The 72,089-nt window shown below is 40.4% G+C and overlaps 2 protein-coding genes and 1 long non-coding RNA gene across 3 annotated transcripts in view; 2 read left to right on the forward strand and 1 right to left on the reverse strand.

Moving 5' to 3' along the window:
* The first annotated feature begins 17,430 nt into the window (after positions 1-17,430).
* On the forward strand, positions 17,431-40,963 carry LOC146495446 (rho-related GTP-binding protein RhoA-D). Its single transcript, XM_085146973.1, has 5 exons — positions 17,431-17,581; positions 35,263-35,418; positions 37,913-38,033; positions 39,039-39,169; positions 39,273-40,963. Exons 2-5 carry the CDS (start codon positions 35,263-35,265, stop codon positions 39,444-39,446), a joined length of 582 nt encoding a protein of 193 aa, XP_085003099.1. The 5' UTR covers positions 17,431-17,581; the 3' UTR covers positions 39,447-40,963.
* LOC146495447 (putative helicase mov-10-B.2) lies at positions 39,739-54,485 on the reverse strand. Its single transcript, XM_085146959.1, has 23 exons — positions 54,097-54,485; positions 53,106-53,208; positions 50,322-50,503; positions 49,795-49,891; positions 49,561-49,702; positions 49,217-49,469; positions 49,003-49,113; positions 48,321-48,498; positions 47,864-48,006; positions 47,571-47,747; positions 47,227-47,339; positions 46,913-47,109; positions 46,504-46,601; positions 46,278-46,375; positions 46,091-46,189; positions 45,029-45,134; positions 44,826-44,943; positions 42,829-43,020; positions 42,628-42,705; positions 42,417-42,542; positions 42,243-42,331; positions 42,012-42,124; positions 39,739-41,879 (listed from the first exon to the last, which is right to left on the reverse strand). Exons 1-23 carry the CDS (start codon positions 54,228-54,230, stop codon positions 41,818-41,820), a joined length of 3,009 nt encoding a protein of 1,002 aa, XP_085003085.1. The 5' UTR covers positions 54,231-54,485; the 3' UTR covers positions 39,739-41,817.
* Positions 54,486-60,993: 6,508 nt separating this feature from the next.
* LOC146495448 (uncharacterized) overlaps positions 60,994-72,089 on the forward strand; it is a 22,981-nt gene continuing 11,885 nt past the window's right edge. The window contains exons 1-2 of the long non-coding RNA XR_014871546.1: positions 60,994-65,025; positions 67,010-70,712. This is a non-coding gene — a long non-coding RNA (uncharacterized LOC146495448). The remainder of the gene's footprint in view (positions 65,026-67,009; positions 70,713-72,089) is intronic.

Raw genomic sequence — 72,089 nt, forward strand, 5'->3', positions numbered from 1 at the left:
TTTATTTGCTAAGGAACCAAATCATGAGTTAACCTTTTTTTTAATCGACGTTTCTGCGTGTGCTCTGATCTTTGCTCTTCTTTAGATCTTTTTTCAGCCTCTGTGTGTTTCTTGCCCTGACGTTAGCTCCTCCACCCATGTCTAGCTTTTAGTGTTTTTAGTCTATGTTTCCCCCTCTCTGCCATGTCGACTTGTATCATGAGTCATTACACTCGTCTATTACTGTAAGTCTTCCTGTGCGCCGCCTGTTTTGCTGCTTTTATTTGTGTTTTATTTGTTTGTAGTTTCAAGTCTGTTTATTTTAAACTCTCTTCCTTTGTCCTCTGTTTTCCACCTACAGATCATTACAGATGTTTCCTCTGGATTTGGTGAAGACCAGTATAAAAGTACGACATTTTCCACAATGATACAAACACAACTCCAGATGTGAATGATACTATCGCTCCTTAGTGGGCAAACAAGCAATTAATGGTTGGCTCTGTCAAGTTAAAAGCATCTGATATGATGCTAGTTAATATAAAATGTGGCTAAAAGAAAGTTCAAAGGGATGATGGAACAGGTTATTCCATGCATGGCTGTAGCTTATTTAAGTTTATCAGTTTTAGGGCATCAGTGAAAGTTTCTGAAAGAAAAACACTACAGTGCATCGATCTATGTCAAGCAAGACTGTTTAACAGAATCAGATCAGACCGCTGACACCATCTGTTACATATATTCTGTCATCACAAAGTGGATTACATCTTATGCATCTATAAAGTTTACTTTTTTACAGTAAAAGTGAAGGTTAAAGCTTTATGTTCGTACTTCTGTGCAAGATTCAAAGCCCTGCCAGATGACTCTGAGTGCTGAGTGCATCGCTTCATATGGAATAAACACTCGTGCACATACACAAAATTGTCTTCTGTGTTGCACTGGCAGGCAGTCATGGCAGCATTAGCATATGAAAGGCAGCAGCTGGAAGGTGTCTCTGTCGCAGTTGTTCTTACTTGCTGTGGCATCTATTTTGATGGCTGTTTTTCTGTGTTGCTGTCCCTCATTAGGTCCATCACTCACACTCTTCCTTTCCTCCAAAGATGACTTCCCACAGTCCCACATGAGCGTAATCTCCATAGAGCATATTTGCATTATTTCTGGACACTCCAAATATGCCTTAAAGTCACTTTTTTGCAGTTTTGTCTGCACAAAAAAAATCGAGTTATGCTGACTTTCAGGAATCTTCCTGTAATCCAGAAATCTGTGCATTCATCTGTTAAACTGAAAATGCTGAAGAATCTTTTCTTCCACCCGTTTTTTTCTTACCCCGAGCAGCGCTTTCACATCTCAGAAAATGAAGAATTGTCGCGTAAAAAAGTTACAGCAAATCAGTTATCACAGACAGAGCTGCCCTCAGCAGAGAAGCCTTTATCTCAGAGAGCAGCAGGGTGCATCTTACTAACTCAACCCTTTCTCCTCTTGTCTGCTCGTTCACTCAAAGGTGTAAATGTTCAAACAGACTAATTCCTTCAAAGCTATGAAGAGCATGAAAGACCAGTCTCCGCCCTCATTCCTAATTGATGGCCTCACATCGCAGCGTGAACGCTTGCTCATTAGCCGTAACTACACTACAGTTAGCTCCATTAAAATTACATTACAGACATTCTAGACACACCTTATTCTGATCCCCTTTCACTGCTTCATTCACTTAAATTGTCATTTACAGTAGACGTGCGATGTGAGTGAGCAGAATGAGCTTATTTCACTAAGAGCAGAAGAATAACCTCATTGTTATTCATAGGCTGCAGCATCTTTCTGTAATAATTACAGTTAAAAACACCATAAATACAAACAAGAATGTTTTTATTTACATTCATTTGTCTTTATGAATATGCAATCCACTTATTAGAGTAATTGTCCTTAGACGGTGTGGGGTTAGTGGGGTTAATTTAAAAACAGCCACTAATGTGAAATCACCGTGTGATACTCGCACTTTATTATCACCTCCAGCTCTCCTCCACATGCGCTCTTTTTCCATCAGGCATTTGTTTCAACTCACGTCTGCTGACCATTCAGGCCATACAGTGCTGTTGCTCATATTGTGCTTTTCTCCTGGGAAAGCCAGTAAATGCTAGCATGTGACCTCAGGCAGTTTGTGAACCCCAGCCTTTAGATCAACATGACATGATGAATGACAACATTTCACTGATGTTATGGCAGCACCTGGAGATCCTCCCTGTAGAGCTGCAGGATGCTGCTTCAGAAAAGGACACCTGTGATGCTGGCCTGTGCTCTTTCCACTGCGTTTCTTGCTGCAGTGGGCAAAAATGTGCAGGAGACAAAAAGGAAATGGACAGCTATCAGTGAACGAGATCCTAATAGAGGCTGAATATGAATCACGGCTGAATTTTGAATTTACATGGAATTTAAACCTTGACTGAAGGTTGGAGAGATTTTAATAAGTTTATTCACATCCAGAAGCAAAGGATTGAAAAAAATGGAAAAAATTGAATTATTAAAATGACAAAGAAGCTGCTTTGCAACATTTTAAAGGCAGGAACCATAGAGTTTGATGTTTTTCAATCAAATCTTTTTTCAGCTCTATTAAATTTACAAAATATTGCCTGTTCTCTGCACATATTTCCACGAGAAAATCACAACATTAAAAGTAACTAGCAACTAATACTCTGAGAGGAAAGGTTAAATCTTTTACTCTGAGTGTCGTGCGTCAGAAAATAGAAATATTAAACTAAAGTACACGTTCGGCTAAATTGAACAGATGGTTTTGTTTGAGGCGCTCAGATCTCTGAGAAGCTTCGTCACAATGAAAGTCACAAGTGAAAAATGGTTGTGCACTTGGGAAGATTGAGAAGATTGTGTACTTTTTGATGTATAAATTTGCAAATCAAGAGCAGGCAGTAGTTTATTGCTGGAGACCCAAGTGCAACCCAAGTGCAGGGCTAAATTGCAACACACAGAGTGGCTAATCTGCACAGCCAAGCTTTGAATAGACACACACTATGAAGGGCTGAAAAGGCTGTAATGAAGTTTGGACCCAAAGGCAGATACAATGGACAACTGTTTCTTCTCGGGCGTCTCAGGAAAGGAATCGTAATGAACAAAGCTGTACTGATCCAAGAGCACAGATAGCTGGAGATATATGTAAGAACAAAGAACATAAGCAACAACATGGAAGCTTTGAGGCAGAAGATAATCTGGCAAAGAGTAGAAGCTTGAGCTGGTCGGTGTTTGCTCTCTGATGATCTGCAGGTGAGGTGAGACTAGACTGAGAAACCTAGACTCAAGGGACAGGATGGAAAAATGCACCACAACCTGACACTCAACCTGAACCATGACACAAATATACACACATTAATTAAAGTGTGTCCTTATAACTGCGTCACTTCAAAACATTCAATTTACATGTGCCTGTATATGCCAATGTGCTCCTATAAAAACATTAGTAACACAACAGGCACTCCACAATTCATTGTTAATTTTGAGCCTCATTTCCATCGCCTGTCGAATGTATATCGAATAAACTTTCTCCTTTTAGCTCAGGTTTTGGTCTCCACCGAGTGTTGGAAAGCATCTATCTGTGAAACAGGAAGTTCAGAAACTCATTAATCGTCTTGCTAAAATAGCTCTTTTATTTTTTCTGAAGGCCAGTAGAAAAGTTATGAGAAAATAATGCACTTAAGATACAACAATGCGAATAAATCATTTGGACAATCTTTCTGGTATCATCACTACAAATGGCATCTGGTTCATTACCTGTAGATTCATCCACTGTTATATTTATTACAATTACTGATGCAGCTTTTCATACATGGATTTCATGGATAGACTCTTTCTGTTGTAGCCTGGAATCAGTGAAAGTGCTGATGAGATGATGATGAGATGAGATGGCCTTTATTTGTCAGTTGCAGGTCTTTTGCCCACAACCGAGATGACAGACCTTGCCGACCGTACATACGATACAAACATCACATTGGGGAGACAGGTCAGGCCAGGTAGCGAGGAAAAAAACATCGAAATGTGTAACACAGAAGGATAATACAAGAGTGCACAGGTATCAACACACCATAACACAATAAACACAGACAGCAACATGGGAAAGAGTTCCAGTGTGTACATCTGATCTGGGACCGCTGCAATCTTCGACTGCGCCTCCAGCTGACCCGATGTCCACATCATGGGGGAGGTAAGCGTTGGAGGTGGCGTTGGATAGGGAGGGTGATGCGTCAGTGAGTGCTTATCAGTATCAGTATATGTATGTGTGTGTGTGTCCATAGTTCAGCTGAGACAGTGTCCTTCGACCCGCCAGGCTAAGTAAACAGTCTTCCAGCCAACCCAGGTGGCCTTGCATGGAATGGGAAGAACAGACTCAACACAGTCGTTATCAGGGTGTTGTTGTTCGGCTCCAGCCTTGCGCCCACAGCTGGCGCCGAAGGGATAGCCGGATTATGATGGTCATTTTTCTTTTGCAACAACTCAGGAGAATTTCAAAGCTGTTCTTTAGCACTCAGACACGGGTCTCTCGATCTCCCGTTGGAGAGCCGCGAGCTTCCCCATGATGGTATCAAACTTGCGCTCCGCGGTGTTGTCATTCTTTTGCTCAGAGAGCCGATTCTGAGACCTCACGACTGCAGTCAGCTGTTCCACGATTTAATCCAACATTCACTCAAAGGTGTTATTCTGAGCAGGCCTCTCCTTGATGTAGCCCAATATACGCTCAGAGTATTCACGGCAGCTGTAAGCGTCTCCAAGCTCTTAACCATGCTGCTCTCAATGAGCCCGTTCTGAGAAGCCACACCTCGTCCCATCGTTTCAATCCCAGCGGGCAGCCTTGGGGGGGTTGAACAGCCGGTTCCGCTCTCTCAATTCTCAGATTAACCCAGGGCCATGCCAGCTCCGATCAGCAAGAACCCTGTCATCATGGTTCCGAATAGGTAGATATCTTCAGCGTCCTCGATCGACAGTCCCGCCAGGCACACGACCCTCCATTTCTGCCACCCGTCCATCGTGTATCCGGCAGGGAAAGTCCCTCCAGGGCACTCGGGCTCTCCTGAGCCCAGACTTCTCGTTGAGAAAAGGGTGTCAATAGCATTCAGAGACCAGTTGATCTAATCCATAATTCTCTTTGAGGTTTAGAGAACATACTGTGAGAGACTGTTCCAGGGAAAGTAATACAAAAACACGAGACTCGGTTTGGTTTGCCTTCTGTTAGCTATCTGCTCCTATTATCTCCAGCTAGATGATGTCAAAGGACCAAGAAACCACAATCCATAATAAAATCCAGTTTTATACATATGCTGTAACCTTTCCATATTCCAGACTTTGATAAGCACAACAAACAGATTATTGTATTTGTAGGGAGGGAATAAAGAGCTGTGGCATCACTTGATGTTGGTGCTGGTAGCATGCAGGGACAGTTTGTCCTCCACAGAAATAAAACAGCATTCACTTCTGTGTCCTTAAACAGAAGGCTCTTTGACGGATGAGCCAGATCTGGAGTAGTTTGATGTTTTCTAAGAATGAGCATAAAAAAGACGTTAGTCCACATTCTGTTTCCAACATGCAGTTTGCAATCATTTATTTTTAACCAATCTCCTTTTGCCTTAATCGGTATTTTATTTTTTTGGCCACATGCAATCAGGTAAATAATGAATACATCATGATATAACTGCACTTTTACAGTTACAGTGTGTAAAATCTCACGGCTAGATTGCAGATTACAATCGACTGAATCCAGTTTTTTTACCCCTCACAATTCAAGTCCATAATCCTTCGGTGGTCGAAGCCAAACAAACATGTCTTAAACATGAAATCTGTACCTTGACTGGCCAGCATGTTCATTCTACTGTTTGTGTAAAAAACCCCAAAAATAAACATAATAATTTATGCACACTATAAGAAAAAATGAATGTGTCAATTAAATATTTTGCATTATTTCATGTTTTTTATCCCTTAAACAACAAAAGAACTCACACTTCATCTGAGTGCATCCAGATACCAGACAGTTGCCTTTTGCTGTCTGGACAGTCTGTCAGTCCACTGTTTACGCCGTGCCCAGTGAGAAACGTGAACATCCATCGCCACATTTCAGTTACCTCACAGGTTGGATGTCAGAAACACAAACAAGTTAGTGCATTCAAACAGTCAAGTCGAGAAGAAAATGCCTGGTCATTGCCCTGCATTAAGGCTTAAATCTCAAATACACAGCAGAGGCAGGACAAATCAAAAGTTTTACAGTTTCAGAAACTGTTTGCTGTCATCTTGGATTGTTTAGTCAGGGTTGGTGGGGTTGTCAATCCTAATTAAAGGAAATTGAAAATTCTGAAATTCCAAAAATGCAAACTGGGAATTCAGAAAATCTGACTGCTGACTGAATCTGGAACAACCTAAATTTACTTGGTAAAGCTGTAAAACTTTATGAAAGTAGTGCGATATGAATCAGTGAGTCAATGAAGTTCACTTTAGCTTGATGACAGCATGTTGAGGTGAGTTGTTGAACTTTTCTGCTGTCAGCCTCTGTTAGTGAAACTTTCTTAGAAGATATTGTTGGACTTGGATACTCAGCAAATAAACTTTTCTATGATGTGAGACTGTCATCAAACTGTTTATCAGATGGAAAGCATGATTTTTTTTTTTGGGATAATTGAGCTTAACATAGCGTCATCTTATAAATAACTAGTGTTGTTATTGTTCAGCTGGCATTTTGTCAGCTATTCCGACACAGGAGGGTCGTACGTCTGTGAGACTTGACATGAGGAAGAACCGGATACGTTTCATTCAGACGTTGTCTCTTTCCTGACGTTTTTGCTTCATTGTTGAAGGAGACTCCTTCTCAAAAATAAAACATAGGTATGTTTCCTCATACTTTATCTTGATTACATTTTTGCCTCCACAACATGTGAACATATACAAGTTCTCTCCTCCACCTTTGGTGTAGTGTGCATGTGGCAGGGTGGTGGGACACCGTTACAGTCTCCACAAACCGGCGCCTGCTCCTATGTATTTTTAATGGATTAATTCAAAGTTTATGAGAATCCATCAGTTTAATGGAAGATGTAATTACATACAAATTAATGTATATTTATGACTACAGTATTGTTTTTCCCATTAATCCAACTCACAAAATGATTTACTTTAAGTTAATTTGGTCAACCAGTAATCAACAAGTTTTTTCATTACAGTAAAAACACTACTGAGAAACATTCAGTAACACTGCAGTTGTGTTTCTGACTACCTGGTAAATCTGATGTATTCACCCTTTGGCATTCTGTTTGACCTCAATTAATTCCCAACGATAATACTAAGCCCTTCTGTTGCTACAGCAAATGCTTTGATATCTTTATCACCTGGTTGTTATCTGTGTGTCTTCCATTTATATCTGGGCAAGTAGGTAGCAGCGGCTTTTAAGCCCCTTTTTTGTTGAGAATAACTAACTAATGTGTCTGAAAGCAACATTATTAGAGCCATCAGAGTAAACAACTGGTTCAAACTCACTCTAAATCCCTGTAGGAGAGCTGTGCAATTATTTAATCATTTTCTGTAGGTGCCTAATTGTCTCTGGATTGATGTTTTGATACATCGCTAACATAAAACTGTGGCTAATTGCTGCCTTACTTCTATCTACCATGATAAGGATGACACAAAACAATGACATGTTTTAGTTTAGAAATTAGGCGACACCATTTTTTGGAAGCACCCCGTCTCCTCTAGAAAAAGGGTGTGACTCAGTGTGATGAGCCTTTAATTTATCGGATACCCATGTGTGGATGGGAGTCAGTTATCCCATACATGTGTGATGATATGCACACCAGCTGGAAAGCTCTCGCTGTGCAACAAGAGATGGTGCAACGAGACTTGTTTCCATGACTTTTTAAAATATTCAGTGATCAAGGTGGAGATTATGTCACAACTTTATGAGCCATTCTGGCCCTCACAGTGCCTGTGAACTCCCAAACACACATACATTTGAAGAAAGGTTGCTTTTAAAGCTACAGAGGATCAGTAATGTGGAAAACAGAAATTATGTCTAAGAGATGTCTTAGCTTCATTCTTGATAAATAAACAAAAAAACCTTAGGAAAACTCCTCTCCTGTCATTTGCCTAGTTTACACTTGTATTCGGTCTCTCAGCTTCCCTCGTCTGAGCAGCAGGGCCGTGGGGTCATGTTTACACAATGACATACAGGCGACATAAAGCAACAGCCACTCATAATCCAAAAGCTTTCCAGCAAAAATAGTGTCCATAAAAATCTGGGATTATGTTGTTTTGCACCACCAGTTCAGGGACAGGAATATCTCATGCTCCTTCTCTCAATCTTTTTTAATCCTCTCTAGTTCTCAGTTGTTTTTTTGTCTTTTTCTCTCACAGCCTTATTCTCCCTCTTTCCTCCTCTAAATCTCATAAACAGCTTTACTTCTTATCAGGATGGGATCAGACAGAAAGGGCTCAATTTGGAGGTTGAAGAGAAAAGTTTTCTGCAGATGCATATATATATATACGTGTATTATTGTTCCAGAATGTTCTTCCACTTGCATTGAAAAGTATTAAAAGATATTGTGCCCATAACCCATCGTTGGATTTAACACCCTGGTACACTGTGGCCCTGTGAATATAAGCTGGATTAGAGGGTCTGACACAAACACAGGGACGCGCCCCTTTGGCTTTACATATTTGAGCAGCACAGCTGGATATCTGGCCCAAGTGAAATAGGATAAAACTTCTATTGTCTCCTCAATTTCTCGTTTTTATGTTGCGCTGCTCTCATCCCCGTAAATCCGTACAAGAGGGTGGCAATCGTTTTTAAACCCCCCCAACAAGGAGTTTGTCCGTCCTGGATGCACGTTCGCACAGGTTTAAATTGCCTGATAGTCACACAACATCCCATTCATACATATGTGCTTCTGCAGGGACATCACTGTGCAAAGCACGACCACCGAAACACTCTAGTCTGTTTGTGTACGCCGCCAGTGGGGCTACACTGAATTCATTCATCCATCTCACCCCCCCACTCACTCTTGCTCTTCCACCTGCTCACCCCTCTTCTCTCTGACCTCCTCATTTTCCCCTGATGACACGATCTGCTAATGATTAATGATAAGCTGTGCAGACCATTGGTTGCAATTTGGGAGCATTTTATATGAAAGGCAGCAGGGGGAATTTTTACCCACTCTTTCTGGGTTCCCAGTAGTGTCTTTTACTCAACTGACTCCAGCTTACTGAGGAAAAGACACCAGAGGGAGCCAAGATAAAAGACACTTTAGAGAGGAAAGAACCAGCGAGCCCACATTCACTGCTACTAATAGCAGTATTTTGAAGAAAAGTCAGCTCTAAGCAGGAGTAGGAGGAGGCCGACGAGATCGGTGGTTAAAAATGTCATCTTACAGAGAAATACAATCCCTTTCTGTCGAATCCGGCCCAGTTTAAGAATCCTAAAGTTATCTTCTGAAGGCTTAACTGAACAGGAAAAGTAGGCAGTGGTGGTTCACAGGTTGTCAGTGCAGTTAAATGTAATTCTAATATATATATATATATATATATATGTATATATATATATATATATATATGTATATATATATATATATATATATATATATATATATATATATATATATATGTATATATGTGTGTGTGTGTGTGTGTGTGTGTATATATATATATATATATATATATGTGTATATGTGTGTGTGTGTGTGTGTGTGTAATGTTAAGCAATCATGAAGAGAAAAATCCATACAGAAGGGCTCAGTTTAATATCTATATCTTTAATAACTGCATTTCGTTGCCCTGTACCTGTGCATGTGCAATGACAATAAAGTTGAATTCTATTCTAATTCTATTCTATTCTATTCTATCTAAATGTTGGAGTTGAAGGCCCTCTGGTGGTCAGACCTGTATACACGTTGATTTTTTTTACAGAGGTTGTTCACTGTTGATGCCATATAGATTAAAAAAAGGATCAAATCATAGATGCATGATAAAGTTATTTCCAGTGTTGGGAAGGTTACTTTTAAAGTGTATTCCATTACAGATTACAGATTACATGCCCCAAAATGTATTCTGTAACGTATTCCGTTACGTTACTCAACGAGAGTAACGTATTCTGAATACTTTGGATTACTTAATATATTATCATGCTGTTTACAACTACATGAATGTACTATTGCTGTGATTTATTACTGTTACTGAAGGTCCGCGGCTCCGAACCGTAGTAAAGGGACCTCTGGCTAATACGGTGGGTTCTGTGTCGGCTCGTAGCTGAAAACTAGCTTTACTTTGTTGTCTGGGTCAACTTTGCTAGCAGAGACAGAGAGAGGCGTTGAAAGGCTGCTCCAACGGAACTTATTGTTTCAGAGGAAAACACGAACACGGTGTACAGTCGAGTCTTAATAGCTTACTTACAGCTGGGCTCGTCAGGCTCTCTTCTTGGCTGCAGTGGTTATTATTATATTTACATGCTTCCAGCTCCCGTTTCTGCTCGATGACAGCTCGTACTTTTCCTTTTTCTCCCTCCCTCGCTCACAGACACATAACGTGTATGGCAGTCCATTCTCCCTGCAGCACGGACTACACTGCCCATGATGCTACATTCTTTAGAGCTATACCGGTAGCATTCTGCCTGTTAGCTTAGCACAACAACAACAACAGGCGCTCTCTCACCCAGGAAACAGCAGAGAGAGAGCGTCACCCTGTAACCATGGCAACCGTAACGCTGCCTGGAACAACAGAACGTAGCTGTCAAACAAAACCCAAACAGTCCTGACCCGCCACAATATGAAACAGGGAAGTACCGCCGTGTAATCCATTTATTTCAACAAAGTAACTGTATTCTAAATACCACCTTTTTAAACGGTAACTGTAACGGAATACAGTTACTCATATTTTGTATTTTAAATACGTAACGGCGGTACATGTATTCCGTTACTCCCCAACACTGGTTATTTCATGATAAAGTGTTTTGTTCCACTGAGAGTCTGATAAAGCACATAAAGGATAAAATGTCTTCATAAATATGCACCCAATATTTCCTTTTATTATTGATGTGTCACGTGTATATTTTCTGATTACTCTGATCAGGTTTTTGGTCTCAAACACTGTGAACAATGTTTGTTTCAATTCCACAGTGAGTCATTCTCACAAATCTGGTTTTGTCTGATCAGAATTGCGAAAAAACGAAAATATTTGGTTTACTATCACAAGCCACAGTCTGTTTCAAGTTGTAATGTGCGCCCCCCACCCCATCCCACCCCATCCCACCCCACCCCACAGCATTTCTGATAAGCATAGACCAAGATATCGGCTCACTTTTTCTTCTATCACCATGTCAGGTGGTTGTCTTATGAGATCAGTGGCAGCCAAGCAAAACCATAAAAAGCCGCATCAAACTAGAGCTGATGAAATTCCCGTCTGCCTTTTGTCATCGCTGTGCCTCACTGCTCGTCAACATCTTCTAACACACTGATATGCATGCCTGCTGCGCCGTGTCTCTAACACCACTGGGTGTCAGTGTGTCCTCACATTTCAGCAGCCATAGAGCCGAAAGGGTGAAGCGAGGACGTCTAGCTGAGCTCCACTCTCATGGGTAAACTTCCCCAGGGACGTGTTGGGTGACTCAGTAGTTCACAGCAGCCTCAAGCTTGTTCCCTTGTTTTCTGTGTTCACTGATCCGTGCTGCCCCGCGTGGGAAAAAGATGAGAAATGCCAAGTTTTTGGCTTCACAGAGATTTTCATTGACTTTCAATGTCGTGTCCTGGGGTGAAGGTACTGTATAACCACGATACTAAATTATCTAAGCTTTGATAAATTGATAAAAGAGGTAGTGTATATTGAACTTCTAATAAAATCCCCTGAAACCGATTTTAAACAATATCACACAAGCTAAGCTCTTAAAATTGCTTTAATAAAAGAGAGAGATGGGAGTCAGATGCTTGCAAGTAGAAACAAAAAGATATAATCAGAAGCTCTAAAGGTTAAAAAAAAACCTCTTACACGCCTACATTTTTATCTGTTTTGTTGGTGCATCTACAACTTTGTTGATGGCGCTTTATTCTTTCTATAATTTTGTATGTCACACACACAGGATGCTGCACTGCTCCATGATTTAGTTTGTAGTTTCAAAATTTGAGGAAAGTTATACTGCCCAGCATTTTATTTTACAGAGCCAATGACTCTGGAAACATTAGATCATCTTTAATTGCTTTCTTTTTAATAGCAACAAAGTATGAAAAATTATAGCGTGAGAATAATGTGAGCATTTGAAAAGTAGTAAAAGAATCTGCATTACATTTCAGCTCAGTGTTTGGCTTCTCTTCTCTTCCACTTTAATGTTTGGTTTCATAATTTTCTGTTGTGTAGGCAGCTTAAAACCCAATGAACACCATCTGCTTAGCACACAGATAGCTACAGATTTTCATAGCTTTTAATTAGATGGAGACTATAGTGGAATCACAGCAACTAAAGAACCATAAAGTAAAATTGTTCCCTAATAGCCCCATACATTACCTACTTTGGAGGTTTGGGGAAATGCATAGAAAACAAACACTAATCCAATGTTTATGCTGCAGGAGAAAACTATAAGAACTATAAATAAACCAACCAAAAGGCTGTTTATTAAACTACGTGCGTAAAGTTTTTATGATTTAGTTTATGCCAATACTGCACTGGTGATGTACAAAGCACAAACATAATGTACCTCCAGACTGTATTCAGTGGATTTTAGAAAGTGTAAAAGGTATGTTATAAATACAGGCGTCGGAACAAATGATTAAAAATATGTATATTTGCAAAAGTAACTTGTTGAATACTTTAACAGTAAGGCCATGATCACATATAAAACTGATAATATAATTATAATTATTTCTATAAACCAAATAGAGCTCAAAGGGTTTTGAATGAATTCTGATAAAACCGTGTGTGTCGAGTGGGCTCATGTTAAGATTTAATTTAATTCACCGTGGTCTTCACAGCTCAGTGATTTATTGGTCAAAAATTGACAATAAGTTAGAAGCTATGATTCTTACAAGTGTGGTGTGTGATGTCCACATGTAAATAGTATCATTTGAAGATTTAAAAATTACATCACATTTGACCTCTGACGTCTCCTATAAGGTCAAGAGACTGATCTGAAGGTCAAAGTGATAATAATCCCATATTTATTAAAACTATGCTTCTTACTGTTTGTATCGACATCATATGAACATACAGGAAATGGAACATGAGGATTTTAAATATAAGGTTACTTTTGAACTATTACAAGTAAGGTTGAACTTGCATAAACACATTATAGTTTGGATCCAAATATCACAGCACATTTGACCTTTGATCTACATTTCTTTCAAGTTGACCCCAGAATGCGTTATTTTTACTGTGCTATAAACTTTTGCACATATGCAAAAGACCATACTGTTCACGTAAAAGTAAATACTGGTCAGAGAGTGAGCTGCCTTGGCGAACGTAAAGAGTGCTTCTTCTTGTTTTGTCTTTTTTTTCTCGTTTTTCTTCAGTGTTTTCTGTTTTTCTGCAAAATCGTCGGCTACACTGCCAATCACGTGTGTCCTTTTCATTTAATTCAAATCTTTGCTGTCACATTTTGATTTTTATGGGCATATCGCTGTGAATTACGACTGAACAAAATCTCACAACATCATAAAATTATTATCACAACCAGATGTTTCCCTCACGAGCTGCTAGAGAGAAGCAACAGCCACTGCATTTACATTCACCAGGTGGACACTAACATAGCTCCAAATGAATCCAGACGAATGACAGCATGTCTGCTCATATCGCACCAGCAGATTTACCTTCATCTGATGATATTTCACTGTTATGTTTGCAGCATGGTCCAGCTGTTGGTTAACACAGACTATAAAACTGTATAACTATCTTCTGTTCTGTATGAGTTTACATTTTACAGTTTGCTTCTTCATGCAACATTACAAAGTTTAATTTCATTTAACATTCAAACAGTTCATGACTTGTGTAACTTTGTTCTTGTTGGAACAAGAAAGACTGAAATCTGCATGTAACCTATGAAAGCTGGCTCACGACCCAGAGGGTCAAGTAGACGGTGATGCAACTGTAATAACATAAGACGTGTAATTATCAGTGTCATGACAGCAGTTTTGGCCAAATTAATGACCTTTAGTGACAATGTATGAGCTAACTATTAGTACTGTGGTTAGATTTTCCCCTCTGTGTCATTCAGACTGAGCTGGGATGAGCAACAATCTATGCTGGTGATACTGGACACTGCAGATGAAGCTCAGCTCAGGCTTGTTGTTTTATTGTCTGACACAAGATGTGTGTCTTGACTGTTCATCACAAACACACACAAAAGCAGAAGTTTTCCTTTGGCTTTTCTTTCACTCCCTTTCCAATCCAAATGTATTTAAAGCACATTTAAAGACGACACATTGGAATCACACACACACACACACACACACACACACACACACATAGACACACACACACACCAGCCTAACATGTGGAGGTAACTCACATGTGGAGATTTATACCAGTGTAAAGGGCATTAAGATTACTATTAAGTGTCTGACACACTCTGGGATCATTGCTCAGAATGTCCTTTAATGTAATTGTTTTTACTTTTTTCAGACTCAACAGTGGCATTAAATCCTGGAAACACCAATTATAATCCAAACCACTGTTCAGTGATTATTTCGGGTCCATAACAACAACGAATACTCAATATTTATTTTATTGCAGCCAGCAGATCCTGCCGGTGTTTAGAGAACAGAGTTTTTATAGCCTTGTTGTTAATGTTGACGTTTTATTTGAGTTGCTGCTAGTTTCTTTTCCTTTTTTTTTTTTTTTTTTTTATCTATCACATTTAAAAAATGAAGAAGTGCTTCTAGATGCAGAGGTCAAAATTCTGTCACGCCTCTGAAGCTTGTCGATGTTGTGACTTTGGCTCTCAGTTGTTAAATGGAGGGCCAGTTATCACGATTAATGCAAACTATAAAGCTTCTTTCTGTTTTATGGAGCAGTTTATAGTCTGGCAGGGGTATAAAGGTATTTTAAATGTCCAAACTTAGCTCTGTCAAAGCGAATTAACAACACAAACTCACACTAAATAAAAGATCTGAGCAAATTTAGTTCACCAGTCAAATGACTTGACTTTAAGCTTTAAACAGGCAAATCTTTGATTCCTTTAGATCCTACCAGACTTTGGGTGTGCCTATTAAAAAAAAAAGGGGGGGGGGGTGCTCTCAGCACTAGACTGCAGCACCAAAGCACCATCATCTCAAAAGACATTACACTACAAGATGAACCATTTAGCATGGGTCATAATAGCAGTTTGTGGAGAAACAGCTGGAGGCAAACATGTAAATCTTTCCTTTTACAAACTGTGGCTCCATCTCAAATACTCATCTTCCTCATGTAATCACACATCAGCCAGCAGCAGCTCCCCTTCCGGACAACCTACAGAAATAGCATCAGTACTCTGTGGCACGGGGAGGTGCCAATGTGTACCGTTATATTTGAAACTACAGTATGTGGGTATTACCATGGAAACTGCAGAGAGCTGTCCAGTTACATACTGCATCTTGTTCAGGCTTGTGGTTCCAACGTTTCAACAACTAAGTCTTTGTTTTTTGCACTAATGCACCAGAAATTTGCTTCCAGCTGTTTCTCTTTGGGTACCATTAAACTCCTTAATGTGACTTTTAAAGAACTGTTATGATATGATTGTGAGTGCTCATAATAGGCTATTGTGGCTTAATAATGCTCATACTGTAGGTGAAATGTTCACCCTATCCCGGAGCTCCTGCTGTGTTTTCACAGCGTACTGCACCCTGGGGTGAATGAACTTGCGACCTCACTGAGGGAATGGCATGTTAAAAAGCTTAAATCCCTCTTGTGTGATTTCCTGTTGCACTGTGGGAGAAAATAACTCGGGTCAAAGTCCATTTTCTTAGACTGCACCAGAGGGGACAGAATAATGATGACAGCAGATTGAAATGAAGACTTAATATATCCATAAAAAACAAACGAGAAAACAAAATCTTTATATAAATGATGTCATTATTCTTTAACCGTAAAGGGGAGGGCCAATTTAACGGTTAAATCCGTTCAGCCAATAGCGTGCAGGCGGTGGCACCCGAAAACAGTGTGCGATGTTTAAGTGCAGTTAGACTTTTTAAAGCTCAGATTGAGTGCATTGGGAGAAGAATGCAGTGTCTCACTCTCTGCCGAAAGTGTCTTATTTTCGCCAAAGGGATGCAAGAGGTTTTGTTTTTGTTTTGTTTTTTGCAGTACAGTAAAGTGATGAGAACCACTAATACAGCTTGCATCATTGCTTGTTCACATTTGAAAATAGGGGCAGCCACATTGAGTTTTATGTTGCATGGAGTATACGTTGACACATTGTATAAGATTTGGCTTTTGCCTGCATTGCCAAATGGTGTAGTTTGTAAATTTATAAGAATTTTATATAGCATCTTCATTCCAGTGCAAACATTTTAGAATCTCTGATGTGAGAATTTCATGCTGTTCTTTACCATCTACTAAATAAAAGAAGAAACAATGGAAATGGCATTTCTACTGTCTTACACACAACATTGTGGAAAGTTGTTTCCACCAGAAGCTTTCCTGTTTGTTTGTTTGACAATCAATCAATCAATCAATCAATCAATCAATCAATCAATCAATCAATCAATCAAGGCTTTATTCGCCACGTTCAGGTTGCCCTGCAGTGAAATAGGACCCCCGACTTTACACACACAACACAGACATCACATGGGGATACAGGTCGGAGATTGGTAGCGTTACAGAAAAAACACTGAAATGTACACTACAATGGGAAAGTTCAAGAGGAAAAAAAGAGACCTCTACTCATGCTGGGCTCCTGGGAGGACAGCATGAGAAGAGGAAACAAAAAAACTCCTCTGCACAAAAAAGCACATAAATGTCCACAACACAACATTATGTAACACGTGACAAGCCACAGGGTCGGGTGGGGGGTGAGGAGTCATCAGAAGCAAACACAGCAGCCATCCTGCCCAGCGCTACCATTCCAGCGCAGGCTCAGACCCGCCATGTTCCCAGGAGGGAACAAGCATCGAAGGCGTTTGGAAAGGGAGGGGGGATGAGTGAGTGCATATCAGTGTATATGTTTGTTTGTTTGTTTGTTTTGCCACCCATAAGTCAAAATTTCAAGTCATTAATTCAAAGTTTCCACCTTATAACTCAAAATTTCAATTTGCTCTTCCCATTCGTCTTATTTTCTCAGAACCTTGAGTTAGACAGTCGATTTTGTGACAAATTTGTGATAATTATACATAATTAAGATAGTTATAGTTTGCTTTTGTTTTTCAAGTGGCGAAAACAAGCTTGTTGACAAACCAGCAGGTAGTCGAAACACTCCTGAACCTGAAACCAAAACTCAGTTAAGAAACGAAGAACTTTGAGTCTCCGAGCGGTCTTTGAATGCACCTGAGAGGGAGGGGCTAGTCAGTAATCTGTAAGCTGCTTCTCGGCCGTTCACTCTGATTACGGCTCCTCGGGAAAAAGGGCGACCACAGGAGGGGAAACACGGAGCTCTTCGCTACTTTGAGAGGATACGTCTGAGAGAGAGGTAAGGAAATAAATGCTTCTATACTTACGCTTATTAAGCTCCGAGAGCTTGTAGAGTGAATAAAGCGCTTGAGACTGAAAGGAAAAGTAGTTAAGAAGCACCGCTGCGAGTGGACAGATAACCTTAGTCATTTAAGATTCCAGCAGCACCTCGGTGAGTTGAAACCTGTTACTTGTTTAGAAGTTTTCCAGCAGTCTTTAAGGTTATTATTGTTCGTTTATTATTGTTTTTATTATTATGTTTAAAATGGGGCAAAGGAGAAGGACACACGGAGGACACACCTGTTTGTTTTTCTCCAACCATATCCTAAAGAAGATGTTGTTGTTGCCTTTCTACGCACTCGATACTTGCGCAATTGAACTAAATGGACTTTAACTGTGGAGCCTTAGAGTCAGTCTTTAATTGCTGTGAAAAACTTCTTCCTGTTTGAGAACCTGTTTGTCCAGTAAGCTGGAACAAAATGTTTTTTTGTTTTTTCTTTATTTCTTTTAGGCAGGAACACTCGGAAAGCTCAATTATTCGAATACATGATACCGACTGTGTGGCTTTAAAAAAATGTAATCATTATTATTATTTGGTGACAGAAGTCTGTCCTTTTCACCTGAACTAAAATAAAAACCCAAACTGTTAAAAACACAAAGAATACATTCGTGTGTCCCGAGGAAATTCCTCTCTGGCAGTCACCACACCCTTGTTGTGCTGCTCGGCTTCTGTAGCGCAGACCCTCACATCTCAACAGCGACTTGTTCCCTTGTCTTGGCATGTTCACCATAACAAAACTGCACTGCCGGTATTTGGGACTGCGCCAGAGTCAAATCGGCAAAACTCTGCTATTCTTCAACTCAGCTGCTCCCATCTTAAGAGGCTGACGCGCACACTCAGGATGTTGCACGTGAAGAGTCCTCGAAAACGGTCTTCTCGGTTTGTCCGCTGCGCGCGTGTGTGATAAATATTTTTGTGGAAGAATGATGTGATGAGATATATATATATATATATATATATATATATATATATATATATATATATATATATATATATATGCATTTTTTTTTAGCAGAACTGCTGACCCAGCAGGTAGTGGACAGAAGTGAAAGTGTTGCCCAGTGTAACAAGCAAAACAAAATCAGTGCAGTGCAGGGAAATGTAAAGGAAATCCCCGATCTGAGGTATTAAAGGATGTGGCTGTGTGACGAGATGTAATCCACAGTGTTAGGGCTGAAAAAGTAGGGATATTGTTGTAGACGATGGAGTGGAGTACACACACACACACACAGAATCCATACAGATATTATGAAGTTAAAACACAGCATTAATTAATGCATTGCAAGGTTTTCCGATAATGCGCTGGATAAACATGATAACCCAGATTACACATAATTCTTACTGTTTATATTGCATCACTAATCACAGCAATTCCACAAAGAGTTTAAGCTGTGTAAATATAATAACCAGCTACAAAGGCAGTAAAGGCATCCTTAGCGGTATTTTCATTACTAATTAAGCTGAGAGTTATTTTCTTGATTAATTGTTTGGTCTGTAAAATGTTGCATGCAAAGCGCCATGTTGATGCTTATTGTTTTTGCTTGAATGAGGAGGATAAATCAAACTTAGCTGCTAATTAATTTTCTGTCGATCGACTGGTTACCCAATCCACTTATTAATCAGAAGCATAGACGGTGTAAAAGAGGGATATAGCTTCTGGGTTTGAGAAGTGCCTCGAACTGTCTTTTTTGGGGGGGTTCATAGTGAGCAGGGGGCGACTCTTCTGGCTGCAGAGAGACTTTCGGTTGTATAGACATCTATGGGAAATAAGTCCTCGGCTCCCTTCACGTGTGACCTCAGTTAACACTTTTATTATCTTTATGGTCTTGGTTGCTAGTTTCATTTTATACAGAATAAAAGAAATAGGTTGGATAATATGGTCGTTATTAGAGTCACAAATCATTAGCCAATGAGAAAATTTCACATTTCCTCCAGTCGCTCATCAGTTTTGTTTACGGCAGAAAAGCTCGACTTGAGGGGAAGTAAAAAAACAAATGGACAACTACACGTTGATTAGGCCTTAACTTTTACTGGAACAGGCTTTGTTCTGTGTAGGATTTAAGTTGTCCTAAAATACTTACAGAGAACTTTGTTTATTTTATATTTCCTATAAAAATAAGACGTTGTCTCCAACTGATGGAACTGCCAAAGACCCATTTATTATTTATTTTAGTATGTGACCTTTTGTCTTCTTTTTCCAGTTCTGAGCCAGACAGACAGCTGAATAGCTTTGTAGGTCATGAAAGCTTTCATGAAAGACTAATGTGGATCAAAAGCTGCATGTATGCCTTTATAGCCAGAGGTCCTTTCACCCTGGTGTTTGCACCTCGTTTTGTTCCTCTTGGCATTTGACTGACCTGCTCTGCTTGATTGCAGCCACCTAACCTTTAGGAAGCACACTACCGTACTAGCACTCGATAAAAACGTAAAACGCAAAGATTTAGGAAGTTGGTGCTAAAAATGGGAAGGTTTGTTTAGATTTGAGTGCTGAGATTTGATCTCTTTTCTTTCTATGGGGAGTTCGAAGGTTGTTAAAACCATAGGTGTTTTTCAGCTGATGTGCTTATAGATCTTCAAGTATTAGAATAGACCACCTTCCATTAGTAGCGATTTCCAAGAAAGCCAGTCTTCCTGGAAACTGAAAAACTAGAGCTTGTTTTACACACTGATGAAAAAAATTCCCTTTAGGCACATGTGTTTTTCAGTTTTCTAGTCATTTGTCTGCAATCGACAAGCATGGCTGCATGGAAGATTGCATGCGTTGGATGTGGGGTGTACCACACATGGGCAGCATGCAGACAAAAAAGAGAAAAAAAAGTCTGGGAGTGTTTCCTGTTTGGATCTTGGGGTTTGAGGTTTCAGGAAGCCTTAAAAGGATAATGTAAACATTTTTTTTCTTCTGACAGGCTTCAGAAGTACTGCTCTCTCAGACTCTTGTAGCCTGTTCCATGTTGAGTCAAGATTCCCTTTGGGAAACTGCTTGGATCGACACTGTTTTTGCTCCAGCAGAAAGTTTGGCTGCTCTTTGGTAAATGTTGTCAGTTGGTGTCACCAGTTATCAGTTTTGATTTCTGCTGGGGGGTTTTCCCCGTCTTTTGTAGTACTGACTGCATTAAAAGAAGTCCTCTTTACACTGCATTGCCAAAACAATATGGACTAATCTTGAAAATCAATAATGAACATAATTGTTCTTTGCAAACCTCCGTTTATATTCTTTCAATCCTAATAGTTGTGCAATTGGCGCTTCAGTTTTTAGCCTAATTGGACTGCAGCTTTTAACTGGATCCATCTTTTCAGACAGTGTAAAAAAATGTTTTTGATTCTTCTTGTCAGCCACTAAAGATCAGGCCTTTGTAGTTGGTTTGTAGTTCTTTTCTTTTCAATTGCTTCCAACTGTTGATGGCTAAACCTAATAAGATTTGATGAGCCATTTCAGAGGATTCAGTGCTAGATTCGATAAAATGCACTCGCTTCTCACACAGCTTCACAGGCTGACAGGACAGATGAGAGACACAGTTGGCTCCATAGAGGCTGTGCACATGTGTGTCAGCTTTCGTTTTCAGATTTCATTTGTGCTGCGTGTGAATCAGAGAGAAGCAGGGATGCGGCGCCCTAAGGATATGCAACATTAGCTCCCTGATGGTGACATCACACTGCAACACAGAGAGAGGGAGAACGCGAGGGATGGGATGAGATGAGGGCTGATTGAGAACAAGAGGAGGAGGATGGGTAGAAAAGAGGAGCTAAAAGAGCAAACAGAGTTAGGAACAGGGTGCAATCGAGTCGGTTCCTGCACCACGCCGAGCTGAGGTGGTGCGTGTCTGTGCATATGCACACTTTATAATCTTGGAAAGCGAAAATGCATTCCTCATTTCTATCCAAGTCCTGATTAGCTATTTTCCCAAGACAGCCCATGACTAATTCAAAGATTTGTTTATTTTATACTCATGGAATATTAATCAAAGGCCTCGTTACTGCACTTTAATGCTTTTAAGTTTCTCCATATCGTTTGCTGCTGCAGCAACTCGTGTTCTAGTTTTGACCACAGTGCTTCGCTTTCCTCCCTGCAGCTTTCTGACTTTTGTTTGTACTGCAACCAAGAGGCGGGTGAAGGGATGATTCTGTGTGAGATTTCTCTCTTTCGTCCTCTGCTCTCAGCCGAGTTGTGTGCACTGTGATAAATTGGGTTGGGTGAGTCTCAATGGCTCTGTCCTATTTTGGGCTCCAGCTAGGTTCTCTGACTTTAGCTCCTTGCCTGGCCTGGATCTTGAGCAGTCACTTCTGCTCTCAAGTTTGATTCAACCTTGAAAATGTTAGCTTGGCTGACCAGTATATTAGGATATACTCTAGAGATAAAAGTCTAAGTAGCTTGGAAGGAAAGTGACTCAACATGAAGACATTTTACCTCTAATACAAGATGCTTCTTCAGTTCAGAACTGAGAGGGAAAATGTCTTTACAAAACTGAAAGAAGTCCAGTCGATTTCTTTCCTAGCTCTTATTACCATGACCTGGATGACGAACTACATGGACTCGAGGGATAAAAGTTCTGGGGCTGCCTTCACATTTTACCAAGAGGAGGTACTCCTCCTGGAAACCCGTGCCATAAAGCTTCTGGCACATGTTTTTGTGCTGACGTTAATGGTTTAGATGGTTTAGATGGTCTGCCACTTCACGGCTGAGTTGCTGTTGTTCCTTAACACTTCCACTTTGCAATAAAATCACTCGCAGTCGATGATGGAATATCAAGGTGGGAAGAATTTTCACAATCTGAGTTGTTGAAACAGTGGCTTCCTGTTATAGGACACCACTCTAATTTAGTGAGCTCATTATAATGATGTGTTCTTGCAGATTGCATGGCTAGGTGCTTGGTGAATGTGAATGTTGGGTATTACAGGTGGGTTTGTTTTAATGAAGCAATTCATCAAAGCAGATTAATGAAAAATCTGAAATTGTCAGTTGTAATACTGAAAGTGCTTTTAAGACACAGTTCAAAATATCAGCTGTATTTAGACTACCAATAATTTACACTTTGTTTGTTAGTGCTTTGGTTTATAATCAGTATGTCACATTTGATTTATATGTGACATACTTTGTATGTGTCCTGGGGCGCCTTTGTCTGTGCGCCCCAGGGCAGCTGTGGCTACAACGTAGCTGCCATTGCCTGTGTGTGACTGTGTGGGTGAATGACTGAATGTAGTGTAAAGCGCTTTGGGGTCCTTAGGGACTGAGAAAAGCGCTATACCAGTGGTTCCCAAACCTTTTTTGCTGGGCCCCCCTTGTTTTACAAGAAAAATGTTCGCGCCCCCCCCCTCGCGCGCGCACGCAAGAACACATCCTCCAACCACACACACCCATATTTTGCTCCATTGCGGTTTATTTCACACCTCAAACATTTAGTAAACAATTAAGCAAATACAAGTAATATGCAGGTAGCAAGAAAATAAACTAATAAAGTCTTTTATGCTACGTCCGCACCTACACGGGTATTTTTAAAAACGCAGCTGTTTCGTCCACACATAAACGGCGTTTCGAATCACCGAGAATGGAGATTTTTTAAAACTCCTTTTTTGCGTTTATGTGTGGACGAGGAATATAGAGTTCGTCATGCAACGTCAAAGGTATGTGCCTTTTTTCACGTCACGCTGTGCGCCACGTTATTGTTTACATGAGATGAATTGCAGAATGGCAGATAGAGACAAAATACTGTTAATCTGACTATCTGCAGGTTTTATACGCTTACACACGCAGTTACTGTCCCTCCATATAGAAAGGCAGAGGCGTCACGGTGTAATTATTTTACATGTAGTTGTTTTTTTTCCTGTGTAATAATATTCAACATTGCTATCAATACATTTTTCAAAAAATGCCTCTCTGTGCAAAATGGGTTCAAAAACATAAACAACTGTTGGATGCTGTTTGTCCGTGATTTGAACCGGGGAATAAATTGTGGCAGGATCAGCCTGATATTATTTGTATCCCGCTGTAACTTTACTGTATAAAGAGCTAGCATCTCCAAAATGTCAGGAGTAGTTAGTCATTACAACAAGTGTTTGTGAACTACAAATCAAGAATGTGGGATACTGTTTGTCCTTGATTTAAACAGCCCAGCGCTGCTCCCGACAAAGGGAAAACCAGTCCTGCAGGGAGACCTACCTCGGCACTTGTGCAGGTAAAATCAAAGGGAAGATTTGCTTCACCATATTTTCTAGTCTTTGGCTTAGAATGAAGTTGGTTTGGAAACATATTCAGCGATGCTTCATCTCCTGCTTTGCGTTTGTGTGGGCGCCCCATGCTAGCAGTGTCCAAGCGTTGTTTTTTTTTTTTTTTTTTTCCCTTTTCATGCCGCGCCCCCCCTGCAATGGCTCTGCGCCCCCCCTAGGGGGCGGGCCCCACACTTTGGGAACGTCTGCGCTATACAAATGCAGGCCATTTACCATTTATAGATTAGTTGATTGGCAAAAAATAATGTAAATGTTTTTTAATGACAATGTTTAAGGAAATTTAAGAAAAATGCTGATCAGCGTTATGCATGGCCCCACTTAGGGATTGGTAATTAATCGACTTTCATTTTTGAGTTGTTGTTTATGAGAACAGGTTAATTGACTTAATTATTATGGTAAATAGTATGTATTTATATAGCGCTTTACTAGTCCCTAAGGACCCCAAAGCGCTTTACACAACCAGTCATTCACCCATTCACAAACACATTCACACACTGGTGATGGCAGCTACATTGTAGCCACAGCCACCCTGGGGCGCACTGACAGAGGCGAGGCTGCCGGACACTGGCGCCACCGGGCCCTCTGACCACCACCAGTAGGCAACGGGTGAAGTGTCTTGCCCAAGGACACAACGACCGAGACTGTCCAAGCCGAGGCTCGAACCGGCAACCTTCCGATTACGAGACGAACTCCCAACTCTTGAGACACGATCGCCTGGTTTTGGAATGTAGCTGTAGTTTTGTGATGTGCTTTGAATCCTGTTTGTACTTTTCCGTAATGTGTGATTTATAGGACCAAAAATGTTGTTTGTTTTGCATATGGGTTTCCACAAAGACAGTGTACAGAAAGAGGTTTGTACCCATTGCAAACGTGCTGCCATGCAGTCCTCCAAAATCCCAACTGCACTGGTCGTGGATGACTATGCAACTTCACCAGGAATGGGAGAAGCACAGAAACCCTATTAAAGATTAAAAATATATTTAAAAATGTAAAAAATAAAATGATAATCATAATAATACAGCTTGAAAAAGTGTACACAGTGGCTGCAGCAGACACTTCTGATTGTTTTTAACACTCTTTGTAATGTTATAACGTCACTCTTCTCTACAGCTAGTTGACAATCCAATGGCAGCATAAACAGGAGTAGCCCACAGACTGGTTGCACCACATACTTTGTACACTGTCTCCATCGATGGCTTACACTCCCTGCAGGTAGACGGATAGTCCCCGATCGCCTTTGCACTGAAACTTAGTTTTGCTGTCTCTGTCATTTTTTACTTCAGCTCACATTAATTTCATGTTTACATTTCAGACATCACACAATTAATTAATCAATCAATTAATCAAGAAAGTAATCCTCAGATTGACTTGAAAACATCGATGATCCTAGAAAATGTGTTTGTTTGTTTTCTGGCAGAAAGAAAGTTAGAGATGCTGTAGAGGGATGTTGTGTGTTCAGAAGAAAAGGGTGAGGGGTGTTGAAAGTAGGTGAGAGATTCCTCTTATGTAGTCCCACATTTTTACAGTCTGACAGGGCTGTGTGTGAGCGCTTAGTGACCCGACATTAATCATCACATGGAATGCACTTTGCAGCTTTGGCCAACCACTGTGTCACAATGTGAACGACCCAGTTAATATTTTTCTTTAACAGCTGTTTGTTCATACATCACCTGGACAGTCAGGTTACAGGTAGCAGGGGTGTGCTGTGCTGCTTTCCATGGAAAAGGAAAATATGGGAGATGAATCTGGTCACATGGAGGATTTACAGACGAGTAAAATGATGATTTTATGATCAACTAATTCTATATTTTTTCCCACCTTTGGTCAGATGCTGGTAGTCTCTTTAAGTGAAGATGAGAGCTTGAGCATCCTCTCCCTGCCTCTGAACAACAGGAAGTTCAGACACTCAGATAATTTTTTCTGTTTGCACTCAGAACAAGTATGTTTCTGCCCTTTTCCTGCTTCTTCAGACTTGATGGAAAGTGGGCTTGTTTGTACAGATCTTCAGTCGTATTCACAGATTTGTCCTGAATCACCCCAGTTTTGCCTGTTTGGGCCTGTGTGCTCTCTCTTCAGTCTGAGTTGTGATCTAGTATTTTGGAAGACATCCGGCAGACGACATGACTAACAGGAATGTACGAGGCACGATAATGCCTGTGGCATGTTTCTGAGGGGGAGGTGAACGTGTGCATTCCTCACGTCCTCTGCTTGAGGTATTTGTGACACATTAAATGTGATTAATGTATAATATCTTCAGCAGTTTAACTGTCAAGCTAACTGCTGTATAGCTTCAAATGTGCAGCCCACATCTCTAAACTTCTGACCTAACGAAGCCTGAAATATAAAACTTATACTGATGTCTCTGGGTGACTTTTTCCTCAGTAGGTTGTTTATACGAACTTGCTGTTGTATCATTAAGTTAACATACATCTTCAAACTTGGAGATATTCTTTTTTTGTTGCGCCCACACCGGGCATCTCCTCTAGAGATGCCCAGCAGATGATGAGGATGGAGAGTGGGGGTGGAGTTGCATAAGTCAAAGAGTTTATTGAAGTAGAGATGCAAACGCTGCTGCAGTTTTATGTAACAGCACCAGTCTATGTCAATATAAATGATATTGTCTTAGACTTTTTCAAAAATCCATTGTAACAATGCTGACATGTCATCCAGCACTAATCGTTGTCTAGTAAAGTTAAAGCCCTTCGTTGTCGTTTGGCTACATTGGCAGAGTGATATACTGCAGAATACACAGGTGATGAGCATTATATGGACATTAAAGTGGTTTATGATGATTTTTGTAATGTGTTTCGTAGAACACAGAAATGTTCGTTGTGGCAAGAATAAAATATTGATGTTCAAATAGTCATTTTTTAAAAGTTGAAGCTCCTCTGGAAACAAAAGCTTTTTTTAAACCCATATCAGCTCTGATGGTGTTGAACTCCGCAGTACCAATTACGCAAAACAGCTGCCTGTTAACAAAAATCTAAATGCAGCTTCACAGTTGCTTCACCCCCTCACAGCGCTGTGCTTTTCAACAGCACAGCAGGGTGTTATACAGCAGCTGGCACGCTCGAGACATCAAGAGAAGGAAATTGAAATCCGCTGGGCCATCTATGCCTCTTTTCACTTGCGCCTACTCGGCTCTGCTCTACTGTACTCTGTCCTTTTCCATTGCAGTCGAGCACCACATCAATGTGGGTGGGATCATTACAGTAACACGGCCCAAAAAATCCTGTGATGTCATTTGTATGCAACACAAAACAAACAGTGGATGACATGGAGGTGATGGCATACCGTCTGCTAAACCCATGGTAACGTCTGCACCTCGTCATTGAAGCACAGTGTTGGTTTGTGTGTTTGCCTAATTCCAAAAATGGCAGGTTTGAATCTTGTGAAGGAGTGGTCAATCGGTGGCATGCGGTCTGTTGATGTCTTATTTTTAGCTCGACTCAGCTTGATTGAAACTGCATCCAAGTAGGTACCAAAAAAAAAAGTACCTGTTCCCAGGTACGACCACTAGAGCTGGGCGATATAAGATTTTTTCATATCACGGTATGTTTTTTTCATTTCAGGCGATAACGATATTTATCACGATATAAGCCAAATAACTCTATTTGTAAGATTTAAATGTGCCGTTGCTCACAAGTAAAATGTGAAACAATCAGCAGCTTGTTTTGATTTAAATATTTATTTCCCATAATAAGTTCAACAGGGTAGATGTACTTAAGGAACATGAGACTTTTTCAGATAAATAAAGGCAAATATTGCAAACTACACAAAAGGCAGCGTGTAAGTTTCAAAACAGAACAAACAAAACTACTAAATTGTCAATTCCACTTAGAAACAAAATATTAATTCTAAAAATAAATCTTAGTTTGTTTTACAGAAGAACAGACAAAATTGACCAACGTTTGTCAATATCAAATAAACTGAGAACTAAAAGGAAATTCTCGATCTCTCCTTGTATAGCTGAGCTTTTCAAACAGTTTAACAGTTACTTTAGTCTGACAAAAGCCGAATGACGAATTAGCGCTTCCAGTCAGAGACTGAGCATGCACCACTTTATTGTATTTCCAGACTTGCTTTCGGCACATTTACAGTGCGCGCTACTCTGTTTTTGTCAGACTTGAAATAGCAGAAATACCTTCACCTACGGGACTTCTGTGGCTCTTCTGTTCGACAATCTCTCCGTCATTGGAACCATCATCTGTTTTCTCTTCGGTAACCTTCGGTCACGCTCGGTTGATTTTTCTCTAGTCGCCACACTCATTTCCTCCATTACCCGGGCGGCACGGCGGCTGGCTGCTTCCCAAACAAATACACATGTGCGGCTTGGCACTTGTGCTGTACGTAACAAGTCACGTGACATGACGCTGCGGCTGTGATTGGTTCGGCTCTGCGCTACTTAATTTGGATTGGCTGTTCCTTTTTTTTCTTTTTTTTTTTAAAGAGGACAAGAGCGGTGAGGTCTATCACAATAGTTTAACTTTTCTATCGAGAAAAAGTTATTTCGCAATACATATCGTTATCATTCTATCGCCCAGCTCTAACTACCTCCAAATGGAAAACCCCCAAAGCAGTGACACTGAGCCAAGCCTGGTTGGTGTTATTGGAAGAAGCTGTTTAAAGGTTTGGGGTGAGCTGATGAAGATGATTACCATCTTTTGGTGAAGAATGATGAGCTACATTAAATTCCTTCTAAAACGTTTTTTGCTTTCACTGAAAGCTGTGATCAGAAATATCTCTGCTGCGTCCGTGTCTTTCTGAATACTTGTTTGCCCTCTTGTTTTGTTGGCTGCCACACTGTCTTCAGTTTAATAACTTACAACTTTGCATTGCATCATATTTAGTGTTGTCCTCACTGTTTCACAACAAATAATCTAGCTTTGTTGATTTGGAGCAGTTTTGAAATTGTTGTAATAGATTTCTTGATGAGATTTATGCAGTTCATTAAATAATTGAGATCGTGAGCCAAATAAAATAATATAAAACATTAAATCACCCTCCTCTGCTGTACATGATAGTAAATCAAATGTGTAGGGTTGTTTGAGTGGCTTGAGTTTGTGATTAGAGGTCAGTCCATACTTCAAAGGAAGATTTTTTTAAATTTATTTATTTATTTTAGTCTTAGTTCTTCTCCTGGTGTTTCATGACAATTTTTGTGTTGTTTTTTTTTTTTTTTTACCCCCACCACCTGAAGTGAACAAGACTCGCTAATGTGTTACCCCTGCAGATATGAGTCACAACCTGCCAGCGAGGAGAAATGAGGGAGAAAACGGCATCTGTGCTGCTTGTGTGGGAAATGAGAACTTTGTCCTTTGCTACTCCACACAGGGCAAATATTATGCAAGACGGGCTCATTCGTCCTGAGACACGTGTGAACACGCACGTAGATATGACCTGTTTGAGGCTCGTGTGCTTCAGTCTCTGCGTGTGCACTATGGCTCATCAGTCAGGATATGTTGTCATTCTTCTTCAGCTCGGCCTTTGGCTCTGTGTAGCTTGTTCAGCAGTGATCGTAGTACCACACAGAGCTTGCTACAGTGCAGTTATTCACAAGTGCATTTCGACATAGACTGGTCACATGTTTTGTAAACGTGATATATGAAGAGCGCCTTGAGTGGAATTTTCTCAAATATGGCCGTAAAGTTTACTTGGACCCAAAACTTAACAGTTGATGTTTGTGTTTAAGGTGCAAGGCCACTGTGACATCACGGATCCCATTCTTGTAAATGTGACACACCCAAGGCACACTTACTGATTTTTGAACATGGCATAACATGTTACAATAAAACTGTAGGCGATTGAGGGTGAGATTTCTTGCAATTGCTTTTTATGAGGTTAATGTTGTGGTTTCATTGTAGTTTTTTAAGTGTTTTAAATGCAGCCACGTAGGGCTGGGCGATATGGCCTAAAATCCATATCGCGATATAATTTGAAGCACGTGCGGTAACGATATATATCGCGATATATTCTTTTCTTCTGTATAACGTATTTTCCACACTATAAGGACTTAAAATCCTTTAATTTCCTCTAAAATCGAGAGTGTGGCTTATGTATGAATTCTGGTTGTGCTTACTGACCTCGAACCGATTTTGGCTGCAGAAATCTGTTAAAAAGTTTTTTAGTACAACTTTGGTAAGCCGCACTGCTTGATGGATTGTCAGAGCATTACGGCTGCCGTAGTGAGGAGCTTCACGGAGTAATCTGGGTCCAAAACTCCGTCCTGTTCAGGTCCCAAAGTCAAACGAACACAGAGTAAAAAACGGTCTAAATTCTTTCGTCTTTAATTAAATCATCAGCGTTGCTGCTTTACCAGGTGTAACAATTAAGTTTAACATACAAGCATCCATGAAAACAGAAGTTATTACATTTAACAGAGTTAGAAGTTAACAGGAAGTTAGCTCGCTAGTTTACACCTAAACATTTCATACCATGTTCTGACTGAGAGATTTTTGAAACTAATTCAAACGTACAGCTCTGCTATCACTTCCAACATAAATAAAGACAGAAAACTAAACAGCAGTGACGTTTGCAGGGTTACTGAAGTTGGACTACCTGGTATATAATGTTGTGCTACGTGATTGCTAGCAACACAGCTATGTTAGCATAACATTAGCACAGTGAAGCTGGAGGATGAACCAACTTTTTTCCACTTGATAAAAGTTAACGTGAGGGATTCTGGTGGTCAGGGACAAATGCAATCACATAGCAGGATGTTATACACGGACCAAACTAAAGTCAGGAGAACAACTGAGATTATTCATCCACAATACGAGGTTAGTTATTAATATACTGCAACAACATGGGAACAGAGCAGCTGCCAGAGAATTCAACATTAATGAATCAGTGGTAGGGAAGTGGAGGAAGCGCAGTTTTTGGCTTTCCCCATATTTCAAAAGTGCTTCATCTCTTTGCTGTGACTGTCGCCCGCCATAATTTGCCGATGATAATGGTTTTAGCCGCTGCGATGCTTTCGACCAAAACAGGCGCAGCTTGATGACATCATCAACATGCGCTATCGCGATATAGTCAAAATCTCTATCATTGGCCAAATTTATATCGTTTCTATCGTATATCGTTTATATCGCCCACCCCTACAGCCAGTGTTGCCAACTTAGCGACTTTGTCGCTATATTTAGCGAGTTTTCAGACCCCCTAGCGACTTTTTTTCTAAAAAAAGTCGCTAAAAAAAGACGTGAAAGACATTACAAAAAACAATAATTGCTAAAAGAAATTTAATTTGTAGTTCTAAATAAATTCTAAATGCATCACTTTGTCTCGTCCACAATGTTATTTCTCTCTCCAACAACGTAGGTTACAATTACATTAGCATGACCAATTATGCAAATTAGGTGATGACGTCATTTAGCGACTTCTAGCGACTTTTAGGACAGCCAATAGCGATTTTCCTTACTGAGGAGTTGGCAACACTGCCTACAGCCACGTGTACATTCAAAGCTACAAGCAGTACACCAATTAACCTAACATGCATAACTATGGGAGGCCTTTGTGCAGTGATCAACATGGACAATGTTACTACTGTAACACAAAATGGTTGTTTGCTCCGTTTCCAGTAAAGCTTATTGAAAATGACCCAGTGGAAGAAACTCAGTGAGGAAGAATGATGGTAAATAACAAGTGAAGTCCCACAAGCTTCACTTCTTCCTCTCCTGCATCAGTTGCTCTCATGTTGTTCTTACCAGGAAGTCGCTTAAAGGAGTCTAAAAGATAAACGAGAAAGATGATTGATAATAGCAGAGGCGATGCTTGGTGGTTATTTAAATGTGTAAGGATGACATAAATAACTTTTTAGGGTGTGATGAATCGATCAGGGTTCCTTGTCTTGCCTCATGAAAGAAGCCTCAGTTCACTACTTATCTCTGAGAAGACTCCCCTTGTGGTCAATCTGGTTATTAGTGTTTACTTACTGCTGTATTACTTTTGATCTTGCATAATACATGAGAAAAAAATGCAGATGTTGTATGTGTGAATATTTTATAACAGTGTATGGTATGAATATTGTATGAGGGTTTTAAGTGAATTGTTTGTATCCACAATCTAAGGGTAATGGAACACACCGATATGTAACTCTTATTTAGGGGATGAGCCCTTGTGCCTGCTCCTGTCCTTGTCCTGGCACAGTATGCACACACAGACACATTAATGCAAAGTAAAGGGGCCATTATCCCCAGTAAGCACCATTTGCTGCCACTGTCACAGTGGGGAGCCTGCTCTGAGTGCCACGATCATCAATATGCCGCATTATTTTATCACAGCACAGAATCTGCAGGACTAGCCCCATTTTGTGAAGCTTTCTGGGGCTGCGCTGTGGCTCCACGTCACGTGTGCATGTGTTTCTGGATGAGTTTGTGTGTCTTCCCTCTGGCAGTGACAGTATGATGTATGGGGGAGCAGCAGCCTGCTATCAGAGAGAACAGGTGGCTCTCTCAGGAGAGAAACTGACAACACACTGTCCTGATTTAATGTGTAGGAGAAAAAAGGAAACAGAACAATCGTCTTTTTATTCTCGTGGTAAAAATTAGTAGCTGTTATTCCCACGAGGGGAGGAGAGGCCCACAACATGATGGAGGACTGAAATGAAGGCTTGTTCAGGGTCAGTGGTTCATTTTAAGTTGGCTTTCAGAAGCTATTAGAAAATGTTAGCTTCAGCTTTTATGAAGGTTTAGAGTCCACGACGACACGGCGGTCCACCCACAGACCGTTTTTAAGGAAACAACTTTGTTTATTGTTCTATTTTCAATGATATGAGTATTTGATAGCACTTTTGATTAGCAGTGATGAGTCACTGGCTTTTCCTGGTGGCACTCATATGGAAGATAATGAGAGGTGTGGCATTTAAGTCTGTGGAAACGTCCTGCAACAGGAAGATGGCGGTAAAAGTAAAGAACTTTTGCAGAAATAATCAGCAGAGTATGAATTAACACTCCCAGATGCACACAAACACACACTTGTCGTTAAGCTTTAAAAACCCAGAGGCATTTCAAGATGGCTGCCAAGTGCCCAGACCAGTTTCTCAAAGGACTGGGGCGTCATGCCTCTGATACTGGGATGCTGGCATGCCATGTGAAAGCACGCACTGTAGTGCTGTTTTTGTTTGGTTTGGTATGAATGAGCAAAGGCAACATAAACAGGGGTCTTTTTAGCCACACAGACCACCATTTCTGTCTGAAAGAGGCTAATGAGTGCTTAAACGTGTGCTCAGGTGTATTTCTGCTTATTAATCACCACGAGTTTTCATTTCTACCTGTGTGTGCCTTATCCCTTGTTTGGTCATTTGGGAGTAGAGGAAACAAGCCCAGAGATATTCTCACCTTTCAACTAGCAAAACAGTTATTTAACAAAACTTCCACCAAGTCCAAAGGTCATCCTCTTGTGTTAGTTGGCCTCCTGAAGGAAATGTCTGACTCTTTACTGCTAAAGCCCGACTGTGTTCACCGATTAGTCGACTAGTCACGATTACGTCGACTATCAAAATCGTCAACGACTGATTTAATAGTCGACGCGTCGTTTGAAGCTTTGTAAGATCACAAAAGACGCAGGAATAAGTAGTAGGATTTAAGAGTGTCATAACGGACTGAAACAGAAGATGGCAGCACTGCATGTACAAGGATGCCAGCTGCCGTTTAACCCCGAAGAAGAAGAAGCTGTGTCCCAGAATTCATAGCGCGGCCCAGGTCAGTTTACAACAATGGCGGCAGCTAGTTCATTTTAATATTACTCTTATTATTCTTTCTGGGTCACAAAATAAACGTTTAACATATTTTTAGGCGAGAATGTAGCTGTGTAAACCTCAAATATCTGCTCAGTTTATCAAGACACCACATATTTTCTAAAGCGCTCTGACGTTTTCGGAGACGTCTGTTAGCCACTAGCTCGATAGCTAGCCGGGGGCTAGGCTCACTAGAGCCGTGAGAACACCGGACTTCCGGCAAATCGTTTTCAAACCCACTGCTGTCTTTCGCTACTCAGGTAAACATGATATATAAGTCACTTCGATAACTTAAAAATGTTATTGTTTGGCTTTTTTTTTAGTATTTTATTTGTTCCTGAGTAAATCGGTTTGGCTGAGATTAAAGTTATAGTTTTTACACAGATGAATAAACGTCAAGCAGACAGCTGATTATCAGAAGTGTGAGATGCTGGAGAATTTACTCCGGTGTCCTGTTATATTTTAGATAGCAAGGAGTTTATTAAACTTCACCGAAACAATCTGCAAATTTCATTAAAATTTAATAAACTATCATCTTGTCTTTATTTTTAGTTAGCACATACCTTAAACACTTCAAGCTGTAAGCTAATGATAGTTATATAAGAGCAGATGCTGCTGGTGCAATAAGCTGTACGTTTTACGTCCAATGGATGATGATCTGATTAGTCGACTAATTGCAAAAATAATCGGTGACTAGTCGACTATCAGAATAATCGTTTGTGGCAGCCCTAGTGTTGAGCAAGTAGAATTCATTCATTTTTTTACCAGCAAAAAAAAATAAAATAAATAGTGCTGCAGGTCATAAAACAGAAACAATCAGGAGATCTGGTGATAGTTCTTTATTGGTTCATCATCTCAAGTGACTACTTTAAATAATTGGGAGATATTACTACATCTTTCATCAGTTATTACTTAAATAGTGTGTGTGTGTGTGTGTGTGTGTGTGTGACTGTGTGAATGTGTGAATGTGTGAGATTGAGTGATTGCAGAGGTTTTGATCCTAATCTTGGTCCAGGTAGTTTGAGGCTGGTGGAAGCTGAAGCTGCTGGCAGGCAGCCAGTGCGTTGTCTCATCTCCGGCTGCCTTCCCTCCATTATTGTCAGCCCGTGGGAGATGGCTATAGATCTGTGTGTGTGTGTGTGTCCCTCTTGGTCTCTGACTAGCCACATTTCACTCAAATCTATACCTTTCAGGGATATGAGAGAAGAGAAATGTGTGCAGTATCGAGGTGTCAGACCAAACCAGTGTGAGCTGTATATCACTTGGCCACAGGGATGTAGAAGTGACATGTTAAAGATCATTATAAATGTGATTGTGGCACAGAGGTCATGAATGTACAGCAGCATGTAGACCACAGGCGATGCAGGCAAACTGGCGTCAGTATTTTATGCTGTACTGTACTCTTTACAACTCTTTCTATAAATCCATCTGAAATCACATCCCTGCACATCTGTTCTCCTTTACCTTTGTGTTTGGTGATTTGTGAGACAATTGCCAAGTCTGTGGCTCTTGTCCTCCTCTCTTCCCTCTCAGCCCAGGAAAGAGGCTGTAGCTCTAAAACAGATTTTTTTTTTTCCATTTCTTTCTGTTTTTCACCTCCCTTCCCTGTTTGAAAGCACTTGATTCTCACCAGTTCACTATTCATCACAAACGTGTTTACTAATCAAACTGTTCTGTTTTGTAGATGGCTGCAATCAGAAAGAAGCTGGTGATAGTTGGGGATGGTGCGTGTGGGAAAACCTGCCTGCTTATTGTCTTCAGTAAGGACCAGTTCCCAGAGGTCTACGTCCCCACTGTGTTTGAGAACTACATCGCTGACATTGAAGTTGATACCAAACAGGTACGTTGTAGAATATATATGTACTGGAAGTGCTGGGTATACAAGTCTGGCCTAAGTCTTCGGTCAGAAAGACTGCTGCAGTCCAGGAGTTTAGTTCACCGTCTTTAATGAAGCTTCACAGAAGAACTGGTTACAGCAGGGCTCGCCGGGATAAATCCAACTGTGATACAGCCAGATATGCACTTATAACTGTGGCAGATGCAGTATAGGTGACTATAAGCATGGTTGTCTGGAAACAGAAACAGGTAATACTATAATTAGTAGGGTCAAAGATAACTAAGCAACAATCAGAACACATCATCTACTCAGACACAGCAATATTTTACAATGTCCACAAGGGGTCGCTGTAAGACCAGAAGTTAGCTAAATAGCGCACATCTTCCCAGTTGCTAGTACTAAGGCAAGAATGTGGCAAGCTAACTACAGCTAAACTAAACAATAAACAACAGAAAAATCCTTTAACCGCGGGATATAGTCATTGGAGGAGATTCTGGCCACTGGTATTAACTTAGTGCAAATTAATTAAATAATTAAATAAACCTACTAACGTGATATCCGGGCATAACTTTAGCTTTAACATGCACAAACAACTATAACTATTATCATACCAGTTAACCTGTCAAAAATAATAACACTTACAGTTTCATTAACACACACGGACTCACACAAACTGCAGGGAATTTGCACATACGTCGTATTTGAAATATCGGTTTTCGGTTTGAAGACTATGAATAATTTAAACTATTGAAATAGAAGTAATAGTTTGACATTTGTGTATTTGTAACAACTTCACTTAAAAAGAGGTTCGGGTTTCCATTTGACATTTATTTTTTGTTTGGAAAGGTAATAAAAGCTTCTTTTTTTCTTTTTTTTTTAACTCAGTGGCTCTCAGCCATTTATTTGTGATTCTTACAAAACATCAGCATCTAGTTGGAGCTCCTTGTCACTGTTTAAGACATTTGTTAGGTTTCCCCTCCAAGTTTCTCGTATGGTGCCATTTAAACAGTAGTTAGGTTGTTTCTGAAAAGTAGAACAAATAAGAGTCCAAAAAAACGAGTTTGCAGATAGTTTATCCTGTGGTTTGGGTGCTAATGTTCTCTGTGAACCTTCAGTTATTAAATGAAGAAAATGAAAGTATAAGGATATACTTTTGTAATAAAGGAGCAACGACTGACTACACTGTGAATGTATTGATAATATTAATAGGAGACATTTTATATTAGAGGTATTACTCCTACTCTCACTACTTAAGTACTTTTGCTTATATAATATTTACACAAGTGCAGAATCTAAGAGCAAATTTGAGCTGTTTCTTGGAACAGGCAGGTTTATGTGACACTCTTTGACCCTGTTGATTGTGGACCACATCCCATCAAGATTGATGGCAACAAGTGCCTGCTCTGAGAGAATATTTGTGCTATTTCATTGTTATAAAGCCGCAGATCTCCAGCTAGCAACAGGAAATGGATCAGTGCCACCTTCCTGTGCAAGGTCGGGACCCCTCTCCTAATACATCATGACTAATGTCCCGTTTCCTGTTCCTGTTTCCTGTGCTGTAAAATTGGGGATCAGCTGGTTTTGACTTCAGTAGGTTGAATGTGATGGAAGAATTTAAAATGTAACAACTTTATTTGATGCAGTGAAATATTTTATAACACACTGTTTGACTTACACCTTATATTACGTTACGGTTAACATTACTAAGAAAAAAAGATTTCTCTTGGGAACCCGACTCCTGAGAGACATCTACTGGTAATAGAAACAAAAGGCAGCTGACTGAGGTTCTTCCTGGTGTGAAATAGCTTATTTTACAACAGTTTACGTGTTATATCTCATTAAATATTGAAAATACCCTTCCTGTGGTAGACTGTAAGTGCTGTGTCTGGGCAATCTTGCTAAGAAGCTTGTGAGCCAACAAGAAACATGTGAGATGTAAGAAAAGCCCAGAAGAATTGTTGAGGTACTGTTGTTGCACTCTGGAGTACAATCAAGATGTTCTCCAGCTGTGATTAGCAGTAAAAATACTGCAAATGAAATCAGCAGAAGAATAAAATGCATAAAGAATGCAGTTTAATCCTCAGTTTAGTTTTTACTTTTAAAAAGCCGTAATTTCCTCATGAAGTGACATTTCTAGGCTTGTGTGTACTAAACATTCCTATGTAGTTCCTTGTGGTTGCATTGTAACTAGAGCTACAGCTCATGCTGACCTCTTGCAAATGATTTTTGCAAGGGTTTTCTTTTATCTGGAGCAAGCGAGACGCTGAGGGATTTCTAACAGCTTGATTAACAGCTGAGATCCTGTGGGAACCACCTCCACCTCTGCAGACTTGCTGTTTAGGCCCGATGGTGGAGGAATGAGTTGTTCTCAGTTATGTCCAATGGGATTTCTTTTGTTGTCTGTAATCTGTTTCTGTATTTTAATGCTAGCAGGTGTACGCTCTGCGTTGGAGCTGCTTGCTTCATATGTTTTGTTCTTTGTCTTCCTCTCTCTCAGGTGGAGTTGGCATTGTGGGATACAGCAGGTCAGGAAGACTATGACAGATTGAGGCCTCTCTCCTACCCTGACACAGACGTAATCCTCATGTGTTTCTCCATAGACAGTCCCGACAGTTTAGGTAAGGCGGCGGTGAAAGTGTTGTAGTTCATTGCTGTGCCCCAGTTAAGATATTTTTCTGAAATCAACAAGCAAAGTCTCCGAGTTCCTGAGACAGTGTTGAATTATTCTTTTGTAAGATTGCTTCACAACAAAGGTCACCTGGCAGGGAAATGTTCCAGATTGTATCTGCTCATGGGGCTACATTTTCTTACAAAGGGTTTTCCCACATATTTCATTGGTATCGTAACCTGCTGTTGAAATTCCATCTTCCACTGTCATGGAGAAGTCATGACTTGACTGGTTGAACTGCATTACGATGCATTAATATGTACGCACACTCAAGATTACAGTCGCTCCTTCAATGAACTTGAGGAATGAAGTCTGGGCATCAGCAGACCTTTGTAGCTTTGATTGCTGTGGTAGACGTGGACTGGAGGGTTCACCAGGAACATGCAGTTACTATGGATGAGATGCAGGAAACTTGGATATATTTCTTCAGAGAGGTTTTGTGCGCAGCCTTTAAATGCAGTTTCCTCTACCACCTCAGCATCTCCTCAAAATCTCAGCAGGGAACTTCTTTTATAGTCCTTAGGTGTTAAGCAAAGCTTAGCAGAGCGTCGCAGTCTCTGGGCTTGGTTAGATATGTGGAGCAACCGGTAGTGTGGGATCTTGTGTTTACTTTTGTTGTGTTGTCAGACCTTTAACATTACCATGGCCACAGAGAAGACAAAAGTCATGAAGTACTATAAATGTCTTTTAGAAGAGTGAAAATAAGGGTTGTAACTTAGCATTACAGCCAGTCTTTGATTTCCTCATCCATGCTTTAGGATACTCTACTCTAACACAAAATGTAATCTCTGTTTTGTCGACTGTGTGTGTGACACTAGCTCTCAGTGACCTCTTGGTATATTTTTTTTGTGCACAGTCAAAAGGGAAACTAGTGACTGTCCTCATAGGAGGAAAAAGGTCTGGTACAAAAGTAATGCTCTGATTTTTATATATGGATTTTTTCTTTATCTTTTAGAGAACATTCCTGAGAAATGGACACCTGAAGTGAAGCACTTTTGTCCCAATGTCCCAATCATCCTCGTGGGCAACAAGAAGGACCTTAGGAATGATGAACACACACGCAGAGAGCTGGCCAAGATGAAACAGGTCTTGTATTTGGGGGGTTTGTGTTAAAGGAAACACATCCTCTCAAAATTACTCAGTAGATAAATGTCCACATTTTAACTGGCTTTCTATATATGACACCCAGGAACCAGTAAAGCCTGAAGAGGGCAGAGACATGGCCAACCGCATCAGTGCCTTTGGCTACCTGGAGTGTTCAGCCAAGACCAAGGACGGGGTGCGGGACGTGTTTGAGATGGCGACCAGAGCGGCACTGCAGGTGCGCAAGCGTAAGAAGAGGGGTGGCTGCCAGATTCTGTGAACAGCCAGAGTGTGTTGGCCACAGCACCTGAGGGAGGACGACCCCCTCCCCGACACACAGAGCAAACCTAGCGAAACCTTAAATCAATGGCTTCCATGGACTTCACAGACGCAGATGTGCCACTGGCAAATATGAAAGACTGACACACCTGTTTAAAAGCAAAACAAATCAGCCTCTTTTTTAAAGCAGCCTCCTCTGCAGCTCGCTCTTAGTTTGCTTCTTTCCTGTTTCTCTACCAGAACACAAGCCTGTTTGAAGGACCAACCCGCTTACTTTACTTTTATATGTATGAATGTATGCTTGTATTTATGTGCATATACTTTATAAATGTCATGCATTGGCCACTGTGTTATGTTTGTTTACAGAGAAGGTTTTGTGGACTTTCTCTCACAGCTACGAGCTGCACACAGCTTTACTTCTGCTGTTTTCCTCTGCTTCTCTTCAACCTGTGTGTGCCACTTAGTCTCCTTTTATACATCAGCTTCAGTCCTGATTCTTAATCTTTTTTGTCAGACAATTTATTTCAGACCCTGAAAGTTCTATTTCACCAAGTGCTGTGTCAGCAGTGCTGTTTTCCACAGCTTTCTCTTCTGACACAAAGGACTAAATTTAGAGCCTGTTCACACTTCATTAATCCACTGAAACCTACATAAAGTAATGCAGGAGTGACTGTATGGAGAGGCTTTGGACTGCACCTTGGTCTCTGTCTTTCTCCATGGCGATGGCTTAAACTGGCACTGCAGACAGTGGTCTATTGTCTCGGACACAATATGTGCAGTCGTGCTCACACTGGCTCTGGCAGACGTCACTACAGCTTCCCCCCGATGAGCCCTGCATCCTGCCTGTACTGTCTGAGGTCCAGTATACAGTCATCTCACATTACTGTGTACTGGACTCACTGTGGATGAATGCACACAATATACAGCCATATTAATATTATATAACATCAGCCTAGTCTGTGTGTGAAAGTAGCTGACAACTAGATTAGCAGCTCAAACATCATTGCGTGGTGTACAGGAGCCCTTAGTCATTCTTTGAGTTGTGAACAGGCAAAAACCAGTGTGTCTTGAGTGGCCCCAAACAATGTAGACAAAGGTGGCGATTAAGAATAACAGTGATGTCTTTTGGCCCTAAGCTAAAACCGTAAAGCTGAAGAGATTTTACACCAATGTGACAAAAAAAAAAACATATTGGGGAATGAAACGCCAGAGTTTACGCATGCGTCTCTCCTTCAGAGCCAAAATAAAGAAGTACAGGGCAAAGGCTGTATGCACTCCTGCCCAGATCAAATTGTTTGTGTATTACATCGTACAAATATTCATCTTGCCACAATAACAAAAGCAAGATGTTCTTCCACTTGGAGTGGGCGTGGGCTAATGTCTGGCCAGTGGCTCCGTCTTAAATGTCACAACAAAATTTGAGAAAATGTTGATTGAAGCTGCTTTACAAACAGGAGTGGGAAGTTTTGAATGTCTGAAACATGACAAACATGTTAATAAAGTATTTTTGAAATACTACTTTGGTTTTGGAGATGGTTTCAATACATTCACATTTCAATACAATTATTTATTACAACTGACTTCTATTCTATAAGTAAATCAGCATTTAACTTTCTTTTGGCATCCCCTTGGTATAATATTTAAAATGAGAATTAAAGAGACCTCAGACTTAAAAGTAAAAAAAAAAAAAAAAAGATTGGTAGGTTTGAACATTAAAGTGACCTCATGTGTTGTCATCTTAGATTTATTTAATTAAATAATTTGCTTAAAAACATGAACAAAATTTCTGTGTTCAGTAATCGTAATTAAAAAATGCATTAAAATGTTCATACATGGCCAGGCAACACTACATGTGCATTTCAGTTATTTAACAACCAGTTAATACTTAAACATCAATTTAAAACTGTAAATTTAAGTAATTTGTTCCTTCGCAAGGTCAAGCGTAGGTCTGTAACCACTCCTTTTGGAATCTATTGACTATCGGGTGCTTTGATCAGGTGACACAGAAGAATCCTTGCATATAAAGTGCACGTTTTTAAAGCACACTCGTTCCCATGCACAGACTGCTTCATCTGTTCTCCTAGTGCTGGAAAAGCTGCTCGAGGAACTCTTCAGTCTTAAGATTTATTGTCACCATGTAATTGTGACAAGTTGCTGTGTTAGTGGTGCAGTTCCCTGAGACAACACAGTTGCTTTAAACACAAAACAGTTATGTCTATCATTCTTTGGTCAAGATTATCTAGTAAAATATACTTTGGTTATTCTCTCTTGTTTTGGACATTTGATATAGGAAAGTGTTCATTTAGGACAGGTTGATGGTGCTTGGTGCTGAAATGAATTCCTCTGAACACCTTTTGGGGCTCGCCTTTGGCTCACATGTCGTTCCTCCACTCGGGGTCCAGCTGCTGCTGAATGACACTCTCTGCAGTCTCAACTGGTGAGAAAAGCAAAATTCAAGGTGGAGAATTTTAACATGTTCATATGAGGAAGATATGAAAAAATTACCCTCAGTTTCATATGTTTTTGGTCAGTGGCACAATTATTGTAATTAGCCTTTGTTTGCTACCTGTGGCCTCAATTGAGATGTAAAGTGCTTGAAGTCGAGCTACCACAAATTCCTCTTCCTCTGCCTGAATGAATCCAGTGTAACCTCCTTCATCTCTGCAGTACTGGATGAAGCTGCAGGCGAACAGGGAAAGAGGGAACAAGAAAGTCAGCGCAGATCACTCGTTCAAATTTAAAGTTGAGTTTAAAATTTAACGTTTGCTGAAAGCGGAAGTAGGAGTGCGTCACGTGCCGGGCCCAGGTGGAATCTGTTTCCAAAATTCTGGGGTTTCCCACCACAATCAGCAGGGCTTTAGCTCGAGTCACAGCCACATTAAATCTCTGGACAACAAAAGAATGTGTCACAATAATCTGTAAATGCAGGCTCTTCATTTTGTGTGTCTGTGTATGGGTTTGCGTTATTTACCTTCTCATTTTTGACAAAGCCCAGGTTGAACTTTTTGTCCATCTCTGTGTAATTGGCGCTGCTTCGAACTGTAGACACCAAGATCACTCTCCTCTCCTGGCCCTGGAACTCCTCCACCGAACCAACCTGACACACACACACACAAATATGCATTTCTGACACACTTGCTACTCTGTGTTTTGAAGTCTTTTACTCTCCAACATTTAGTTACCTTAAGGTTTTCCATACTCATAAATTTAAATTCTTTTTCCTGACCAATTTTTTCCAGTGCCCTGCGGATTTTCTGCACCTGTGTGACACAAAGAAAAACATAACCACTAACCACACCTTTAAATCTGCATCTTATCCACGTGTGTTCATTTGTAGTTATAGCAAAGGTTTGCAACCACTACATAAAAAAATTTAATCACACCTGCTTCCTGTAGGGGGCGATGATGCCTATGTCTTGGGGTGCAATCTTTGCCATGCCCTTCTTGCCTTGTGCCTGCAGCAGTTTCCGTACATAGTCCATCAGCACCTCCACTTCAGCTACATTGAAGAAAGAAGGACTGCTGGCCTCACGTTTGTCAATGCCAGTCACCCCATGGAAGATCACTGGGAAGTTCTGAAAGACATAAATTTTGAATTGGTGAAACTTTTAACTACCTTACTGCTCTGAGTAGTTGCAGTAAAGCTTTTGTTGCTTTAATTTCCAAAAGCAGTAGAAGAAGACTGGATGTGTAAATGAATTATGTGGAGATATCATCTGAATTTCAGGAGCGGGACCACTCCTCCTTCACGCCTCCTCCGGCCTCAGGCTATAAAAGACCCCCTTTACCAATACCTGCTGTTCTCATTGTCATGCCCCTCCCCCTCTTTTCCTTTCATTCATTTCTCGTTAGTACTCGTTAGGGATCTGCCCGGCCCAGGAGCCGTGGCCAGCAGTGTTGGGCAATTTACTTTGAAAAAGTAATTAATTATAGTTACTAGTTACTTCTTCAAAAAAGTAACTGAGTTACAATATTCTAAAAGTAATTAATTACTTGAAAAGTAACTATTGCGTTACTTTAAAAAGAATGTTAACCCTCTGGGGTCCAGGGTGTAATTGTCCATTTTTAACTACTTTAGATGTTTCCTCCACACTTTACCTTTAAAAACTGTTTACTTGTTTGGTCTCATCCTGTTCAGCACAACCTCACGTGTCTGAATTTACAGTCATGTTTTTATTTTTGACAAACTGTATTAACACAATTGATCTAAAATCAGACAAAAAACATAAAATCAGAGGAGAAAAAGTTATTTTTTACTGTAACAACCACAAACATGTTTATTGAATCATATTTCATAACTTTAAATGCAAATATAAACTGTCAATTTTAAAATCATATGCACAAGTTTTGTAAACAACAAATTTATTTGCATCCATTTACCTTTGACCTTGATTTTTTAAATAACCATTTCAAACTGTTTACAGAACAATCAGCTGTTCTTCAATAAGACGCCACAAATTATTTGTGTCTCTCCAAAAACATAATTCCTGTCCACTATAAAGGAAACATCACAGCCTGATACCTGCAGGTCTGACAGCAGCAGGTGTGTCACTGTTGTTTCTACCTGGAGACAGCAGCCGCCTCATTGTTCTGACACATAACACAAAACTATCCACAACACTACACACTAACTACACAAGACAACACATTAACTACACACTCCAAACACGCTAAACGTCACAAATCTCTCGCATCTCAAAACTTGCTCTCTCTCTTTTTCTACTCCCAAAACTTCCCCTGTTGGGGGTGTCATAAGAAGAGAGTGCTCGCTGCGCTGTCCTTACGTGACAACACTATTGAGGAAAAAACACTCATATTGTTTATCATAACTGGTTTTACTGGCCCATCAACACAGTTTATAAACTGGTATATGTCACCTTGTTGCTTTGTCTTTAAGTGGTCATGTGATTGGCTTACCACGACTACTTTATTCTTCCTCAGTCAAACAGCAGCACTCATGCGGTTGTTTTGCCCCCTGAGCTCCAGGTGTCGTGCTTATCGTCCGCGGGAGCGCGCAGCTGCTTAAAGCTGTAGCGTCCAGATTACTTACAGCTGAACACAGCTTCAACAGTCTGTTTGTTGAAAAATAGTAACGGACCGCGTTTCCTTGTTAGTCACTGTAACGGCGTTGTAACGATAGGAATAGTAATTAGTTAGATTACTCGTTACTGAAAAAAGTAACGCCGTTACTTGTAACACCGTTATTTAACGCCGTTATTCCCATCACTGGTGGCCAGTCCCCTTCGAGGCCTTCCCTAAACCGCAGCACCAGTTCACACTTCCTCATCCCTCATCGCCCATCATTACAGAGGATGTGGTCCCAGCTATTGAATTGTACATACACTGCACAGTGCACACTTGTTAAAAGAACAATCACTACCTTTTTTGGTAGCTCTTCCCAGTTGCAGTAGAGGTTTCGTGCGTACTCATCTGCACAAGCCTGCAGCTCCCCGTCATAGAAAAGCTCATTGGGAATTTTGAGAATGGCAGGATGAGACCTGAAAGAAAAAATGCACATTGTTGCAAATCAAGCAAATCAAGTTTTTGTCACCGAGCATCCTTAGACTCTCTCTTCTAGCACACCTGTAGTTACGCAGCAGCTTGGTAACAAAACGGTTGCTGAACACACCATCAGCGTTCTTCTGGTACACAGAGAAGTTATTCATCAGCCGCTCCAAGAGGGACACTCCTGTAGACAGCACAGAGTTTTTAAAACCAAATGTCAGTTTACTACACACACAAGGAAATAGTTCCGGGCAGTATCCATCCATTCATTCATCTTTTTTTTTTAACCACTTGTCCAAGCCAGGGCCATTGGGGGGGGGGGGGCTGAAGGCTATCCAACGTGTCACAGGGCAAAATGCAGAGTACACCCTTAACAGGTCACCAGTCCGCCACCAGACTCACACAGAGGAACAGAAAACCATCCACATCTGCAACCAATTCTTCTTCTTCTTTCAGCTGCTCCCTTCAGGGGTCGCCACAGTAGCTCATCTGCCTCCATCTCACTACATCCATGAATCTTCTTTGTGGCCTTCCTCTTTTCTTTTTGCCCATTCAGTCCACATTCAACATCTTGTGTCCAGTATATCTACTTTCCCTCCTCCGCACATGTCCAAACCATCTCAGCCTTGTCTCTTTAACTCTGTCTCCAAACTGCTCAACCTAAGCTGTCCCTCTGATGTACTCATTTCTAATCCCGTTTATTCTGGTCACTCTCAAAGAAAACTTTAATATGTCAAGCTCAGCAAGCAAGGAGATCAGAGCCAATCCCTGATGTAATCCCACACCCATTACTCCACACCTCACCACCGTCTCACTGTCCTCATGCACCACTCTCACATATTTCTCTGCCACTCTTGACTTCTTCATGCAGTACCACAGCTCCTATGTTGGCACTCTATCATCTGCTTTCTTTAGATCCACAAAGACACAGTGCAACATCTTCTGACCTTTTCTGTACTTCTCCATCAACACACTCAAAACAAATGTCACATCTGGAATACTCTTTCTCAGCACCTTGTGGCCAATTCAGAATCCCCAATAACATGCACGTCCTTGGACTGTGGGAGGAGGAAAAATACTATGTAGCCTTATTTCTCTGTATGCGCAAGGCAACATAAGTGTTCTTACGTCTGTACTTACCCATGCCGTATTTCAGAGCATAAGGAGATCTAAGAATGGGGCCAAGCTGCTTGGGGTCTCCAGCCAGAACAACCTGACCAGCCGTTGCATCGAGCAACCCTTTGGTACCACAAAATAACAAAAATCAAGCATCATATAAATCAAATTTAGTACAGCTCTAGAAAGGAAAACTCTTTGTTGTTTTTACCTGCCAATGGTATTATACACTCCGTCTCCACAGCATGTCCAGCCTCATCAATAAACACATGAGTGAAATGTCCTGCTGGAATGTCACCTGAGATGAATCTGCACAGATCAAATAATGTTTACATGCACAAAATCATATTTGCCACGTTCATCTGTCATGTTTAATGTTGTGTTAATGCTAATGTAGCTGTCATGCAGATATGAGTGCAGTGTGAGTCATTCACTACCTTCCGGCAGTAAACAGGGTGGTGACCATGATCTTATACTTCACCAGCTCTTCTTTAGCAGGGAAAATGTAACAGTCCCCATCCAGGTTAGAGCATTCCTGTAAAGTGCCATCGTATCATAAACCTCAGTGAGACTTAATAAAATAGCATCAAGCACTAGAACGCACATCAACACTGTGGTTAAGGAATGAGTGAGTGAGTCCTCATTCAGTGTGTCATGCATGAACATTACAGTCATGAAGTGCATTTCACATATAGTGTAGATACTTAAATGTAAACTACTGAATGAAAGTTAGCTTTAATATCACAGGTGAATGAAAGGTAACGCAGAGTTAGTTTCTTGATAAACTGCATCTCCATTAAAAAAGAAAAACAAATCATTTTCATTAAATGAACTCCCAGCACTGACCATTAGTTCATCAGGAACAAGTGTCGGGTCCCAGCTACTGGCATACATGCGGTACACTTCATGCTTGTCCACATGCTCCACAATCCTCTTGCAAAGCAGATCAGCAGCACTGTTGGATGGAGCGCATGCCAGAATGTAGCAGTTAGCTTGTGTCTTCTTTATCTGCTTGATGGCCTCCACCACAGTCACTGTTTTTCCTGAATAGAACAGGAAACATAAAAACGGCATCAGCTGAGTTGCATTTTCAGACTTATAATAAGTTCCTTCTATAGCAGCTCAAAAGCAAAGGGGTAGCAATTTTTGGGACCCAGTACCAGTTCCAGGTGGACCAAAAATCAGGTAGGGGGCAGGTTTGGATGAGCCAGCTACAATGTGTTGTACTGCTTGATATTGCTCTGGATTTTTCTCCAGCTGCCTATCAAACAGCCTGTTGATGGAAAAATAAATGGAAAAAAGGAAATAATTTAGAGCTGAATCACTCCTGTCATTTTAGGATGATTTATACATTTTAAGTGTATACAGAGAACCAAAATTTCAGCCTCGGCTGATTAGTGCAGCACTGATGATCATCCATTATTTATTTACATGTAGAGAAAAGGGATAACACATGCACTGTGTATTAAAAAAAGTATATGATCAGTCCACTAGAGTTTCTAACCTGAGATTGGGAAGGTCGTTTGGCTGAAAGGACATGTTGGGTTCAACAGGAAACAACACGCTTTCCAGTCTATATGAAGAAGCCAGTTCTGCCGCTCTGTGCTGGAGACGCAGAGTCAGGCGGTTTATAGTGAACTCAACATTGAACTTCATACCTTCTACAAAGCGGCTGACCAACCTGTAAAGAAATTCACAAAATCTAAGATGCCACAAATATCAATTTATTCATGAAACAGCAGATATTAATTCCCATTGGACTTGTATTTTTATAATACTAAACAGTCATCATCTTACTGGGAGCTGAAACCCAGTTTAACACTGTCCAGCTGCACACTGTGGACGTAGCCACAGTACTTGACCCCTGGTTCTCCATCAGGATACACCAGCAGCTTATCTCCTCGGAGGACAGAGGGACGGTTCTCAGCCACACCAGGCACCTGGCAAAAGGGACAAGAGCTGTCACAAGGATAACTGTGGTGACACAAACATGAGCTGAATGTGTCCCACAAGCTGCCACAGGCAATCAAGGTTGTGTAGAGGTCCTTGTCATTTTTAGGAACCGACATGAAAAACAAGCTTAACATATGAATGGGTCAGTGAAGAATGACCATATTTAGTATGTTTTGTATGAGTTTGATATGGGTTTAAATGAATGACTTTTTTCTGCAGTAACTTATATAACTCGTCTCTGTTCATATTGGTAGACTATGAAACCAGTGCCACCAATATCTGACATATCTGATATATTTACCTCCAGAACAAGAAGCTTCTTGTTCGTTTTGTCTTTAGTCATGGTAGCGTGTTCTCTGTCAGCGTTGGGGATGTTGTATTTCTTGATGTCCACCTCCATCTGAAGCTCCTCCAGATACAGCAGCACCTGGAACCTCTCTGTATAGTTCTCCCAGTTCAAGGGACTCTCCAGTATGGCTCTTTGAGACACACATATGAAAAACAGATGACATTGTATACTTGTATTGTATTGTATGCCCACTTTCTAGTGGTAAAAGCACCTGCTCCTTTCCCACAATGTGGAAGACCAACTAACATCCCATCCAGCTGGGAAGGACATTTACATACTTTTACACTGGATAAGACCAAGAAACGTTGTGTAAAACTGCTTTAGTGGAGAGGTGTTCAAAAAAAAGAAGGCTACATTAGCTTTGGTGCAGATGACATTCTTGGTGGCTGCTTTCTCTGCTTCCCTCTAGTTAAGCTATGTTTTTGTCCTATTGTCTTAAAAGAGATCATTGTTAAATATCATAAAAGATGTCACCAGAGTATTGAAATCAGAAGATACTGACAACAAACTGATAACACTGCAATTTTAAAACACTTTAACCTCATAAAAAACTAATAAAAAACTAATGGAAAATAAACATGAGTGAGGCAAACTACCATTTAACATTTACCACAAACTCAAGGTTCTTTCTTACCTTTTAGCATTGAATGATGAGTACTTCAGTGATGTAAGGAGGTTACGTATGTATGATTGTACTCGATACTCTTTCAGCTTAACCACATATTTTAGATATATTTCTGCCAGCCTTAAGGAGACAAATAAAGAAAAGGTTTAATATTATAAAAGGCATAAAAATGTATTTTTTTACATTTACAGTGTACGTTTAACAGCTAAATAAAGCGTAGTACCCTTCAGGTGGCACCCCATCCACAGTCCTGCAATCGACCTCAGGAGTCCAGGCAGGGATGGAGCGAGGTTTGTAGGGGGCTGTAGGTGCTAGCTCCAGTCCCAAGGAAGTTACACACTCAGCCTCAATAAAGCGCACAATGTAAAATGCAGCAGAGGATGGCTGCAGGTCTGGTTTGAATTCAAAGGCGAGTGTAGCTGGATAGAAACCAACCAAGCTGAAGCTGAAGACAGCCTGGATTTTATAGCTGTCACCTGAAACCCGGATGTTGAGTGCGTTAATGGTCAAATTCTACCTGTAATCTGTGAGTCAAACGAGCTAGCTTATCTGTGATGCTCGCGTCACCTGGTTTTAGCAACAGAGGGTTCTGTTTGGTCACTTTCTGCTCGTCAACCAGCGACAAGCACTTGAGCCAGTGTAGAGGTGTGTAGTAGGTGAAATACACAGTTTCTGTTCCAGTGTTCTTCACATGCAGGGTTACCTCACTCTGTTAGCAAAACACATCATTTTGTAAAGTTTTTTTCTTTGTTTGTAAGCACATGTATATCGGGGAACATTGCAATCTGATGGCTTAAATACCTCAAAGGTCTCTTCCACACGTAAGTGAAGTTTTCCATTCTCAAACAAACGTTCGGATGTGATGCTGATCCCATTTTTGTCAGATATGAAGTGGGATCTGTAGGTGGGAGAAGATCAGAGGCATCGATTCACTGTTTTACTGCAGGGGTTCAGGCCACTTCTTTCAAGCATGCCTTTCTTTTTCTAAATAATACAGGCAGCAGAGGCGGATGCTCTGTGTGAGTGCAGTGACAGAGGTTAATGGACTGGAGTAGCCACACTCGCACCTCCATGTTCTGCATACATGCCTGGCCTGTTTGCCACAACACATGAGTTGTGCTTTCCCATGTTTCACATTTCATTTACTCATTAAATGGTTTGCCTTAAAAATAAAAAGCATGTTCACACTGTGAGTTTTATTGTGCAGAAAGGAGCAGAACAAAATGTCTGATTGTCCTGTTAACATTTAGTAGACATACAGCACCAAGCATAACTTATAAGAAAATGGTTCACAGAAGAGTAAACAAAGCAGGAGTCTGCCAGGTTACCTCTCTGACTTGAGCTTGTTCATCAGGAGACTGGCCGTTTTCCTCCGGTATCTTACTCCTGTCTCTGCCTCATCTGCAGAGGCTGCTGTCTGTCCCATCCCTGGACTGGCTAGTCCGTTCTGGGCAGGCGTCGGTTTACGGTCTCTCTGCCACTGCCACTGGTCCATGTAATCAGCTTTGACCTGTGTGGATCATCACTTCATGTCAGTTTTATTTTAGGATTTAAAAAAAGAAAAATCATTGTCACGTTTCTGGCTTTATTTATCTGAGCTTATAAAGTTGCAACCAAGAAAGAGAATAAGCGTCGTCTTAAGAAACTCTGAAGTATTTTCTTCAGACAACAGGATGTATTTTTGAGGAAGTGACAGCATCCTGTCCTTATGTGAACTCTGATTCCTTAACTCGCTTCGACTTCAAAAGGCTTAATTTTAAACTGATTCCTGTGGACAGTTTAAGAATGTTAAGTCCTATAAAATATTGTCCTATAAAAAAAAAGCTATTTTATTTTAACCATTAATAACACAATTAATGATCCTCCTATTAACAAATACAAAAAAAGAAGAAGAAGAAGCTGAACCTGTTTTGTTTAGACAATAATACCTTAATGTCTTTTAGAACCTGTTTGGCTTTTTACTATGAGGTGAGGTTAAACATGCTGAATACAAGGAAACAGTTGCCCTCTGTCAATAGCAAACTAGAGTAAGAATGTTTACTGTAAATATGAACTTTGCTTCCACTTGCACTAGGGCTGCCACAAACGATTATTTTGATAGTCGACTAGTCACCGATTATTTTTGCAATTAGTCCACTAATCAGATCATCATCCATTGGACGTAAAACGTACAGCTTATTGCACCAGCAGCATCTGCTCTTATATAACTATCATTAGCTTACAGCTTTAAGTGTTTAAGGTCTGTGCTAACTAAAAATAAAGACAAGATGATAGTTTATTAAATTTTAATTAAATTTGCAGATTGTCTCGGTGGAGTTTAATAAACTCCTTGCTATCTAAAATATAACAGGACACCCGAGTAAATTCTCGAGCATCTCACACTTCTGATAATCAGCTGTCTGCTTGACCTTTATTCAGCTGTGTAAAAACTATAACTTTAATCTCAGCCAAACAGATTTACTCAGGAACAAATAAAATACTACAAAAAGCCAAACAATAACATTTTTAAGTTATCTAAGTGACTTATATTACATGTTTACCTGAGTAGCGAAAGACAGCGGTGGGTTTGAAAACGATTAGCCGGGAGTCCGGTGTTCTCACGGGCTCTAGTGAGCCTAGCCCCCGGCTAGCTATCGAGCTAGTGGGTAACAGACGTCTCCGAAAACGTCGGAGCGCTTTTGAAAATATGTGGTGTCTTCATAAACTGAGCAGATATTTGAGGTTTATACAGTTACAAAATATGTTTAACGTTTATTTTGTGACCCAGAAAGAATAATAAGAGTAATATTAAAACTAACTAGCTGCCGCCATTGTTGGAAACTGAGCTGGGCCGCGCTATGAATTATGGGACACAGCTTCTTCTTCTTCTTCGGGGTTAAACGGCAGCTGGCATCCTTGTACATGCAGTGCTGCCATCTTCTGTTTCAGTCCGTTATTACACTCTTAAATCCTACTGCTTATTCCTGCGTCTTTTGTGATCTTACAAAGCTTCAAACGACACGTCGACTATTAAATCAGTCGTCGACGATTCAATCAGACGACCCCTTGTAAGCAAGCAAGAGTCAAGCAAGGGGGAGGGATATGAGATAAGATATGAACACTCATATATATCAACATATTGAGAATAGTTTTACTCTTTGACCTCCTCTGTGATAACCAAGACGTTTGCCTTTTTACATAAAAAAAAATAAACCTGCGTAGCCCAGATTTAACTCTGTGGCATTCTCAAGTATGAAAATGGAAGGGCAGATAACTGTTTTATTGGTACAGTTATATTAAAATACAAAAGTTATTCTGGAAAAGTCACAGAAGGAAATTACCAAAATGATAAACAGTGTCAGAGAAACTACTACTACTATCAATGACCTGTATTATATCTGTAAAAATATCACAATTTGGAAAAAAAAATTTCATTTATTCATTTTATTGTCAAATGTTGAAAACATAAAACCTTGAAAACCAAATAAAAATATGTTCACTATTGTGCACTGGAGAAACAGGAAGTAAAGGCTAACAATGAACTCTTTGCTGATGCCTAAGTGGTATATATGCCTCACAGTCACTGTAAAAACATTTGCATAATGTCAGTGGATTACTGGAAGCTGTATCCTGACGCTTGAAGTAAACACAATTTAGGAATAGACATTCCAAATAAAGCTCTGTTCTTCTTTATACTGTAGTACTGACTGTAAGGGAACATTAGTGTGGCACGTGATCGCCAACTCAACACCAGCACCACACCTACCTCAATCCACGAGCTGCCATCTGGATTTTACCCAACAATGACTAAAGGCTAAGATTCATTTCACTGGGCTATAATCAGCCTCCAGTATTTTTGTTTTTGTTTCATCAGATAAACATTATTTACCTGTATGATTAACTGATTTTAAATTCAAATGTTTCACTTGAAGTTGTATCACTGAGAGATTCTAAAAAATATCAGACATGCCTTGTTATCTCAACTACAAGACTGAGTGATGTGCTTAAATAAAATGTGAAAATGTAAGTTTTATGGTAAAAAAAAAAAAAAAATCATTAAAATAAGTAATTGTTAAGAAACACATGTACCGTTAGAGATTCTGGTATAACAGATAATGAGATATAGTGCATACCTTGGAGTTGAAACGAATAGTGTCTCTTCGTCTTGTTATTTTGTTGGACACTTTCAGGGCATACAGGACTGACCCAAAGTTTGGATCTTTGGCCTCTGGATTCCTAAACAAAAGAATATCATTGTATTCATTGGTAACAAAGTAAGTTCACTTTTCAAGTGGCAGAAAATATCAAATGCAACATTTCTATTAACTCAACAAACATCAGCAAGAACACAAACTGTGCGCAGTCTGCCGCACAGTGTTGCTAACGAAAGGTCCACCTGCTGTGCTGCTGCTTTTTCGGGGAGAGAATTCTAACTTTAGTCAGAGATGGAGAAAATCGTAAGACAGATAGGAGACAAAAGGAAAAAGAGGGGTCATGTGTAAAGGTAAGGACTGCACGGTGATTTCTGATAAACTACAGATTTAAAGATTAAGGGTAATGTCGTCGTTTTCAATCACATCTGTGTATGACCCGTAAAATTTATACCAATGCTGTTTGTTTAGGAAATGGAAAAAAGCCAAGATGGGTTGTGAAACATCTGCTGACATCTTGTTCAATTCATTTCTGTAAATCCACAAAGAGCAGCAGGTTAGCTGCTCATATCATACCGATCATAAAATTGTGAGTTATCATTCTTTTCCCCACTAAACGACTACAACTGATCTTAGGGTTTCCATGCCGGCCGAGTTCCACTTTAACCTCTGATTGTACTCATTTTTCTGTTCAGGTGTGCAGGCAAAGTCACCCTCCACAATGTAGACATCAGAGAAAAAAAAAAAAAAAAAAAAATATATATATATATATATATATATATATATATATATAAATTTTTAAAATAGATGGTAGAATTCCTTCAAGGACCAACTTTTTTACATTCTTACTTTGAGTACATTTCAGAGCCTGTACTTTTTGGCTTTTACTTCAAGAAGTCGATTCAGTACTTCAACTTTTACTGTAGTTCTTGGTGATGAATACTTTTATAAATAACAGCGATCAAGAACCCACCTCATCCGGAACTCATTGTTGTAAATGTCTCTCAGCTGAATCCTGTCTGTGATGGATACTCGATTAGTCTCCTTCAAAAACTCGAAGAAATCGAGTCCAATTTGGCAGCGAATAGATAACTTAATATTAACCATGATCAATAGTTGATATTATCAGAGTATATCCTAAATCGTCCGTGCCGATCGTCTAAATGCGGATGTAACGCATCAACGCACAGCTTGTGTTTATTTCATAAAGTAATACCCTAAGACTGGGCTTTAGCTTTCTCTTCCTTGACCGCCGGCATGGGCGGAGTCCCTCTACGCTCTCTGCTGCGTACTGAAACAGTCACGCTCGGAGGTTGAAAGCAGGCACACCCAGAGAGTCAGTCAGGCCGGAGAAATGAAACTTAACGCGCTGAGATGCAAAATCAGCTGAGAGCGTCGGCAAACAAAACATAACAGGGCAATAAAGCGATTCCATAGGACGAGGCAGTCTCTGCCACGTCACTGTTAATTGCGTGACTGTAATCTCGCTCTAATATGTGTGGAAACCACGTACTAATTCTAATGGCACGAGACAAGCTGAGTTATCTTCCTTGAACTTCTTTCCTTGAATCAAAATGGGTCAACACAATGCCCATAATTAAATTTGTCTTAACTTGTTTTTGTTTTATTTTTGACTCAAAAATAGAAAAAGAAACATAATTAATGGTATAGCATGCATTGAGCTTTATGATTTAAAACACGACTTCTACTCTAACCCATCATCCCACTCCTAAACTGGGATCAAGGATAGAAAGGAAGACAGATATATATTCGCTTAAAATGATATGCAAAACATTGCCATTAGGTGGTAATAACAAGCCGCCTGTTTATCAAAGCCATGGAAATTCAATAACAGTGATGAACATGCTGGCAAACAGGCCTCGACCTGTGATCTGACATATCGGGCATTTGCCCTGCTGTGGCCCGACCCACTTGTGGCTGCGCACCGGCCCTGCAAACACTGACAACACTGACAGCAGCCCATTGGGTCATTTTCTGTTCTGAAACGGGATTGTCCAATCAAGTCTTCTAACGCAACCGGCCCCTCCCCTGCCTGCCCTGTGCGCTCGTGCACCTTGTAGAACAGATATAAGTGCGGAAGAAGCGGCGAAGGAGACGTGAGAGACAAATAAAAACGACAAAACGGTGTGGTTGTGTCTTTCAATGAAAACACAAATAAGCAGTTTGATGCCGTGTTTTCATACGAGACGTTAATGAGGTGTCTGAATGCATGTCAGTGCTAAAACAGGGCTTCTCTGCCAGAGCAAGAGTTTACTCTGAGTCTGACAAACTGAGTTGAAATACTGAGCATGCGCCGAGTTTTGTTTATAGTACTTTCAGTTAGACTTTTTAAATTATACATGCATGACTTTTTTTTAAGTAAGGCCCTGAGTCGTCAAGGTTTCAGCCAGATAAACCATAATTTTCAGCTTTGATACCACAGCCTGTATGAGTCACATCACACAGAACAAGATGTTCAGTGTTGCTTTTTATGAGTCTAAACAAAGAACCACATTCTGGTTGTATTCCTCAATCTCTGTCGTCAACAGAAACCATTTGTCTTACAGAAAAAAGAGGATACTTAGACTCTTCCTCATTTTTTGACATAGTTTAATTTTACACTACATACACTTCACACAGAGATACTTATCTGCAAAAAAGAAGGAAACAAGTTGTCTGATTCAGTACACAGTGCTCATCAAGCCACTTACTGTGTTAAGAGTACTGTTCTATATTGATTTGATTGTTTATGCCTATTTAGCTTGATAAATACTATTTTTAAGTGTTCATTGAGCATTAACACCTGTTAGCTCAGCCAATTAATAATCATTATTACAGTTTTTTCTGAATGCTTAAACCCTAACTGTGATTCTTATAGCACAATTCCTAAAACTATTAACACTTATAGCAAAACCACTCACTGAGTGTGCAAAACTAAAAGCACAAACACTGCTTTGCACTCAGTTTGCAATTTTGTAACACACACTTTGCAAAACTGTAGGCACAACTCACTGCTTACACTCAATTACCAAATTTCCAACACACTCCTAGCAAAATTATACACATGTATGGCTATCATTAACACTATTTTGCCAACTGTCTGGCACACTTTCAGATGTGAAAACTGTTTTAGATAATTAGTCCACTTTGCAATCAGCCTAAGCACTATAAACAGGCCACAGGTAAGCTGTCTATGTGGAGTACAATGGAAGGAGCAGTAAGAGTGAGAAGAGTGAGAATCAGAGGAGGCCGAGGGAGAGGACGTGGAGGTGAAGAAGTTGGAGGAAGAGGACGTGGAGGTGAAGAAGCAAGAGGGTTAGAGGAAGTTAGAGGAAGAGGACAAAGAGGAGCAAGAAGAGGACGAGGAGGGGAAAGAGGAAGGGTAAGAAGAGTAAGAAACAGAATAACTGATGACATCAGGGCTACAATAGTGGACCATGTCATCAACCATGGGATGACCCTGAGGGAAGCTGGCCAACGGGTTCAGCCTAAACTGAGCCGCTACACTGTGGCAAGTATCATTAGGACATTTCGAAATGAGAATCGGTAAGTACTTTGTAGCACTGCCATACTCTAATGAGAAACACAACAGTACCATACATGCAAAAATACTGAAATTGTTACTTTACAGAATTGCTAGACGTCCAGATGTTGGGGGCAGAGGCAGAATGTTCAATTGACATCTGTACACAGAGAAAGCAAAAGCCAGATGTGTTTTGTATTCATACCATCAGTGTGCAGTTGGCGCATTGTGTGCTTAGTAGATGATGGCTTGTGTGTACTGTTTGATACGAAAACACCATTTTTACGAAGGTGTGAAGAGTTAATCTAGCTGTGTTCGCTTTTGCAAGAGAACTACAATGTTTTGATAATTGGGTGACAGGTTTTCTTATTTGTGTGTAGAGTTTTGCAAAAATAGCCAATAGTTACAAAAAATGTGCTTAAGCAATCAGAAAAAACTGTAATCATTACTCTGAAAAATAAAAGGTAAACCCTTTTTTACATTACATAATGCGTTTGAGTGGTTGAAAAAAACTGAACCAGGTCCAAAGCGGGAAAATAGGAGTACCAACAGCCCTGTGACTCTTCTACTTCTGATAATAGGGCAAAGAGAGACTTCTTGAAACACAAAAAGAGGACAAAAAGAAAGAGATAGAGCCCCTACTGCCTGCCTTAAAGGCCAAAGTGCAGCCTTTACACACCAGTGGAAACTTTAATCGACTGCAAATGAAATTAAAAGGGGAAACCTTGAAAATGAAACCTTGGACATGAGATAAAACAGAATACACAACCCTACTGACTCCGTGTGCTCTTATCTTTCCCCTCTCTGGTGTTGTGTAGGAGGCAGGCAGGTGTGTGAGGCGTGGAGAGCACTCACACCCATTTTAGGTAATTGTTTAAAAAAGGCCTGGAAGCTAACATTTTCTCTCTAATCTCTCCAACAGGAATCTGCTTTGTGACCTTGTCTTTATAGAGACAAGTTTTCCATCTTCCATGGTCACACGATGCAGCCAAGACATTGCTTATCAGAAGCAAAATCCTTGTGCATGGACATGTGGCATATTTGAAAGATTACACAGATGACACAGACTATAACAACAGGGTCAGCTTGACAACTTGTCTTAAAACCTTCCTTTTGTTTTGTCTTGGCTTTGAGGTGGTTCATGACACAAGGAATAAGAGTTTTATTAAGCCACAAAGAAAAGTTCAAACAACTGATGGGTTCTCAGTCAGAACCTGTCCCCCTGGGGCATGTGTGGGGCAAGAGCAGAGGTTTGCAGACTCACACTTTACAAAGTCCTGTTGGGAAATGTAGGGCCCCGATGTGCCCAGTGGGCTTGCCCATGATGTGGGTTGACTGTTGACTGCCCACACTAAGCAAAGCAGAGAGGGGGGCCCATGTAAGCCTGCAGTAAACTAACAATATACCAACACTGTAGGTTTCGGGCACTATTTGGGCCCCACCTAACAGCACAGGGCCAGATGTGCCCCACATATTCCTCCAGTAACGGGGCCTATAGTGGGCTGCCCACCTAAGCCCCGTGGTGCTGGGTCCATATGTGCCCTCTGGTACATTACCATAACCAACTGGTTTGCAGTTCATAAAAAGAATCCAAAGAAAAGCTACTTTCAGCTGCTTCCTTCACATGGAGTCACCAGAGCAAGTAACACCAAATCTTTGTTGTATCACATTTGATTCCTGCTAAAAAAACCTCCAAGGGATTTGTGTATCCTCATAACCTCAAACTGGGAGTGTTTTACGTATTAGATAAATATGTAAATCCTTTTTTATAAATACCCTAATCCCCCAAAAAAGGAAACAAACTCAAATCATATCAAACAAGTCAGCATGTTTTAGAAAATGGAATAGGGCCTGATAACTTTAACTGAGGGTTTCAATCAGTCGCCTTTTCTGCTCCTTATATTTCTAAGAGTGTAAAAAAATGTGTTCTATGTTATACGATTTTCACATTCCCCTGTGTGGTGCGTCCCTATTATATATACAAATATAATAAAAAATGTAAAAAATACAACAAATTAAAGAGAAACCACAAACCCCAAAATGCATGAGAGTAGGAATTAAAAAATATTTCATATGAATTCAAATGCAGAGCTTAAAGTGTTCTGCTTCTTCTACTTCTTCTTCTTTTGACTGCTACCTTTAGGGTCGGTACAGCAGATGTCTCTGTCTCACCTTAGCATGTAACAGAATAGGCCTCTATTATTAGACCTTTACTACATCAAGTCTTTTCTCTGTCTTCTTCTTTTTTTCTCCTGCCTGTCAGCTCCATATTCACCATCCTTTGTTTATTATATCCACGATCCCTCCTCTGCGCATGTCACAATCAGCCTTGGCTTTCTAACTTCATCTCCACACAGCTGATATATTTCTAACGCTGCCCACCCTGCTCACTCCAAACAAGTCTTATTATCTTCAACTCTGCCACCTTCAGCTTCACCTCCTGTCTTTGTTCGTGTCACTCTCTCCACACCATGCATCACAGCAGATCTTACTACCATCATGTGAATCTTCCCTTTCACTCTTGTTGCCATCCTTTTGTTACATATCAAGCCTGACGCTAGTCTCCTGCCTGCACTCTCTTCTTCACTCCCTTGTGCATTGTCCAGTGCTTTTAAATAGTTGAGCCCAGGTATTTAAACTCATCCATTCTTGATCTCTACACCTTGCGTCTTCACTCTGACAGTGTATGCGGTTTTGCTTCTACCGAGTTTCATCCCTCTTCTCTCCAAATCATTGCTCCACTTCTCCAGGCTCTTTTCCCTCCCCTTCCTGTTCTTAGTATAGCTCACAATGTCGTCAGCAAACATCCGTTTATTGAGACTTGCCTGACCTCAGGAGTCAACCCATCCATCACCATTGCAAACAAGAAGAGGCATGATCGTTGATGTAACACCACCCTGTTAGGAAAATATATTTTCTGTTTTATTTGCTGTGCATTTTGTCTTATGCATTTAATAACGAGGCCACCTTTCAGTTATAAACTGTGCCAGAGGTCATTAGATTCTTTACCCAGACTGAAACTGTGCAGAACAGGAAGCTTTGTGCAGAGTTGCAGAGAACATTGCCTATTTTTATGTTGCTAAAAGAGAATAAGAGGAAACAGATTGAGATTCCTTTGTGCTTCCTTTTTGAGATCGACACAGAAGGTGGTATTGTGTACATCTCCACATGCATGTGCTTAATAAATCATTGCTGTTGGCTGGACCTGCTCTGAGTACTGGTTGTTTATTCTCAGCACATCAAAACTGAATCAGGACAACCCCCACCTCAAAGCCATTTATCATTCCCACTGCACGTATCACTACTGTCTCACTGTCCTCATACTTGTCCTGCACCACCCTCACATACAGAACCACAGCTACTCTCTTGGCACCATCCTCTGTTTTCCATAGATCTTTAAAGACACACTGCCATCTGTACTGTGTACCATTGTGCTTTACGTTTTATTACTGGCTATGGAAATCGTGTACATCATTGTTCTTTGTATGCTGCTGCTAAATGTCCATCTTTGCATATTCGCAGACTCTCCCATTGGTTGGTCTTTATCTATAAATCTCTCCTTGGGCTGGTTCCATCTTATTTATGTGTTTATATGTGTAAAAACCACAACCAATACAGCCTTCGTTCGAACAAAATCATACAATTGATTGTCCCAAAAATCAGAACAGAATTGGGGAAAAAGGCTTTTAAATGTGCTGCCCCTGCTTCCTGGAATCATCTGCAGAAGGAACTGAAATGATCAGACTTGGTTACCTTGGGAGAGTTTAAGTCTGTCTTATAGGAACGAGAGAACAGCTCTTTTACTCAGTGTAATTGTTTTTAATGTACTCTTAATTTGATCTGTTATTGTATATTTTACACATGTTGGTGTGGGATATTGTATTTGTTTTAATGTTATATACCTATGTGGTATGTGACTTTTGTTGCCATGATGCCAGGTCTCTCTTGAAAATGAGATTTTTAATCTCAATGAGATTTTTTACCTGGATAAATAAAGGATTAATAACAATAACTCCACACATTGCATCTGTGGTGTTTTCTCTTAGCATGAAGCCAAACTGCTGCTCACTGATTGTCACTTCTCTTCTTAACCTACCTTCATCAACTCATTCCTATAACTTCATCGTATGGCTCAGCAGCTTTGTCCCTCTGTAGCTACTACAGCTCTGCACTTAACCTTTGCTATTAAAATCAGCACCAGTGCACTTCTAGATTATTCAGCATTTTCATTCATTTTTATTCAATTTACATATGAACTTTACAGAATAACTTACAATAAAACAGTTAAATTAAGTGAGCTATTGTCTGGTAGATGTGTTTATGTGATGTGTTTTTTATAAAAAAAAAAAAAAAAAAAAAAAGCGAGGACACCTAATTAGTCTTCAAAAAAAGACCAGTTAGTACTTTAGTTGTAGTGCTGCTGTGGGTTCACATGGTGGTGCAGTTTGCTCACCTAAAATAAAGCACATGCACTCAAGGGTCCCACAGAAACCCTGAGGTCAATGTGTGTCAGGCTTGAAGTGTGTTTGCTTTGGTCTTATATACACACAGAAGTGCAGACCCACAATAAACTACTATTACCTTCTTTTTTTTCTTTTTTTTAACTTTTTGCTGATTTAGGTTTAAAGTAATTAACTTAAGCAATTAAATAAGAATGACAATAGGATGCCCATATAAGTGGTAGAAAATAGAAGAATATTTAGATTTCCATTTTTGACACCAAAACGTCAGATTTACATCAACATAAAATCAAAATAATCATAATAAATAAAGTAGATGTGTTAGAGGTGTTTGGCTGACACCAGTGTTGGGGAGTAACGGAATACATGTACCGCCGTTACGTATTTAAAATACAAAATATGAGTAACTGTATTCCGTTACAGTTACCGTTTAAAAAGGTGGTATTTAGAATACAGTTACTTTGTTGAAATAAATGGATAACACGGCGGTACTTCCCTGTTTCATATTGTATCGGGTCAGGACTGTTTGGGTTTTGTTTGACAGCTACGTTCTGTTGTTCCAGGCGGCAGCGTTACGGTTGCCATGGTTACAGGGTGCCGCTCTCTCTCTCTGTGTTTCCTGGGTGAGAGAGGCCTTTTTGTTGTTGTTGTGCTAAGCTAACAGGCAGAATGCTACAGGTATAGCTCTAAAGAATGTAGCATCATGGGCAGTGTAGTCCGTGCTGCAGGGAGAATGGACTGCCATACACGTTATGTGTCTGTGAGCGAGGGAGGGAGAAAAAGGAAAAGTACGAGCTGTCATCGAGCAGAAACGGGAGCTGGAAGCATGTAAATATAATAATAACCACTGCAGCCAAGAAGAGAGCCTGACGAGCCCAGTTGTAAGTAAGCTATTAAGACTCGACTGTACACCGTGTTCGTGTTTTCCTCCAAAAACAATAAGTTCTGTTGGAGCAGCCTTTCAACGCCTCTCTCTGTCTCTGCTAGCAAAGTTGACCCAGACAACAAAGTAAAGCTAGTTTTCGGCTACGAGCCCGACACGAACCCACCGTATTAGTCAGAGGTCCCTTTACTACGGTTCGGAGCCGCGGACCTTCAGTAACAGTAATAAATCACAGCAATAGTACATTCATGTAGTTGTAAACAGCATGATAATATATTAAGTAATCCAAAGTATTCAGAATACGTTACTCTCGTTGAGTAACGTAACGGAATACGTTACAGAATACATTTTAGGACATGTATTCTGTAATCTGTAATGGAATACATTTTAAAAGTAACCTTCCCAACACTGGCTGACACACATGAACCACGAAGGAGAGAGATGAGAACATTTGCACATTTGTGAAAAACAGCACAAAAAATTAACAGACTACTCAGTGATATCATCTTTATTTAAGACTCTTATCATGATTTAACCCATTAAATGCTGAAGCAACAGTTCAATAGTAACACCCCCCCCCCCCTTTTTTTTTCTCTTGCTGTTTCTATAAATCAAATTTCCATTTGAACGTTTTTATTTTATTTTTATTTAAGTTTTACAATTATTTTTTGTTGTTCACTCAAATAATGAAATACATTTGTAATTTGTCTGTTTATCTAGATATTAATAGATTTAAGTCAAATTTATTTATAAAGAACATTTAAACAAAGCTTTCACTGACTACCTATATACACAAATGTGTATGTAATTATGTAAAACATGGACACAGAATTAAGAGGCCATCGGCAATAAGCAAATGAATAACAACTACAACAACCAGCAGAGGACAGCAGGAGACAGAGTTACAGAGGTAACAGCAAACAGGAGATAAGTGGGATGGAAAGAATAAAGATGAGTTTTGAGCCTGTATTCTCAAAAGCAGAGATGAAGGGTACTCCTTTTGTGTTAAGGTGCAGCCAATTTCACAAACGTGGTGCAGCAGCTGCAAAGCTCTGTCACCTTATCGTTTGAGGCCTGACCTTAGGACATGTAAGAGAGTTTTGCCAGTAAATCTGAGAGACCTGGGAGCTGAACATAAACAAACGACACTAGTGATATAAACTGGGGTCTGTCCATTACGAGCCTTAAAAGCAATCAGTAAACTCTTAAGCTGAAAATGGACAGGAAGTTGGGCCAGGAGTAGAGTGTAGTACACGTACATGTGTTTCATATATGTGGATCCCCTCGTATTAGATTCATGATTCAGTTGAGAAAGAATACCATAAAAAGATAAAGGTGAGTGGTATATTTACAGTAGATGAGGCCTTATAATTAATAGATTTCATTCAAGATATGGATTTTTTAAATTGATCCTGTTTGCTGTGTGGACAAAGTGTGTTTGTGTTTTTTGTTTGTGACTCTATCCAAAATACAAAGGATTTGTTTAAACCTCTTCACTGGAGCACTAAGTCTCAGCAATAAGTTTGAGGTACACCTCCAAAGGGTATGTGAAGTCTTTCGAAAGGAAAGCTGTACCCCGAGAGATCGCACACACCAAATGATCCAGTGCAGAGATATGATATCTGGTACAAAGGGACCAATTCTGACAAAGAAGAGTTTGAAAAGACAAACACAAAATGAAGAACTGAAGAATGAGCATAAAGACAGGGAGGAAAAATACAATCAACTAGAGGAGAATTTTAATACCATTAAAATTTAATTTAATGGTAAATGGCCTGTATTTGTATAGCGCTTTACACACCCAGACATCCACCCATTCACACACTGGTGGAGGCAGCTACATTGTAGCCACAGTTGCCCTGGGGCAGACTGACAGAGGCGAGGCTGCCATATCGCACCATTGGCCCTTCTGGCCATCACCAGTAGGCGGTAGGTGAAGCATCTTGCCCAAGGACACAACGACCATGACTGTCCGAGCCGGGGCTCGAACCGGCGACCTTCCGATTACAAGGTGAACTCCCAACTCTTGAGCCACAATCGCCCCCTCTTAATAAAGAAAAGAGAATAATTTGGTATAACTATAAATACCTGAAAGAAGAGAAGAAAGAATGGGAAACCATAAAAAATTGGAGGGTGAGGAAGAGCAAAAAACAGAAAAAGAGGGGAAAAGACTTTGATGAGAAATGTCAGAAAAGATGTCAAACCTGGTGGTGCCAGTATATCTTGACTATTTCATGACCTTCAGTGAGATATCATATGGTATATATCAGTATAGGCTGACTTGCTATTGGCTCTTCCTGTATAATTAAAATACTTTTTTCTTTGTGCTTTGATATGAAAAACAAAAACAAAAAACAACCCTTCTTGATGTTATATAGTTGTGGAGGGCATTTTAGTACAGTAGCCTGTCATGTTCAAGAAACCAGTGATGATTTGAGCTTTGTGACGGGGGTAGACTGTAATTATCAAAGGATAGACATCATCAGCAACAGTACTCAGGAAGCTTGTGACATTGTAACAATGCTCAGTTGACACAGGGAGGCTAAAGGTGTGCCAAGAACGTATTTCTAATCTTATGTATCCACTTCTGTTGTCCTGTTTTGGTGAGCCTGTGTGAACTAAGCCTTAATTTCCAGGAGTGGCACATGGTGTGGTCTTCTGCTGCTGTAGCTTCCAGATTACATGTTGCACATTCAGAGATGCTCTTCTGCATACCTTAGTTGTAAAGAGGGATTATTAAATTTACTGTTTCCATTCTATCACCTTGAAGCACTCTGCCCGTTCTCTGCAGACCTCATTTTTACACAGAAAACTGCTGTTTATTAGATATATATATTTTAGGACCATTATCTATAAACCCTAGAGATGGTTCTGTTGGGAAATCTCAATAGATCAGCAGTTTCTTAAATATTCTGACCAGATCTTCTGACATCAACAACCATGCCACATTCAAAGTCACTTAAAAATGACTTTTGTTCAGTTGATGCTTAGTTTAATTCAGGCTGTCCTGAGGATGTGTACTGGTAGCGACTTGGGGTCCTGCTAGGGTTGCCAACCGTCCCTTAAAAAACGGAATCGTCCCGTATTTAGAAACAAAAGTACACGTCCCGTATTGAGCTAATAAGGGACGCACTTTGTCCCGTAATACAGTGAGAATCAAAAGTAGTCTATAAGTTTTAATGTAATTAACGCTTTGTTTGAAAACATAATTCCCAGCCCCGCCCCTGCTTTGTGACCAATGAGCTGACAGCACACTTATGACAATTCGAGTATGACAATTCAGATTACCGCTCATCTCATTGGTTGAGGAAAGGTCGCTTGCGGAGAAAATACCGGAAGACAACAGATGACCACAAGAAAAAGCATGGCCAACAGGGAAACAAACGCCGACACTGCGGTGCAAGTCTCAGACGACAGTACACCTGAAGCTGGGCAAACACTGCGATTTTCAAACTGCACGATTGGCTCGCATGGGTTATAAGTTCGTAGGTCACGATGCAGGTCTCACACTATACCGCCCGATGCTCTGACGCGACCTGAGTCACACTGTGCCTCCATAAAATGAAGGTTATAACAGAAAATCTGTCGCTCGCTCTCCCTCTTTGTCTTTCACTCACACAGACACACACCACCATCAACTTTGCTAAATTACTAATGACAAACATGATCAGGCAGCTGTGATTGAGCAGCAATGTAAATCCAACTATTTTCACGGTTGTTGTGGTCGTGATAATTTGGTGATGCCACATCGAAAAGGCTCGGATGAGCTTTCCAAAGTTCTACAAGTTGTGCCTCCATCGCTTGAGTCCAGATCACACGCTGCACAGCCGTGCTGCTCCGTCTTTTTCACCGACGTTTACGTGTTTGCGCGTGAGCAGTGTGAGCGGCTGCGGTGACACCCTCACGAGCGATTGATGATCGGGAGCTGGTCGTGAGGTGTTAATCGCTTCTCGTTACCCCACGTATACTACACGATGCACGATGAAGGCCAAAATCGGGCCGATCACCAAATTGGTCGCACGACTCAAAAATCGGCTCAAAATGGGCCAAAAATCGCACAGTGTGAGCCAGGCATTAGACCAGCAATGTTTGTTCCTCTCAGAGAAAGAAAAAAAAGGCTGCAAAAGTGCAGGGAAGAATGGGAAAAGGAAAACACCTGGCTGGAAAAGTGCACGATAACATCTATAAAGCGCACTGCACTGTGTGCCGGCGCACTTTTTCCATAGGCGTGCTTCTAATGGTGAGCACATGAAGAACATGAGGGGCGTGAAAGCTCGGGGAACCCTTAACCAATTTTTGTCTACCAGGCCTCGGAGAACCAGATATGGTAAACACTGGTTTGTTTGTTTTTAAACCCTCTGGTTAAGGTTAAAATGGGCATGTGCAGTGAATATCAGCGCTATGTGGCCAGAAGTGTGATAATATAATTTATTTTGTGTAATAAACAACTGCAAGGATAGATGATTACAACAAATAGATGAGTAATACATAAAAGTAATACATAGATGAATAATGATGATGAGTTATGACGCGTAATCATGGGAACAAGTGGGTTTACAAACGGGAGCAAAAGCTGAAATAATGCCTCTACTGAAGCCAATTGCACTAAATGCACTAAATGTGCACTGTTACAAGAATATTTTTCTTTCTATTGTTTTCTATTAATTTATATAATTTTAAGTTAAGCAGGACAGAGTTCTTTTAAAGAAAGATTTACTTTTATTATCAAAAGTTAAGCATGACAGGCTTCTGTTTAAGAAAGAGACCTGTTTTATTGTGTTAATGTTGTCATTTTGAGCTAAAAATAAATGGCTAAATGATTTTTGTTTCCCATGTGTTGATATCACAAAGAATACGCATCTACTTAAATCAAATTCAAGTCAAATGGTTAAAAATAATAATTTCACACAAAAAAAGAGCTAAAAAATTCACCACACTGGGAAGGGTGAAGACAACTGGGTCGCCCGGCCCTGGCCACGAGGTGTCCCTTATTTATTTCTCAGGGAGTTGGCAACCCTAGGTCCTGCTTTGTGATTGGCTGATTCGTTTTTTCCATGATGAGTAGCTGAACATATGTACCTGATAAAGATGTAGGTGAGTGCATGCCAATATGATTGCGCAAGTTAGCAGTTAAGTTATTTGGCATTTCTATTTTATATGAATTTTCTAGCAGTAGTGCTAGCTATTATTAGCACCTTAGCTGTAACCTGGGTAAGCTATATAAATCTGACAATAGTTAGCTTGTACAGCTGGTAAAGTAATTAATGAAAACAGCTAGCTAAGCTGCCACCTAGCTCAACCACAGTTCAGATTATCAGTATTTTATATGTTGGTATTTTCTACAGCTGTGTAAAAAAGCTAGCTAAACTGTGATACAAGACAAGCTAATGTTACAGGACATTAGCCAGGAGCAAAAGGATTATAGAAAACACCTTTGCTGAAGTAGTAGTCCCACATAAAGTCCCACATAAATCACTATACTGGTGAATGTAATGCAGGCTACTGTGCAAGAATTGTTCAGTTCCTTTATGACCCCCAGCTGGTAGTAAATGACTTTGATAAGGCAGAGCTCATAAGTTTCATACATTCAAACTTTGGCCACTTTGCTCTGTATAAGGGACACTGTTGACTTTCTCAAATATTCAGCATCCATATTTCTGATAAATGTAAGTATACGGTTAAAACAAACTGTAGATTATTTATGTGTTTTTGATCTTTTGAAGTGTTTAAAGTTGTTGTATTAAGCTTGCATGTACTTGCATGTAGAGTATTTCTGCAGTGCTCAGTGATCATAGAATGAGGGTCTTGTAAAATGTCAAATTTAAATGTTTTGTTGTGGTATATTTATTGTATTTTTTAAGTTCAACGATTTTTTAAGCTATTAGATTTCTTGCAGTGCTGTGCAAAAGTCTCAAGCCACCCCTCATTCCTTTATACTTCTATAGGAAAATTGGAAACCGATCCAGTGATTTATTTTGAAAGTGAATATTTGGTTTGACCACCTTTATTCTTTAATACAGCTTTAAGTAGACTTCAGGTATAGTTTGTAGTTTATAGGTTTTTTGGAGAAGGACATTCAAAGCTGTTCTTTGGATACTGGCTGACTTTTATCTTCTGTCACGATGTTCATACATTGCTTCATTAATTTTGTTGTCATGTTCTTGGAAGACCAATCCATGACTGACTGCATTCCACTGTGTGGAATTCTATCTATGTGTACTTTTACTTCATTGGCAACATGTTTGGGATCATCGCCAACCATCAGACACACTTTACAGTGTCTGATGGTTGATTCATGCAATACTTTGACCTGTGAAAATCGTCAGGTCTGAAATGTCCGAAGGAAACCTGGAGAACTACTGCTCGACACCACTATGGCAAATGGACTGGTATTTATATGGCATTTTAAAAAATGGAATTCAAAGCACGTTTTACTACAAGTTTCATTCAGGATATCACCCATGTGTTTGGTAGAATGAGGTGCTTTTGTATTAAAATAAATTACATTGAAGGCACAGAAAATATCACATGAATTGTTAAACCTGTCAAATCCATTTAGATGTCTCTTAAGGTGGGATATTAAGACACAAGCAGAAGGAGGATCTGATGATCAATGATTACTATTCTAGATTTAGCTTGTGGTTCTGTTTTTCAGGATTTTGAGCCTAAGGTAGCAGAACAAGAAGGGCTATTGATGAACCCTCACCACACAGACTATAATGTTATTTCCTACCCCAAGACAGGCCAAGAACAACTAAACTAAGAGCAAAACTCTGAAAGTTGGTGCATTTAGAAAAAAGCAGAACAGAGATGAACTGAGTTCAATAAACCTGAGCTTTACAGTATGCTCAATAGGTAGGGTTAGGTAAGCTTTTCTGGAAGATGTCGAGTTGGCGGTTTATAAGAATTATTTGGTGTGTGTGTTTGTAAGTGTGTGCAAGCGTAGGAGGTGTCTACTGATGACACGAAAGGATTAGTGGAACGGGGGGGTCGGCTTTGTTTGACACGAAATCTTCTGAACATCCCGACGTGTTTGTTTACTCTGATCAGTGTTTGTGTTGTGCACGCATCTGTCGTGTGTTTCTGTCAGCCTCCTATCCGTCCACTTGACTATGTCTGTGACTGTGTTTGAAGCCAAATTCTGTAACAATGGCTCCGCCTTCCCGGCGGTCTTACTGTACCGTCTGACATCCATGTTCGCCATCTTCCTGCCTGGTCAGCCGTGACCCCGTATGAGCCAGACGCCCAGACAGCAGGACCTGTGCGTGTTCCTGCTGTGCGTGTTGGAGGGAAACAGTGCCCCCAGATAGCAGCGTGCATGTGTAAATGTTTATCAGTCGACGTGTCAGTGCATTGTGTGTTTGTGTGCATGTGTGTGTCAATGACCCAGAGAGACAGCAGGGCCAAGAAATGACTTAAATGGCCACAGCTGCATTTCCATGGCAACAGGGTGTTTTAATAGAGGAACATTATGGGCTAGAGCGCAGGGTAATGACCGCTTTGGCTGTCGGAATGCCTTGATCTTATCACCATGGCAAGAGGGGATGCTCCCACTTTCTGATGCTCTAATAGCCCCAGCTCTAATAGACAGGCAGGCTGGGCCACTGGGGTCACCCGGAAACACAGACCTTCCCAAAACACTCACAAACCAGTAATGCTGCTTGACTTTGTCCGTCATTTGTTCTGGTTTAAGCGTCTACCTATTATAGCGCTGTCTTCCTGAGAAATAGGCTGCATTCTGCAAGCGTTTTTGTGATGGAAATGTAATCAAAAGGCGTTTCTTCCAGCAGACGAGAGGACGAAACAAGGGGATGGATGAGGAGAGAGCAGAAGAGAGATAAGAGCTTTGCTGAAAACCTGTTTGTAGAAGAATGTCCTGTCACTGTTTTGGCACACACACACACACACAAACACACTCATACTTGCTAACCCTCCCGAATCTCACACAGCTCGAGTATATACACGGACAAATCCTATAAGTCCATTTGAATACCACGACGGTCGTCTTCTAATCTGTTTGTTTGAAGCTTGTGATGAATCTACAGTTTTTCAGCGGACCCAGCACAGGCCTAATATCCACACTTATTTGTTCATGTTAAGGGTTGAGTTATTTCTCCACACAATTGGTTGGATGCCAGCAATGGAGTGTGTGTGTGTGTGTGTGTGTGAGAGAGAGAGAGAATGTGGCTCTTTATCTCACTCAATGAGTGAGTGGAGGTTGGTTGTAAGGCCATCTGTCCCTCTCAGACACCTAATCTGTCTCTGTCACTGTGCGCACACACACTTAAATGCTTGTGCGTACCTATAGAAATGAAATATCCTCTGCAGTGATGCTGCCTTCATTAGATGCACCATCACTGGACTATGTGGTGCTACTCAGACCATAAATGACTATACAAACTAACACAAGTAAGCAGTATTTCATTTGAATTTTGTTGTAATCAAATGAAAGTCTCTGTCCTTCATACTCTCAGACAGACGGTGCTCAGGGTGAGAGCTGTGCTTCTGCTGAAGTGTCCCATTGAGTTTGGTGAAGTGGACTTATCTCCTACCATCCCCTCTCGCATCACACTCACTACTGGATCCAGACAGGGCTGAGTGCCACACTGATCCTGCCCTCCTCACACCAGAGAGGCCTCTTTCTTCTGGGCTCGGTCCCACACTCAGACCCCCTCAACCTACCACCGTCCTTACAGTTGTCAGAGTGCTGCATATCGCCAAAGGTAATGACCGTGTGTGTGTGAGGACTGGACAGTCGATGGTTGTGATAATGATGTCTGGAGATGCCAGATGATACTGTTTTTTTCTGACATGACAGTATACACACAGGGCCTGAAAGAGGCATGAAGAATCCTTGGTGCTATAGAAACCAGCCTTAGCAATCTCTGCAGACTTTAGCAGATAGCATTTATCAGACTATCTGAACAGGGTCTGCTCTAAGATTCCCAACCACGCCTCCAGTGCTTGCTTCTTGGGTAATTGCACACGTGACATGCAGATTCCACTCATATTTGCAAAACAGGGTACATATCGCACCCACAACATTTATAATAGATTCATGGATTGATTCATTTACACCAATTTTGCATTTTGGATTTTCATATTAATCACATAATATTGGATGTGCTGTGTTTGTGATTTTATTGGCCCTTTTCTTCTTACATATTGAGAAAGAGAAAGAGATTCAGTCAGTTCTAAAACCATCATATCCTACAGAAAATATGTGACTGAAACAGATTTGATAACATACAGTAAATCCAACAAAAATGCTCTTTATGCCATCCAGGATCCCTCTGATCTCTAATTTGTAAAATAAAATGTCAATCTTAAAAAAATAGAGGTCATATAAAGACTTGTAATGTACTTTCCTTTTAATCTTCCTCACTCTTGACCAGAGATGGGCAGTAGCGCGTTACTTGTAATGCGTTACTGTAATCCGATTACTTTTTTCAAGTAACGAGTAAAGTAAGGGATTACTATTGCAAAAACGGTAATTAGATTACCGTTACTTTCCCGTAGGAACGCTGCGTTACTGCGTTACTAAAACCGTGATTTTTTTGCGAGAATGTCTCATGACAGTGACGTAAGCGAGTGCGACGTTCGTGACAACAGCTGTGTGCAGATCAACAATGGATCATATATCGAGTGCAGAGAGAGTATGAGCGTGCAGCGTTTAAAGCGTGGAAGTACTGACCTTACTTTGAGTTTGATTCCATAAAAAGTGACAAAAACATTAGTGTCCGTTGTGCGTGGGAAGAAAACTTCTTTTTACAGAGAAAAAAACCCTAAACTTCCAAACAAGCAGCGAGTAGCTACGACGTAATGGGAAACTCACAGAGAAACTCGCGGATTCTTCCACTGACCGCTGCACACCTGCACCAGGGTAACCCTCCGCCTATCCTACTCCTGCTTTACAGGTGAAAATAGAGCAACAGGACCGCTAGTCTTTGACTTTATTTATTTTCTGCTGTGTTTTACTTGCATCTATTTGAAAGAGTGAGTGTAAACACTATAAATATTTTATTTTATTTTATGTGCTGGAATGTGCAGAAAATAGGTTTAAATGTTAAACTAATTTCTTCCAGTCAGAGAATGTTGCA

The sequence above is a fragment of the Neolamprologus multifasciatus genome, chromosome 20, assembly GCF_963576455.1.
Source record: "Neolamprologus multifasciatus chromosome 20, fNeoMul1.2, whole genome shotgun sequence".
NCBI classification, from domain to species: Eukaryota; Metazoa; Chordata; class Actinopteri; order Cichliformes; family Cichlidae; genus Neolamprologus; species Neolamprologus multifasciatus.

Bases quoted from the DNA above. Each gene is read 5' to 3' on its own strand.
- LOC146495447 (XM_085146959.1), bottom strand. From the start codon at position 54,230: ATGGTTAATATTAAGTTATCTATTCGCTGCCAAATTGGACTCGATTTC. The intron at 46,376-46,503 runs GTAGTGAATGAC...TGATCTGTGCAG, and splicing joins ACCCTGTTTACTGCCGGAAG to ATTCATCTCAGGTGACATTC. The intron at 46,190-46,277 runs GTAAAAACAACA...GTGGTACCAAAG, and splicing joins GTGTATAATACCATTGGCAG to GGTTGCTCGATGCAACGGCT.
- LOC146495446 (XM_085146973.1), top strand. From the start codon at position 35,263: ATGGCTGCAATCAGAAAGAAGCTGGTGATAGTTGGGGATGGTGCGTGT. The intron at 35,419-37,912 runs GTACGTTGTAGA...CCTCTCTCTCAG, and splicing joins TTGAAGTTGATACCAAACAG to GTGGAGTTGGCATTGTGGGA. The intron at 39,170-39,272 runs GTCTTGTATTTG...TATGACACCCAG, and splicing joins AGCTGGCCAAGATGAAACAG to GAACCAGTAAAGCCTGAAGA.